The sequence below is a fragment of the Benincasa hispida genome, chromosome 8 (assembly GCF_027475165.1).
Source record: "Benincasa hispida cultivar pf3 chromosome 8, pf3_genome.v1.1, whole genome shotgun sequence".
NCBI lineage: Eukaryota > Viridiplantae > Streptophyta > Magnoliopsida > Cucurbitales > Cucurbitaceae > Benincasa > Benincasa hispida.
Window position 1 is genome coordinate 6276802 of NC_143485.1, and position 72089 is coordinate 6348890.

A 72089-nucleotide genomic window follows, 5' to 3' on the forward strand; every position below is an offset into this window, starting at 1 on the left:
AATACGTATATATTTACATTTACGTTGGATTTGGAACTAAAATATATGTATTAATTTGAGTTAATTAAAAAGAAAAAAAAAACAATTAAACCCTTTTTTCTCTTCCCCTCGCGCACTTATTTATTGATTCAATTGTGATATAGAAGGTTGGAATTGAAGATTTAAAGCGGCTGCCCGTCGAGATTAAAGGTTGAATTTGTGACTAGATTTTTCAGGTTGTATTGATTTTGTAGCATGAGGTGATGTTTGGGCCAACACACTTTGGGTAAGATTATTGGAAATTATTTGGTTAATTTGGTTATTGGAACTAAGCCATTTTTATTAATTTTAGATTTGGATTATGTTTAGGCTTGATTCAAGATTCATCTAAGCTAGGAGGAAGATTAATTTGCTTGTCGCTTAGACGTAATTTTAAGGTAAGTAATCATACTACTGGAACTCACCATGTGCCAGGCGAAAGTTTAAGTTTTATTGAGGTTTTGAGGCTGGTTGTTTAGATTAATGTTTATGTATCACTCATTTGAGATCCTAAGGAACTGATTACGTATGAAAGATGTTTGAATGCTAGCGTGATTTCAGTATTTTTGTTATATGAAGTTCTTCGTGACTTATGAGTATGATGAGGTCTTATTAACACTAGCATGAACTTCAATATTGTTAGTTATACGAACTTTTGATTGACTTATGAGTATGATGAGGTCTTATGAACACTAGCCTGAACTTCAATATTGTTGGTTATATGAGCCTTTGATTGACTTATGAGTATGATGAGGTCTTATGAATGCTAGCATGAACTTCAATATTGTTAGTTATACGAGCTTTTGATTGACTTATGAGTATGGTGAGGTCTTATGAATGCTAGCATGAACTTCAGTATTATTAGTTATATGAGCTTTTGATTGACTTATGAGTATGATGAGGTCTTATGAATGCTAGCATGAACTTCAGTATTGTTAGTTATATGAGCTTTTGATTGACCTATAAGTATGATGAGATGTATTTACATGTTATAGAACTATGTTATAATGCATGTGATGTTTACTATAGTGATAGCATCCTTACCATTTGTTAGATACTCACTAGAGGTGGTGACTTCCTTCGGGGTTTACCAGAGGTTGTGCTTCCTACAAGATGCACTAGAGGTGGTATTTCCTTTGGGATTCTCTGAAGATTGTGTCTTCTTCAGGATTCATTAGAGGTGGTGTTTCCTTCGGGATTCACTATAGGTTGTGTTTCCTTGGGGATTCACTAGAGGTTGTGTTTCCTTCAGGATTCACTAGAGGTTGTGTTTCCTTCGAGATTCACTAGAGGTGGTGTTTCCTTCAGGATTCACTAGAGGTGGTGTTTCCTTCGGGATTCACTAGAGGTGATGTTTCCTTCGGGATTCACTAGAGGTCGTATTTCCTTCGGGATTCATAGAGGTTGTGTCTCCTTCGAGATTCATCAGAGGTCGTGTCTCCTTTGAGATTCACTAGAGGTTATGAGTACTCTTAACTACGGTAGGATGAGTTCAAATATTATTTATGCTCCATGAAAACTAGAGATATATGTACGTTCACCAAAGGTCAGCATCTAAAGGATATAGATGCCTAACCTGACCCTGGTAGTGGGTTTACTTACTGAGTATTTTATACTCATCTTTTCCATGTTTTATCTTTCAGAGATACGTCGGCAAATAACAAATGGAATCCGTCATCAAGCCACTAGGACCAGTCTTATGCTTCCGCTCATGTTTCATGATTTCATTTCCTGCATTTAAACTCTTAGTCTTGATGTTTAAAACTCTTCATTTTGATATTCATTTTTTTTTCTTTTTAATTAACTCAAATTAATACGTATTTTCTAATTCCAAACCCAACATAAATGTAAATATATATATGTTTAATTCATTTCCCCTTTTTCTCTTCAAATTCCCAAATTTTCCTTTAATCAAATCTAAATTTCAAAATTTCCTTCTGAACATGTAATAAAATTGAGTTATCCTTTTATAGTAATTCAATTTAACTTCTAAAATTCAAAAATATTCTCAATTCTTACAAAATATTGAATTTAACTTACAAACAAACTCGGGATGTTACAAAAGCATTCAAATGAGTTTGTTAACAATCCAAATAAGGATGATGTTGTCAGATCGTAGGGGATGCAAGAGAATGATGGGGCCATTAGGTGCCAAATTTAGATTCTGAATCTTGGGCCTAGGGCGTGACAGATGGTATCAGAGAGGGACCTCTCTGAGTAAGATGTGGTTCGAGGATGAGCTAAGCAGAAGTAGTGGGCATGTAACGCCCCAAGTTTAAGAGAAGGACATGAATGAACTAAGATTTCATCAAAATGAGAGGGATCCTAAGGACATGAAAGTATGATTAAGAAATGCTTAAAAAAATTGAAGGTCACTACCTATACCAACAAGGTGCACCTTCTTTTTTTGTAGATTAATCATAAGAACTCAAACGTGCTTAGCTCGGAGCAATCCTATGTTAGGTGACCTCATGGAAATTTTTCTAAGATGCATGTGAGTGAGAACAAAGCATGATGAAAGGACAAATGTGTTGGGGTTGATGCCCTAAATCTCGTAAGGTCCTATAGTTTGTAAACTTTGTATGAACAAACTCTTATGTGATTAATAAAATATATGATATTCTATTCACTTTGTCTATAAATTTTTTTTATATTTTAGTTGCATTAACCACAAACCAATAAACTAACATCCAAAGTTATCATTGTAACTTAAACATGTATGTGGATTCATACAAGTGGATCATGTTTAAGTGAAAACCTAAATGATCTATAGTATATGGATAAGACTGAGTACCTTATCCCGGTGACACTACGTATGACCCGCTTTGTAAGTGTTACAATTGTTGTAAAGTGCTACAAATGATCTGATCCTGATCATTCATGTAATAGACATGTGAGCAGGGATATTCTATACAAAGGAGTTTGTATAAGACCAAACCACAAAATGTTTAGCCTCATTATATAGCACCGTTCATAAAAGAGACTTACATTTCACCAGGATGACCAAAGGTAACATGACCTGAATCCTGAGTGAGTGGTGAACTCCTACCTATGAGAGCAGTCCTTTGATTTGTATGAGTGAGAGTGGTCAGATCCCTGACTCAACAAACCTAGCACTCTGGAGATTCGTCTGATTGTGGAACTGGAAACACAGCTATATAAGATGAAATTCACTCTTTCCCTAAAGCAGGGGCAAGTAGATGAATTGCTCCCTTAAGGACTGATTTTGAGTCTTGAACAATGTGGCGCCATACCATCTTCTGGCCTGAAAGGGATTTAGTCATAGTAGAACTATGATCTATTGTTCATTAGAGGAATCTGTTGTACTTAAGGAATTAGATGTAACTACAGGGGTAAAACGGTAATTTAGCTCAACTATACTTACGAGCAATTTGTGAAGGGTCATCGTACTGTTGATTGGTTATATCCAATGGACATAAAAATATATCTATAGTGCGAAGAGCGCAGTTGTCGATCTTTAGTGGAGTGCCCGACAGTTAACGGATGGTGGATAATATAATTAAAGAGTTTAACTAATTATTCATGTACCATTGGAGTTTCAAGCTACAGGTCCATAAGGTCCCCTTGGTAGCTCGAAAGAATTTAGTTGAGAATCAGTTTTTGGGTTAATTTGAATTGTTCAAATTAATAAGAGGAATTTAATTATATATGTTGTTTCAATTATATATGATATAATTGTTATAATTTATTTAATACATTACAGTGTAATGGAGGAAATAAATATTTGAATGAAATTCAAATGTATTATCTATGAATATAATTCATAGTTATTAAATTTAATATAAACATGATAATATAAATATGAATTATATTAAATGTCATAAATTTAATATATATATGATTTATATGATACAATATTAAAACTATAGGTAATCTGTTATATTTGATATAACATATAGTTTAATATAAATATAATATGATAAGTTAGTTATCATATTTATTTATATTATTTTATTATTATTTGAATAATAATTTCCCTCTTTTCTCTCCAACCACCTTAATGGGTGGTTATTGTTTTTTTGTGGTAAGAGGAATAAAAGAAAATTGTTTTCTCTTCCTCCTGAATGGCTAACATTGGATTTACTAAACAATTGAAAGAGTTGCAGAAAAGATTTATGTGTTCCTCAATCTTCTTCCTCCACATGCAAACTAACCATCCTAACCAAAATAGTCAAAGCTCACCACTCATGGGTTCTCACCCCCAAAAATACCAAAGGCTCATTGTGGTAGTGTCCTCTCTGTTTGGTTCATAAAGTTCTTGAAGAAGGTCTTCAAGAGTAGTTGTTTTTGTTTGAGGCTCGTGGTTATTTGAGGGATACGTGAAGAAAAAGGTTCTTCAAGGGTGGTAATGTATCTTGAACCCTTTTTTCTTGTATCAAGCATGTTGTAATTTATTTTGAATACATATCTTGTATGTTTATGTAAATTATATTTTCAATAATTAATGGAATTTGGACGATCCGCTTCCGCTCAAGAATCTCCTTCAAAACGAGTTCCTTTAAAGTGTTGGTTTGTGGGGTAACTTTCACTTCTAGAAACATTCAAGACAAATAAGGATGATGTTGCTAGATCGCAGGAGATGCAGGAAAATGTCGGGGCCATCAAGTATCGAATTCGGGTTTCGAATTCTGGGCCTAGGGCAATACAATATGTGGCAAGCACACTTTGGTGTGCAAATATTTCTCTTTTGCAGGTCATGTTTTCTTCCTCCAAAACAAATTTATCATTATTGTTAAAAGAGGTCAAGAGGGTCAAGATTTTAGCATCAACACACTTCTTTTAAGGTTGCCAAAAATAGTAGACTGTTTAATAATATTTCTGTTTTCTATTTTTGTTTCTCATTCGTTAAAAACATACTTGTTTGATAAATCATCTAGTTTATGGTCCCTAAAATTAAATTCAAACAAATAATTTCCCATATATTATAATTTGTTTAAATTAGGAATTTATAATTAATGTCTATTTAGTCTTTTTGAATTTTTTATTTTGTTAAATTAGAAGTGTAATCTCTAAATTTTGAGATTTATGTTTATTTAGTTTCTGAACTTTTAAAAATGTTGAATGGGTACGTGACAAATATGAAATTATAAAAAAAAAAATGATCTATCTGATTTAAATTGAATTTTATATCTAATAAGACTCGGGACATTCAATTTTATATTTAATAGATGCATGAATCTATTTATAATTTTACACATGCCATCTTTATCATTTGGCCAACTATATATGTTCAAATCAATTAAAATTCACCCAACGAGAAAAATTCATGCTTGTAATGCTAAAACTTAAAAGAAGTATAAGAGAAATAATTTCAACAAGGCAAAAGATATGCTGTTTCACAAAAGAAGTTTGCACTTGTAACTTTAGGGCCGGTTTGTTTCACACAGATATTTCCATGGAATTTCAGACTAACATTAAATATCCTTGTTTGTTTGACGGTATTTCACTTTTTAAAATCCAAAATATCATTATCTAGAGAACATTAAAACCCACTTGACATGAATTTTTTAATACCCTCCAAACTTATGGGATTTTTATACTGGATGAATAGAGTCTGATAAATTAATAAATTAATATCGATTAATCATTAATTTTAATTAATTATTAAATAAAAATATATTATTTTAGACTCAATAAATTCCAACTAATATATTTATCATAGATATTTTATGTTCTCTTATCTATTTAATATAAGATTTTATTATTAAGTATTAATATTCTAATTAATTTATATTTATTTAATCATTTTTATTATTAAATAAAATAATTTAAATAATATTTAATTAAAAACTATTCATTTATTAATATTTCAAGTGATTAAATAACATTAATTATTCTCCAACATTTTATTAAACATTTATTTAGTTTTGTTTCTATATATAAAATTGGTAAATTAAACACATTTATTAACTTTTGATTATTATGCATATCCAAACATAGACATTAATTATCTCAGACATTTAATATCTATATCTATGAAATAATATCTACGATTCAAACAACCCCTTGTTTATAGTGTAGTAGAAGGCATACCTTTAACCTTTCTATGCCATTTATAAGCAAGTTCACCTATATATCACATTTGAAAATGGAGAGTTTTGGTTTTGATAGCTTCAGCTTATGCCTTATATCATGTCTACTTCCATTGCAATACATTTATTAACTAAATTTGAATCATCTTGTCACACTGTATCAACTTGTGAAATTATAAACAAAACAATACCAAGCTGATTATTCATGGACTAAGCTCATTGTTCAAGTGATGATGTAAACCAAACATCAACAGATTCTGATTATTTTCTGTATTCTACACTCAATCAACTGTGTATGGTACATGAATCTTTTCTAACGAATACAAAAGAATAGGATACAACGATGTACAAATATGGTCGAAAAATTTGTTAAGTATATTTTTCCTATCAGAAATCTACTACTCTAACTGTGAACAAATTTCAAATTTCCTAAGAAGATCTCTTAAACCACTGTTGGTGAGGTCTGCTTACTAGAAAACCATCGTCCTTCGTTCAACTTTTCTTTGATTTCAGTTTTTGCTAAGCGAATCAAGCAGAGAGCCGCAAAGAATATGGAAAGAATCAGCACGAAAAACACACCGTTCCATCCAAAACTGGAAACATATCCTGCCATTAGAGGGCCAAGAGCTGCCCCAACAGATCCAGTCCCATCAATGATCGCGGTTACAGTTGCTAAAGCGCGGGAATTCCCTCCAATCGAACTCTGCGTACCGAGATCAGCAGCAACTGCTGTTGTAATAAGCGAGTACGGGCCATTGACAAATAATCCAGAAAGAAACATCAAACAGGTGTTGGTGACAGTGGAAATGCTCCCAAAAGTACGGTAAAGAATTAGAGCAGGAACTGATAGTACTAGGAATGTTATTGAAGTAACTGCACGGGCATCAATCAAATCAGAGATAAATCCTGCTAATATTCCACCACAAACACCTCCGATATCGAAAATCGTTGAGAGTATGCCGGCTGTTTTATGAGATAAATGCACACCAGCAACAGCTAACCAACAGAGAAAAACTAGTATAAGCAATGGAGACTTCAAAACTGGATTTAGAAAATCATTTCTACATCACATCATTCTGTACCTATTTAAACGTATGGACACTTCATTCTGAAGTGTCTAAACAACTAATGCTATGCTATTTGCAGCTTTTTAGAACTCTCTAAGACACATTCATTATAAAATTTGTATTTCAAAGAATGTTAACATTCCTTAGCAATGAGAAATGGGTACCTGTGTGCCTGATGTAAAATGGCAACCAGTAGAGAAAGGTGTAAGCGACTAGCTTCGAAAAGAAAAGACAAACGGCAAATGGTGCAACACCCGGTAACTTCCATGCCTCCAAGAAACCAATTGCAGCCATAGAATCTGAATGCTCATCATCAAGCAACACTGCCTCCTCAGAATCTGTAATCTCCAATTTTTCAACTGGACTCACCTCAGCGTTCAATTCAATCTCAGTAACAGAGTTTTCAAAGCCAATGTCTCTTGGACTTACAACAAGAAACAGAAACACCAAAACACCAACGAAAATCACCAAAGCTCCCGGTACCACAAACGACCAACCCCATCCAAGTTCCAAGATCCCGGAAGCTATAATCGACCCGACAATGTTTCCAACTGAAGTATGCGAATTCCAGATCCCCATTATCAGTCCCCTCCTAGCTCTCCCAAACCAATTTCCTACAATTGCCACCACACATGGCCATCCAATTGACTGAACTAGACCACACACAATCTGAACACTAAAGAAAAACCACAAGACATGAAGATTTAACCAATATCCTAACCCGAATAGTATCGTACAAATACCGCTACCCATCATCCCAAAAACAAGAAACAACCTCAAATCAATACGGTCACCAACATGTCCTGCAAAATACATCCCAATGGAATATGCAGAAAGAAATGCAAGATCAAGCTTCCCGAGCAACTGGGTGCCATCAGGGCCATTAAAAGGAGCCCACCCAGTTCCATTTGAGGTCAAATCAGATTCAATTGAAGTCGAATTCAGCAAAATGGCTGACGAGTTTACCGGGATTGTTGGTCCAAGCACACTCTTGACAATGCTGGGAGGTTTTCTTGAGGCGTGGAAGGACGCATATGCAAAGAAAGTAATGGTGAGAACTAAGATTCTGTGAAAATCTAAAGTTCTATGGGGAGGTTTGAGGTTTGGTATCAAATCAATCGCTGGAGCAACGGAGCGATTGGGTTGCATCGTAACCGATCTGGGAAGATAATCACTTCCCAGTAAAACAAAGAACAACTAACGAAAACCCTATAACAGTTTCAAGATTAAAGAAGACGAAATTGCTGCAAAACCTATGCAATCTGTCCAAAAGAAAAAAGAAAAGATAAGAAACTCTACAAATTTGAATCTTCCGTCCCCCCCATTTGCAAATAACAAGATCAGTTACAGACGATTACAATGTCTGATTCGAAGAAATAGAACCCTGAATCAGACACTGAAATTCCGGGAAAGAGGAGGTAATGAATTAAATGTTATTGCTTCGGATTTAAGATTTGAGAAGGACGGATCTGAGAAAAGTCCAATGTTTGGGTTCCGGGTCGGATCTTCTGGTCATGGTCGGTGACTTAACCGTTACCAAGTTTGACTTCCCAAACGTAACACACCTTACATTAAACTAGAGAAGATTTGTTGGTTAATAGGGTAAATTGGGTGTTTTTTTTTAAAAAAAAAAAATTAGGAAAAACAGGTCATTTTGAAAATTTTCAGGTGAATAGAGTTCTTTTTTTTTTTTTTATAGACAGACGCATTCTTGTGACGTTAAGGGGTGTTTTTTTTCTTCAAAAAAATTAATTATTTTTTTAATTCCCAGCTTATCTTTCTTTAAATTATTCTCAACCTATCTTTTTCTTAAAAATAATTCCCAACCTATCTTTATTTCTTCTCCTTCATTTTTTTAAAAAATTATTTATGCGAAGGGTAAAAATTTGAATGAATAGAAGCCAGTTTGGTTTGAATGGTTCAAACAGTCGTACAATATGGCTGGCAGGGACAACGCGGAACGAAGGAACCATGTCGACGACAGATAAATAAGACAGGGAGACAGTAATTCCAGCCGTCTTGGGTTACAACTACTTGAGTGTCGAAAGACCAGTGCTTGGTCTCCAAAATGGGTTTTTCTCATGGGCAGGATCAGATCTCATTTGATGAATACTAGTGTTCTTCGATGAAACGTTGATGAAAGGATCGTTCTGAAAGCTCTTTGGGTCGTGAATGTTGTTGAAGAGAAGAGATTTGGCTGGTCATTCTCGTCATCCTCAAATGTCATCCATTGCATTATTATAAAGGGGAAACAATAACAATCAAATTATAGAGTTTGATGCTGTTCTTAACTATAAAATGAGGGCTGGGTCCTACTTTGGGAAGAAATTCTTGAGGTCGGCTTTTTGTGATGACCCAAAACTAAAAACGGAAGTGAAGTTTTTTCCATCTCTCAAGTCAATAATCGACCATTCTTCTGAATTCTCTTTCAGATTCTCTTTTGGGTCAGCTACAATCACATCTCTGGCTTCAATTTCAGCTCCTTGAACCGCTAATCTCCGAAGCAGAGGCCTCTTTCGAATGTAGAAGCTCCTGATAAGAACAAAAACATACAAAAGGAAAAGAAAGAAACCCACATTTGGTTCCTAAAACAGAATCCTTCAAGAAAAACAGAGCGCGCACACATAAAACAGAGCATTTATAAACTACGAACCTGCAAGAACAACTTATCTCTCAATATAACTCGGTGTTCACGTTCCACTGGTGAAGCGATCGGAGTATTGAGCAAATGGGTTTTGGAATCTGAAACTTCTTTTTCAGCTAAAAAGAACTTCATTGTGAAGACCCATCGATTTGATCATCTGGTGGAAGGAATCTTGCTGCCAATTGAGATTATCAGACTGAAGCTTCGCCAACTTCTGATCGGCTGCCGGTTGAAAGGAACAATGGACTTACAGAGAGAGGTGATTGAATCATTGAGAGTAGAATAGTAAGTGGGTGTGTAAGAATACACCATTATTGTTCTGGTTTGAATCTTTGAAATTGGAAAAACAGGAAGGAGAAAACAAGTTGTGTTGTTTTTGTGTGTTCTTATAAGAGATTTTTGAAGGTCCTTGTTGAGTGTAAAATGTAGTATACTAGTTTTGTAGTTGTTTCACAATTTGAATTTGAGGGATTTTGAAAACGGTCATAAGAAAGTAGCCGTTGGGGCGAACGTTCTTTTGAAAAGATGTTCAACTTCCAAATTTCATGATATGAATGTTATTTGCAATTTATTAGAGCATTAAAGACATATTGCAATTAGTTATAACCTTATATCAATAAGAGCGTAGTTCAACTGTCATAGTGTCTATAGACTTCGAGGTTTGAGATTCGATTCCCCCACCCACATTTTAATTACAATACCTTTCTAAAAAAAAAAAGTTTGATTATAAATATTGCAAAATATACTAGTAACATGTGTATTAAGCACTTGAATGTTTCTCAATATTGCATGGATTGAAGTACCTCAAGTACTAATTCTATTTATTTTTACATCCCAATATATTCAATTGAATTTTTTAAATTAAGAAATCAATTTCAATGCAATCAAATTTGTTCTAAAAAATATATATTAATAACTTACGTCATTTTTGTTCCAACACTTTGATGTTTGTTCAATTTTAGCTTCATTACTTTTAAATGTTTCATTTTAATCTTCATACCTTTAAGAAATCTTAAATTTAACGTCTATTGTTTATTTATTATTGATTTTTTAAAAAACCATTTTTGATATTTTTTATGAGAATTTTTTCTTATTTACTAGTATTTCTACTATCAATTTTATAACACACACATATTCTATTACCTTGCATGAAAATTATCCTTATTATAATTTAACCGATTCCAATAAAAAAAAAATAAATCTAATGGACTAAATAAAAGAAAAATCTAATGGACTAAATTTAACTAAAATTGAACAAATCTGGATTTTTTTTTAAAAAAATAATGATAATGATAATAAATAAAATAAATCTAATCATTTCAATAACAATGCTTTTTATTCATGACTCCAGCTGATATCCATCTAGACTTTTAATAGGAAGGGGAAAAAATAATTGGTTCTAATACATGGCTAAAAAATATACAGAGCAATGATAATTGTTCTTTTCCTGTAACCATTGGTGCACTTTCAGCCTCCTTCGAGGCTTTGTGAAAGAATCAAAGTGAAAACAAGAGAACTGCACCGATATATTAGCTTCTTCTTCTACACCACTGCAGCAAATATGAACAACAAATCCATCTAAAAATCAATTTGAAAGTCATGTTACATTTTCAAACTGATTTGTTTTCTGAGACAACTCCATAAAAGTTCGCATGATACCAAGAAAAAAAAAAAAAAAAAAAAAAAAAGAACAGTGATAAAGATATTGAGACCAAACCAAGTTGCAAGAAATCTCCGAATGAGCATATGACGAATCCCGTTCGAAGTTGGGCTTGCTCAAACATGTGTGTGTATCGGTTACTTGAAGTTAATGACTATAATCAAAAAGGCATGATCAAGATGATTGTTCTTATGACAGAAACCAATATTACAAATCAAGCAAGATGAATCCAAATAAAACTGTATGTGTAAACTATAAGACTAAAGAAACTACTCACAGATTGATTGGTATATAACTGGTGACCAACATGTTTGATGTACCACCATTGCATGAAATATTGTTGAACCATTTGGCAAATGTGATATCAATCAATTTTGAGGCACATATTGCTGTGACTTTTGGTGAAATAGGAACCCCAAGTCATTATCTGACTATTGCTGCGCGCTTTGCCTCTTCCTAACATGAAGTATTACTCAAAAAGTTGTGTAAGGGTGCTTTTATAAGATTATAAAACAGCACGAAAGGCTAACTAACATCAAATGTAATAATATGTAACAGATATTCTTAGATAACCCAAATTCATTTTCACAGTTTTCCCTTCTCCCAAATGCATCTTAGATAGATGAGGTGCAGCTTGACTCACCCATTCAGCTCCTTGGTTCCCTTTTTTTAGGGTACCCCAGGAACAACTCAGCCATCTCCTGAACTGCTGTATACCGTATACAACATCTTGGAAGTGTTGTGTGAATGAAAATTTCCTGGAAGAAGTTTTTAGATTATTACTAAAGAATGCATGGCCAATAGAGAAATAAATTTACAAATAATTACAAGGGACAGCGGGAAAAAGACTTTATTTGATGGGGGTAAAATAACTACATGTATTATAATGAATAAGATAGCTACACGACTTTTCAACAATATGTTCCTCACATGATCTACAAGACAAAGTAAGCCACATCAAAATGTGGTTAACATTGACTGGAAACAAATTTGCTCAATTTGTAATACTGTGTTCGAGGTATTTTGGAGAATAGTAAAGAACAAGGTGACAATATCACCATAAAAACCCAACCTAATCGCAAGAGTTGTATTCTCTCTCAAAATATCTCCACAATTTCCGATATACAGATCCCTAACTCTAAACCGAATTTTAATTGGAAGCATTATTTACAACTTTTACCTTTCTTGTATAAACATTTACAATTGGAGGTTTCACCTTACTCTTTCTAGAATAAAAATTACAATAGGGGACCTAACAGAGTGATTTCCAGTCTAACTTTGCAATAATAATTTGATGTCCTTACTCTTTCTACATCATAGATCATATCTAAACAACAAAAATACCCCTACTTAATGTTATAAAATGATAAAATTGGAAAACAATAAAATTAAATCAAAATTATTAGATAAAAGTATGAATGACAATGTGATGTCAGACATTTCATATCACCGGAGGCTATGAAGCAAGAATTAAAACCTATAGTGAACAAGGAAGCAATCAAATTTCAATTAAGAAAAAATCCATATATAACGAGAGCTTGAGAGGATTTCAACTTAGACAGGTTAAAAACTAAATGCAGCTCTCTTATATTAAATAGTCTTGTTTCTTCTTTCTTTTTTTTTTACCAGAAAAGAATAAGAAAAGAAAAGAAAAGAAAACAAGTGATCCAGACACGAGTTGGCTACATTAGAGGTCTTTGTTTTACTTCCAAAATGTTTAAAAGCATTTTCATAGTTTGCACGCTTAGCAATGAACAGAAGTATATGAATAAAATCTAAGCCTTCCTATTTGAAAATAGTCCGACCATGTTTTCTCCGCATGGAACCAAGCCAATGCTCACATAAAAACAAGAGGAAATACTACTCTGCATGTGTGTCAACCCTCTAATGTGAAAACAACGCAGTTTTATGATAATGTTAATGATCAATGCCAGCAATATAGTAAGTCAAAACAATGAGTCTTTTTCTAATATCAATAAGTGTCCAGGCTAACTTACACGCACTTCGACTAATCTCACAGAACAACCCGCATGACCATAACATTTGAATGTTAAGAAAACTCGTAGAACATTAAATCCTAGATAGGTGACTACCATGGATTGAACCTTGACCACTTAGCCCTTTACGAAGGTCATGCCCCCATATTTATTACGAAGCTAACTCATGATGGCTCAAAAAGAGACGATTTGGAGAAATCCTATTGTATAAAATGAAGTTCTGTGATAAGTTGGACAGCTGTCTCAGATTCTCCAGTCCCAGAACATAAAAAGTTATTCTTTTTAAGGAAAATGTAATGCTCAGAATCTTCTTCTTCTTCTTTTTCATAGGGAAAAAAAATTCTGAGCAATTACATTTTCCTTAAAAATGTAATGCTCAGAATCAGAGATTATGATCGTTAGAATTATTAGGTTGTAAAGATTAATGATTAGTAGGAACCAAAAACATAAGAAACTTACAGCTCTGGATAGCATCTGCACCACATCTGCAACAGAGGAGACTGACTTCCATTCCCAGAAACTGCAAGGCAAAGCGATAAGATTACCGTTTAAGAGATTAACTTTTAACTGACGCTGAATTATGGCATGGTACCATAAAAGGCATAAAAAGATGGATAGAAACTCCATTATCAACATCATTGACAAGTTTGGTTTAACTAACTACTTCGAATAAGTTCTTACAAATATATTGCTTCAAATAAGCTCTTGACATTGCCCAGTAATATTTGAGTTTAGGATTATAAGAAAGTAATTTTAAAGAATGAGTCATGAGGCCAAGTAAAATGACAAAGTATGAACCTTGATATCGTACATTTTAATTTCTAACCCCATTACTGCAGCAACTCCACACACTTGACCATATCATCTTCGGGTCAAAGTAGAGGTCTTTCATATTGCCCAAGTAGATTTCAGTTGTGGAGAATCCAAGACCTGTAAAGTACAAAGAACTTGTATAACTCAAAAGGAGGAGAGAGCCAGAACCCAAGCCAATGAAAAGAAAAGAAAGAGAACAGCACTGTGTATAAAGGACTAAGCATAATACTTCATTTGAAAAATTCAAGGGCTAATGCTACTCACTGTTATTTAGTTAAGTGCTTGTAATGTGGCATTTTCTTGGTTTTTAGAGTATCTTGATGTAATAGATATGAAAAATTTTTAGGAGGGAGAATTCCCTTAGAGATCATATCATAACATAGGGTTTGAGCCTTCTCCATATCTCCACTTCTACAACACCCGGACAGTAGGGCAGTAAAAGTCACTGTATCAGCCTCTATTCCTTGATCAACCATTTCCTCAAAGAAGACAAAAGCATCATTAAGATTGTTCATTTTACAAAACCCATCAATCAATACAGTGTAGTAAACAACGTCTGGAGTAAACTTCATGCCCTTCATTTCATCAAAAATTGTTGAAGTAAAAGGTGTTTCAACTGAGGGACAAAGCTCTTGCACTCTGGTTTTAAATTGACTATCAAGCAAAACTGTATAGATAAAAATGTCAGGTTCCCTCCCTCGATTCTTCATATCACACAGAAGTTCATGAGCTTCTCTCAAGAAATTAATCTTGCAATAACCATCTATCATCATTGTGTAAGTGATAAGATCAGGAGTCAACCCAGCACAAACTAAACAATCAAATAAACTTTGGGCCATCTTCATATTTCTTGCCCGGCATAGGGAAGCTATGACTTTATTGTATACAATTTCATTAGCCTCCACATCAATGATTGGAAGGTGTTTTATCACCTCAATAGCTCTAACGCAAGAATCTTCCATGCAAAGGCTACTAACTAGCCTAACGAGAGAACTTCTTTTAATAAAATCTCCTTTCTTGGACAAATTAACAAAAAGTTCATATGCAGCTTTCTTATGGTTGGCTGCACAATACCCATTAATCATGGCAGAATAGTTATCTACCGTCTTTACTTCTAAACTATTGAAAAATTCAGTCGCTTCTTTCACTTTGCCTCCTATGCATAAATTTTCAATTACCAGGTCAGGGATCTTAGTGTCTTTTTTCAAACCATGTTCCTCCATGTAGTCTAGAAGGCCCTGGACCTTAGATACAAGACCGTTTCTAGATAATCCAGCAGCAACCACATTATAAGTGATGGTGTCGGGCTCAACACCATTTTTCTTCAAATTATCATACATTATCATTGCTTCATGAGTTTTTCCTTGAACAAAAAAACCTTTAATCATTGTTGTATAATGCTTGACATCCATCTGGATCTGTCTACTTGTCATATCTTCTAAGAACTCAATAGCTTCTTCCAATTTTCCTAGTTCACATAGGGCATGAATAACAATATTGAATACAACCTTGTCCAAAAATACCCCCTTATCCTGAAATACTTTAAATTGGTTTACTACTTCTGAATACATCTGCATCGTAAGCAAGCATTGAAGGATAAAGCTAACGATCACACAATTTGATTTTATACCTTTTGACAACATGAGACTGTGAAGAGACAAAGCTTTTTGCAAATTCAACGTCTTGCAATAACCATTGATCAACACACCATAAGTTTGTGCATCTGGAACTACTCCATAATTTTCCATATCAAGAAAGACATATTCTGCCTCGTCTATTTTCATCTCTTCACAAAATCCACGAATTACTACATAGTAAGCATATGCGTCTATTGGGAATCGTTCTGCTCTCCATGCTTGTAGCAACTGATACCCTGAAGTTGAACAATCGTGGGTACACAACCCTTCAATATATGCAGCACAAGCAAAGGCATTAGGAACCACCCCAGATTCAGTCATCTCCTCAAAAATGTCTATGGCTTCTTCCATGTTACCTATTTTACAAAGTGCTTTTATTACAATAGCATAAGTGTAATCATTAGGTTGACAACCAAACCTCTTCAACTGCTTGTACACAACTAGAGCCATATTCATTTTCCCATGCTCGATAAGGCGGTTCAAGAGATAATTACAAGTAAAAATATGTGGAACAAAGCCCTTCCTTTCTAATCGGAAAAGTAAATCCACAACACTATCAAACAAGTTAACACTGGCATAAGCCTTGATTAAGGCATCATATGCTCGAATAAATGAGTCATCCACCACACAACCTTGATTAAGTGATTCAAGCAAATCTAAGACATCAAATTCCATTTTCTTGGAGCCAATGAGATTCAAGAACAGAGATTCAAGCTTTTTCCCCAAACCCCAAGAGCACAATACCCTAATAAGAGCTGCATATGTAGAGATGTTATGTTGAAATCCCCGTTCCTCCAATTCATGAAAAAAGGAAAAGGCAATGTTGGGCTCCCTCCGGAGACTTTCTAGGATTCGAACCACCTTTGATGGTTTACATTGAACATCCAAAGTTGTGTTGAAGGAGGTGACACTTTGTTCATCATCACTGTGTGAAAAAAAACATGGGTTTAGTTGAGCAATTGCAGTGGAGGCGAATTTGACTAGTTTGAGCTTTAATTTATTGAGATTGGTGGGATTATTCACAGCGTGTAGTAAACAATTCATGAAAGTGGGTCGGTATTTGCTTTTCCTGTGTGGTCTAGAGAAGGAGAAAAACTACAAAAAATTGCAGATATATTTCCTTCCATCCACTGCTTCCGGCCACTGCACAGCAATGAATTAATTTTAGGAAAAAGATGCAGCGTTGAATTGACTAAGAAACCAAAGAATTTTATTAAAAAAATGTGTATTCAGTCTCTCCAACAGACTGAATTGAATAAGACAACAAAATGCCCCTGTTTCTGCAAATAGTTTGCAAATCACCTTATTTTTACAAATACTTTCTAAAACTACCCTAAAATTACACTAAATCACCGACCGAACATAAAAAACCATTCAAAGCAGAAAATCAACCTAACTGTATAAACAACAAGCAGAAAACAAATCCTAGATCCTTAATAACATAGATTCAGTGCATATATTCGATCAACAAAACAGAAAACAACCCTAAAACCCTTTATATTATTAGCTATATTTTTACAACCATAAAAAGCAGAAAATCGACCAAGATAATGTTAAACCCCCAATAATTTACACTTACAAAAGGAAAGGCAAAACGGGGAATACACAAGAAGAATTTGATACAATGAAGCTGGAGCGAAAGATCCGTTTCCAGAGAAGAAAGTGGGAGGTGAATTCGGTTAAGGAGGGGGACCACTCTCAGCCGTTAAATAGAGCACTCTGAGGCCATTGAAGGGCAAGAAAATTCTGTGAAGATAAATAAGAGCTGAGGAAGCTTTTATGGAGAGTCTCCCCAACTCTCTCGAATTTCTGTTGGGCCTTGTTTTCCTTTTGCTTTTATTGTCCTGATTGCTACTGATTGATGTTATTTTCTCTTGTTGAGTTCTTTTCTGAGTAATGAAATCATATTGAATCAGTGATTCTTCTGTGTTCTGTTTATTTTCTTCTCCTATTTTGTTGTTTCCTTGGTCATTGATTCATAGGCCTGGGGAAGAACGACCAGGGTTCTTAACAAAGTGGTATCAGAGCCACAATCCTGGGGAAGACTCGAGTAATGACTCGAAAGCAACTTGAAGAAAGGGTGGAGTCGAGTGAGAAGGAGATTGTTAGGTAGAAAGAAATGTTGCTCGAATTGTGTAAGAACATTGAGAAGCTGACAGAAGAAGTCAGGGAAAATAACTCCTCTCGAAAGAAGGAGGAGTCTGCAATCACGGGAGGGAGTAGCCTCAAAGCGAAAGGGAAAATGGAGGAGGTTGAATCGTCCCAACCCAAGTGCACGGAGCTGGGAACACAGACAAAGGTAAGTATAAACGTTTGGAAATACCTCTTTTCACAGGAGAAAACCCAGAGTCATGGGTGTACCACGCCGAGCACTACTTCGAAATACACGAGCTATCAGACGCGGAGAAGGTCAAAGTGGTTGTAGTGAGCTTTGCTCCAAACGAGGTCAATTGTTTCCGGTGGAGCAATAATCGGAAGGCCATAACCACATGGGAAGAACTAAAGAAGAGGCTCGTATTCAGACTATGTGAAGAAGTTTGTCACGTACTCAGCGCCATTGCCGAAGCTTTCGGAGAGTGTGCTAAAAGATGCGTTCATGAATGGCCTGGAACCGGCCTTGCAGGTGGAAGTGTTCAGAAACCCTAAATCATTGGACGAGTGTATACGCGAAGCCCAACTGGTGAATGATCGAAATCTGGCCCTGAAATTAGCACTAACGGACCTAGGGTTTGGTGGGCTCAACAAAAAAAAGGCCCAATATGGGAGACAAGAAACATCAGATGAGGGGCATGGAAAGGGTAACGAGATCCTACCCATGGAACAAGTGTCGGTTCCTGAAAAGAACACTCCCATGAAGAAAGAAGCTCCCTTGAAGAGGTTGTCGTGAGTTCCGAGAATGTTTAGACAAGGGCCTCTGCTTTCGTTGCAACGAAAAATATGCACTGGGGCACCGTTGTAAGGTTAGGGAGAATCGACAACTAATGCTCTTCATAGCCAACGAAGAAGAAGACACTAACATGGAGGAAGTCGAAGAAGAGGAAGAGAAACTTGAGCTGAAAAACTTGGAAGTCAAGGAGAGAGCTGAACTTGCGTTGAAATCAATATTCGGATTTTCTGCAAAAGGAACCATGAAGCTGAAAGATGAGATAAGGGGAAAGGAAGTGATGGTGCTGATTGACTCGGGAGCAACCCACAACTTCATCCATCAGGATACCGTGAGGGAACTTGATCTTCCTTTAAAACACTAGACAAAATTTGGTGAAATGATAGGCAATGGTACTGCAATTGAAGGGAAGGGAGTCTGCAAAAACATCGAGCTTAGGTTGCCAGGACTAGTGGTGAGAGCGGACTTTTTGGCTATGGAACTGGGGCAGTTGAACGTTGTCTTGGGATGCCTTGGCTATGTACCACGGGCTACATGGGTGTCCATTGGCCTTCTTTAACCATGACTTTCTGGTCAAGGGACTCGCACATAATCCTACAAGGAGATCCCTCCCTCACTAAGGCAGAGGTTTCGTTCAAGGCTCTCAGTAAATAGTGGGAGGAAGATGGTCTGGTTTTTTAGTTGAGTTTCAGCATCTGGAAATCGAGGAAGATGTGACTGAAAGGCAAGGTGAAGAGGACGAGACACAATCAAAGCTGCCAGTTCTGATTTCAGCATTCCTAGAATAGAACGAAGATGTGTTTGAAATGCCGTCAACACTACCTCCCCAAAGGACAGTAGACCATCGAATTATCGTTAAGGAAGGTCAGAATCCCATCAGCGTTCAAGCATATAAGTATGGCCACGCGCAAAAGGAGGAGATTGAAAAACTTGTCAATGAAATGATGCAGGCCGGATTCATACATCCCAGTAGAAGTCCCCATTCCAGCCCGGTGTTATTAGTCAAGAAGAAGGACGAGGGATGGCGTTTTTGTGTCGATTACAGAAATTTAAATCAAGTAACCATTGCGGATAAGTTCCCGATCCTCGTTATTGAAGAACTTCTCGATGAGCTACATGGGGCTACGGTATTTTCCAAACTCGACCTCAAATTAGGTTATCATCAAATAAAAATGAATAAGAGTGACATCGAGAAGACGGCTTTTCGCACACACAAAGGACATTATGAATTCCTGGTGATGCCATTTGGTCTCACCAACGCCCCTGCTACCTTCCAATCGCTTATGAATCAAGTTTTTCGCCCTTTCCTTCATCAATTCATTCTTGTGTTTTTTGACGACATACTTGTGTACAACCCTGATATTTCCACTCACGAAACTCACTTGGGAGTAGTATTCAACATTTCTCGACAAGGAGTAGAGGTGGATGGAGAGAAGATTAAAGCCATGTTGAACTGGCCACTACCGACCAATGTAACTGAATTGCAAGGATTTCTTGGGCTCACGGGGTACTACAGAAGGTTTGTGAGAGGTTATACCGGAATTGCAGCTCCACTCACAAGATTGCTACAAAATAATGGGTTCAAGTGGGATAAAGAGGCGACTAAAGCATTTGAAGAGTTGAAACAGTTGATGACATCATGCCCTGTGCCAAATTTCTCTAAGCCTTTCGTTATTGAAACCGACACATCAAGAATCGGCTTAGGAGCAGTCTTGTCGCAAAATGATAAACCCATTGCATACTTCAGCCAAAAATTATCCCTCCGAGCCCAGGCCAAGTTAATTTACGAGAGGGAACTTATGGCAGTGGTTTTGGCCGTCCAGAGTGGAGGCACTACCTCTTGGGGGGGAAATTCACAATCATATCATACCAAAAGGCCCTGAAGTTCTTGATCGAACAGCGAGAAGTGCAACCTTAGTTTCAAAGATAGCTGACCAAGCTCCTTGGGTATGATTTTGAAATTCTGTATCAACCAAGACTGCAAAATAAAGTTGCAGATGCCTTGTCACGTGTACCTTCAGCAACAAAAACTTATGCTTTGACAGCCCCGACTGTTGTAGACATGGAATTAATTATCAAGGAAGTTGAAGGTGATGAGGAACTTCAATAAATCATAGCCACACTGAAGAAGGATCCGAAAGGAAAACCCAACTACCAATGGAAGAATAATCGACTATTGTACAAAGGGAGGTTGGTCATCCCTCGCAAGTCAGCAATAATACCAACTCTATTACACACTTTTCATGATTCGGTGTTAGGGGGCCATTCCGGGTTTCTGTGAACTTACAAAAGAATGAATGGAGAGCTGTATTGGCCAAGAATGAAGGTTGACAGACAAAGGTATGTGGAAGGGTGTGAAACATGCCAAAGGAACAAATCAAAATCCTTGTCACCAACTAGGTTGTTGCAAGCGCTCCCCATTCCAAAATTGATAATAGAAGAGTGGACCATGGACTTCATAAAAGGTTTACCGAAAGCAGGGGGTTATGACACCATATTGGTTGTTGTTGATCGTCTAAGTAAATATGGGCATTTCGTTCCTCTTAAACACCCGTTCTCAGCTAAACAAGTGGCGGAGTCTTTCATCCAAGAGGTGGTCAAACACCATGGCATACCCAAATCCATTACTATTGATCGAGACAATATTTTCATAAATAACTTCTGGAGAGAAATGTTTACTAGCATGGGAACTCAACTGAAAAGAAGCACTGCATTCCATCCTCAAACGGATGGCCAAACCGAGAGAGTCAACCAATGCCTTGAGACGTATTTGAAATGTTTTTGTAACGAACAGCCAACTCGTTGGAACAAATGGCTAGCATGGGCAGAACTATGGTACAATACCACATTCCATGTCTCAATCCGGACCACACCTTTCCAGGCAGTATATGGTAAGTCTCCCCCACCCTTAATCTGTTATGGGGGCAAAAAAACAACGAATGACACTGTGGAACAACAGCTGAAAGAAAGGGATTTGGCATTGAATGCCCTTAAAGAAAACTTGGTAATAGCACAGAACCGTATGAAGAAAAAACGTTGATTTACATCGAAGAGAGTTGCAATTTGCAGTTGAGGATGAAGTTTTCCTTAAACTCAGGCCCTATCGTCAAAGATCTTTGGCCAGAAAAAGAAGTGAAAAGTTATCTCCCAGGTTCTATGGACCTTACCAAATATCCGAGAAGATTGGAAAGGTAGCCTACCGATTGGATCTGCCACTTGAAGCTTCTATTCACAATGTATTTCATGTATCTCAACTCAAGAAGAAGCTCGGACAAGCACAACAGGTGCAACACTTTCCTCCTATACTATCTGAAGAATTTGAACTACAAGTCAAACCAAAATTGGTGTTAGGAATACGTTGGAATGGGGAATTGGCAACTCAAGAGTGGTTGGTTAAATGGAAGAATATGCCGGAAAGTGAGGCTACTTACGAATTAGCCCCTGCCATGAGACAACAATTCCCAAAATTTCACCTTGAGGACAAGGTGCAATTCGAAAGGGGCAGAATTGTTAAACCCCCAATAATTTTCACTTACAAAAGGAGGGGGAAAACGGGGAATACACAAGAAGAATTTGTTACAGATGAAGCTGGAGGGAAAGATCTGTTTTCAGAGAAGAAAGTGAGAGGTGAATTCGGTTAAGGGGGGGACCACTCTCAGCCATTAAATAGAGCACTCTAAGGCCATTGAAGGGCAGGAAAATTCTGTGAAGATAAATAGGAGCTGAGGAAGCTTTTATGGAGAGTCTCCACAGCTCTCTTGAATTTCAGCTGGGCCTTGTTTTCCTTTTGCTTTTATTGTCCTAATTGCTGCTGATTGATGTTGTTGTTTTCTCTTGTTGAGTTCTTTTCTGAGTAATGAAATCATATTGAATTGGTGATTCTTCTGCGTTCTGTTTATTTTCTTCTCCTATTTTGTTGTTTCCTTGGTCATTAATTCGTAGGCAGGGGTAAGAACGACCAGGGTTCTTAACAGATAATTAATAACATAAACATAAAGTAGCAACAGCAAGCAGAGCACAGAGAGTGGAAGCAATGTAAACTCCAAAGGAATGAATCAGCCACCAACAAAGAAAACGCATAAAACAACCACCAATTTTTTTAAAAGGAAAAACAGCAACCACTAGCATATAACAGCAACCAACACAAATGCTAAAAAAATTCACTAATCCGTTATAAAACAGCCAGCAGACAAACAGCAGTTTAAGGTCTGAAATTACAAACCTTGAACGACGGCAGACGCACGGGAACGACAGAGTGCAGGCGAAGGTTGAGCTGACGCACCGGAACGGACAGCAGACGAACGGCGAGCTCCACACGGCAGAGAGAAGGGAACGATAGAGAGGAAAACGAAGAAGACCTATAGCGGCAGATTGTAGAGAATGTTGAACTCGAAAACGGAAAGTTAAAAACACTGTCGGGGGGTAAGTGAAACCATTTTTGGGTGGGGAAGTGTGGTTGGTTCCTATACTTCAGTCGGTAACAATTTAGCGTATTTGCTTTCAATTGTATAACAATTTAGTTATGAACAATTCGTAACAATTTAATCATTATACTTTCAAATTTGTAATAATTTATATTATATATTTTATAAAAATATTGAGTATCGGATCATTTTTTTATTTATTTATGTAAGAAATCTTATTCAATTTTAATAATAATTTCTACCATAGCGACTAAATCGTTACGAATTTTAAAGTATAAGGACTAAATTGATACAAAGTAAAGTCCATAGATTAAATTGTTACAAAATTGAAGGTATAGAGACTAAATTGTTACTTTTATATAAGCTTAGGGACTAAAAGTGATTTTTAACATATTTTTTAAATATTAATATTAGTAATTCGGTTGGGTTAGGTCATCTCGGATTTTTAAAATTCCAACCCAATCAAAAAATAATAATAATAATAATAACCAACCCTTATAATGTAAATTGGATAATCTAGATTGTTCGGGTTGTCGAGTCATTTGAACACCTTACTGTAGAGTCTAGGGGTGTTCAAAAAACTTGGTAACTCGACCAACTCAGACTACCCAACCCAGGGTTGGGTTGAGTTAGATTTTATTTTGGGTTGGGTTGGGTTAAAAATGTTAAAATATATTAAATTCGAGTTGGGTCTCGGGTTACCCCATTTCAGGGTCGGGTCAACCCGACCCAACCCGAATATATATTAGGTTTAAAAAAAAAAATTTGGGTTGGATTGGGTTGGGTTGACCATCCAAAAAAATAACTAAAGCTAGGTTTTCAATTAATAATGACAACAATTTATAAATAGATTGAAAATGTTCATCAATATAAGGGCAAAAACCATTCAAGGTTAGGTTACTATCATAGGATTCATTATTAGCCAACCCAATTTTTTGGGTTGGTCCACAAAAATCTTCCAACCCGGACTATGTACATCCCTAGTAGAGTCATCAGCCACATCTTCCCAACTCGTGTATATAGAGGTAAACATAATATTAACTCATGATGGGGATTAGATCTATCTAGATATGAAAGTCATGTCAATATTTTCAAATTAAACTTACTATCATCTCTTTGCATCATATCACAAATATTTAATTCATTTCAACCATCATAAATCATAAATTAGTAATCTATCTTTATGATTGAGATTAAATTAGTGAAATTTTAAACTCATCGGTGTTGTAATAGTTTTATTACATGAGTAAGTAGAGATGTCCACGGGGCGGATTCACCGAGGAATTCGGGGATCGGGTTTCCGCGGGGAATTTTTCCCTGTTACTTTTTTTTTTTTTTTTGTAAAAAGTCAATTAATTTAAATCACTAATGTGAGCAAATTTTAATTAAATAATTAACTTTATCACTAAATTGTTTATTATGGTTAGTTTTATATGAAAAATTGAATTTAAAGATAAATTACTCAAATTTTGACCTAAAAAAGCTAATTAATTTCTTTTAGTAGAAAGAAATAAATATAAATCAAATTATTCACAAATATAATCTAAATTCAAACATTCAATTTAAACATATTCATTATATTTTCCAAAAAAAAATAATCAATTTTGAAATTTAAATATAATATTTGTATAATAATAATAATAACATAACATTAGATAACTATACTAAATAAATATGTAAAAGCTAATCGAGGCGGGGACGGAGACGGGGAATACTCACGGGAAATTTTTTCCCCCATTCCCCGCCTAATCGGGAAATCCCCACGAAAAATTGGACATCTCTATGTGTAAGAATATTTTCAAAGGTAATCTTAATAAATGATTTAAATCAACGTTAAGAGGTTAATTTAGCAATCATAAATACAAGTTTGAATTGATGAAATTAATAGTTTAAGATTTTAATTTATATAACCCAAAATTTAAAATTTAAGGACATAAATGTATTGTATTTTTAGGGCATGAATCAAATTATTCCTCTTAACTTTGGAGTTAGTTGGAACTATAAACTAATGATTTAATCAATTTAAACCTTGTACGATGTATCAATTTACACTACTCACCATATTTTTTTGTGACCAATATAGTGTGAAACTTATAATTTGAATCAATTAAACTACTAAATTTTCATAAGTCAATAAATTTTGATCATTCATTACAATTACCTTTAAAAGTCATCCATCCATTGATTCTTAAATGTGTAGATTTCTTCAATTATGAACTTTACAAAATGGACGATTCTTAAATGGAATTATGAGCAAAGGTGTGTTTTGTATGTAGGGTTGGATTCATTTGAGATTATCTATATGGGTAATAATTGTTTGCGTTTGGGGTGCAGACTTAGCTAAGTTAATAAAACTTAGTCGTGCTTGATGTGCGTAGTTGAGTTGGTTTAGTAAGATTTTGTTTAGGAATGTAGAGCTGAGCTAAGTTGAGTTATAAATATATGGTAAAACAGTAAATCCCAAATATATGCTCCCAAGTGACGAACCGGATTACCAAAGTTACACTCTTGCCTTAAGAAGTCAACCTGGTTGCATACAGACCTTGTAAATAATTAAAAAAAATGCAGTGTAGCAATGTTGAGGAAGATCATATGCACATTTTGTAACCTAAAAAAATATGCATTTTTATGGATTTTTTTTCTTAACTTTTTGTTATACCATTCAACTACACACATACTTTCTCAAATTTTAATACTCCTTCGAGATGTGAACTATATATATATATATATATATCACAATTTTCTATATGTAACTATTGCACTCGATATAGACAAAATACTATTGTTTATATAATCAACAACCTTGCAAACATATTTTAATGGTTGAGTTGAATAGGCACAAAAACTAGGGGTACCATCATTGGTGTATTTGCATGTCCATAATAAATTTAAACATGGCCAACAACGAGTTGATTTCATACATTAAAAAAAAAACAAAAAAATATTGTTCAATAAAATTGTCAAGTTAGTCAATCTTACCAAGTAGAAGCAAACAATATATATTTCTAGATGCCAGTGACAATTTTGTTTATGAGGACGACTCAATTGTCCTCACACAATCCTTCAATGTCAAATTACTTTAAAAGACTATAATTAAACACCCTAAACTAATTATTTCAAATTTGTATTTAAGATCACTTTTGCCCGCCAACTTTTTTTTTTTTTTTAATTTCTTTTTAGTATATGATAATTTGAGTTGGTCTTTATAATTAGTTGCTGGAGATGATTAATAGAGTTAAATGGTTGGAGTTGGTCATCCAAGGTAGTCGTTAGAGTTGGACACCAAAGGTGGTCTTCGACGAAGTTGGTTGCCTAAGATGATTATCAGTGTTGGTAACCAAAGGTGTGTGGTTTGAAGGTTTGTGAAAACCCTAGACGAAAGCGATATCGTTTCCCAATTTTTAATTTACACAAAAAAAAAAAAAAAAAAAAATCAGAACCCCATTATGCATTCTAAACAGATTACGACATGCTTATAACAAAATTATAAAGAAAGCATTTGGGGTTTGGATTATTAACCTTTTGAAGAACCAATTATTCACGAATTTCCTTCATAATCTGGTCACGAATACTCTTGATTTCTTCTTAGTATCATGAACAAAAACAGAAGCATTACAAACCCAAATTGGACACCTTTAAAAAATAATCCTCTATATTATCCTTTAGGGATTGAAAATTACAGGAGTGTGCGAGGCTCTGTAATTAATATGGGAGGGGGACATATTTTTTAGAGAAGACATTTTGCAGGAGTTTGTTTTTTTTTTTTTTTTGTTCTTCTTCTTCGTGAGAGTGTAGAGAACAAGATGATCACAAACGCTCTACAGTTTTGGAAGATGAAGATCGTTGTTTTCATAACTACCCACTCACCATCATCATCAATAGAAAATTAGGGAGGAAATTAGAAATAACTCCCTCCATTTAAATTTAAAAAGTATTAAAACTTAAAATAAATTATATAATTATACATTAACCACCTTAATATATAATATATAAATGTTATATCTAATATAACATGTAATCTATAGTTTAGGTTATATCAAATATGATATAATATATAGTTTAAAATTCTCTCAATTAACATATAGTATTTAAGATGAATTAAATTCACACTAAAATTAATTATATGAATTCAATTCATATAATTAATATTTGAATCATATTCCAATATTTATTTCCTCTAAAAAAACTTTATATTATAATGTATCAAATACATTATATTAATTATATCACCTATGATTAATTTAAATTAATTATATGTGATATAATTGATTCCCTCAATTAATTTGAACATTTCAAATTAATCCAAAATTAATTGGGTTCTCAATAATCTTAGTTGAACTACTAAGAGAACCTTATGGACCTGTAGATTGAAGCTTCAACGGTACTTGGATAATTAATTAAACTCCTTTAATTAAATTATCCAACTTCCATTAACTGTTGTCACTCCATTAAAGACTGACAGCTGCATTCTTCGCACTACATATATATTTCTGTGTCCATTTGATATGACTACTGTGATGACCCTTCACAAATTGCACGTAAGTACAGTTTGACCAAAATTATTGTTTTGCCCATGTAATTACATCTAACTCCTTAAGTACCACTGATCTCTCTAATAAACAATAAGTCATAGTCCAATTATAATCAAACCCCTCTCTGCTAAGAAATAGTGTAACGCCACATTGTTCAAGCTTTGGATTCAGCCCTTAAGGGAGCAATTTATCTACTTACTTCGATGTTAGGGAATGAGTGAATTTCGTCTTGTGTAGTTGTGTTTCCAGCTTCCCAATTAGACGAATCCCCAAAATGGTAGGCATATCAAGTCGACAAACTAGCCACTATCGCTCATACAAATCAAATATCTGCCTTCATAGGTAGAAGTTCACAACTCATCAAAGATTCTGGTCACGTCACCTATGACCATCCTGATAAAATGTAAGTCTTTGCTATTAATGGTGTTATATAATGAGACTATTCATTTCGTGGTCCGGTCTTATACAAACTCTTTTTTATTGAACACCCCGCTCACATGTCTCTACATGAATAATCAGGATCAGATCATTTGTAGAACTCTACAATAATTGTAATATCTATAAAGTGGGACGTATTCATAGTGTCACATGGATAAGGTATCCAGTATTCTCCATCTACTACAGATCATTCAGGTTATCACTTAAACACAATCCACTTGTATATCTCTACATACATGTTTAAGTTACAAAATATAACTTTGAATGTTTGTTTATTGGTTTAGTGGGCTAATGCTATTAGATGTCGAATAAAATACCTCAAATTTTATTTTTAAAAAATCGTCTGTATAATACAATTACAAACTACAGGATCCGCGAGATTTAGGGCATCAACCCCAACATGGTTGACACCGAAATTGATCATGGAGGTGGTCACTGGAACCCAAAGTTGATCGTCGAAGTTGTGTTAAGGTGATTTGTTGGAATTGGTCACTAGAGTATGTCACTAGAGTGAGGTAGCAATAGTTAAAGACGACAAGCGACGAGTGGAGTCATTAAAAATATTGGAAGGATTAAGAGTTTTGGTGAGCTTGGTTAAAACAACCAACTTCCATCAATATTTTATGTTGGTGGCCTAAAAATTGAGTTGTTAATTTTGATCAACTCAACCCAATTCATGTTGGTAGTATACACCCCCTAAAAGTTTAGATTGATTTATTTATAAAAGTCTAAGAGTTTAATTGATACAATTATAAGTTTCATATGAAACTTTTCTAAATGGAATGTCATGGAGATTGTAAATTGATACGCTTACAAAAGTTTAAGATCTAACTTGATATATTTTTTAATTCATAGATCGATAAAACATCTAAAGTTTAGAGGTGTGAATTGATATTTTTTCTATTTTTTAATGAATGAACAGTTTATGTATTTTTTATGGTTACTTGTTCACATATTGACACGTGCAATTCCCTCTTTGTACCAGGTGCATGTCTCCGCTGTCCAAAGTACTCATCAACATCTAAAGTTTAGAGGTGTGAATTGATATTTTTTCTATTTTTTAATGAATGAACAGTTTATGTATTTTTTATGGTTACTTGTTCACATATTGACACGTGCAATTCCCTCTTTGTACCAGGTGCATGTCTCCGCTGTCCAAAGTACTCATCAACATCTTCACTCAATTGAATTTATTTGTTAAGGAATCATTTTAGTTCAAACCGAGGCAGAGCATCACTCATGAGCTCTAATTAATCATTTAAAATAAGGTGCCTTCACAATAACCAAATAAGTGTTTAAAGAAGAAAGAGGTGACTAAGGGAAATGCTCATAGTGCAGTTTAGAATGCCTATTTGAAGAATTTACGAGCTTAATGAGTAATTAGGGGCAACATATATCAGGGTGATTTTAGATCAAAGGATATAATCAATATCAAACAAAAATAGAAATGATAAAGCAAAAAAGATAATAAAATTCGGGCTAAAAATATTAACTTAAGACTAAAATGGGCTAGGAAAGGGATGGGCTTGGCTAAGTCAAAGTGCTCGACCTTGACTTGGCTGAGACCGAGCTTAACAAAGTATCCAATGAGGCATGCTCTGCACATACATTGATCCTAGTAAAATGGCAAATATGACACACCCCTCGCGCGCATGCCCGACCCGATGAGTTAAAGGACAATTCCAATACAACTTTAAACCTCTACTGGGAAGGACTTACATTGACTACAACTATAAATACATCATGATAACTATAAAGAGAGATGCATCCATATGTTGATACTCAAACTTTCTACTTGCTACATACATACACACTTTCTAACTTAGGCACTAGAACTTGTATGGCAAGCATCACATTAATGTGAACAATTTGCCATCTTCAACATTGCAGATCGTTATCAAATAAAAATCAAACGTGTTTTTTCTTGTTTGGATTTAGGCTTCAACAACACACATCGAGTGAAAGGGGATTGTGTGATTTGTAAATGGAAGCAAGATATCAAAATAATTATTGCTTCACTTAAAATTGATCACTCTCACTTGCATCGAGGAAACAAGAGTTATGGTTTGTTTGGAATGATTGGACAAAAAAAGATTTTTCAAAGAGTTCATTTTTATTTAAACTCTTTTGATAAAAGCTAGTTAAAATGCACTTCAAAAGTTATTTTTGAGTGGCTGTCAAACGCTTTAATTTTATTCAAAGTGACTTGTTTTCAAAATTAAACACTTGAAAAGTTAAACCAGACACACTCTTAATATAAGAAAAAGAAAAAAAAATGGTGAGACCACGTGTCTATAAACTAATGTAATATTGTGTCAAATTCAATAATTAAGTAACTAACACACACGCATATATATAATTTGGGGAATCAGACCTTTGACTTTAAGTCAATATTACAACTACTACGCCAGTTAAGCTAGATAAGTAACTAGCTACTGTTTTAAGATTTAATATTAATATCACTTAATTATTAAAATAAATTATAGTTAATTTTAATTAATTTAATAAGGAAGGAAGATACTATTCTAAGTAATTGTTGTTAGGTTCTCGTGGTTTTGTAGTCTGTAAATTATTTGTACATACGAATTATTTATTTAATAAAATAAAATATTGTTTTATTTAACATTTAGTTGAATTAATCCAAAACCAATAAACTAAGATCATAGGTAATGTAGCTCAAACATGTATGATGACATATAGGTGGATCATATTTGAGTAATAACCTGAAAGATCTGTAGTAGATGGATAAGACTGAGTACCTTATCCTAGTGATACTACGGATACAACCCACTTTGTAATTGTTACAGTTGTTGTAAAATGTTACAAATGATCTAATCCTGATCATTCACGTGGAGACATGTGAGTGGGGATATTCTATACAAATAGTTTGTATAAGACCAGGCCACGAAATGATTAGTCTCTCCTTACAATGTCGTTAATTGAAGATACTTACATTTCACTAGGATAACCATAGGTGATTTGACCGATTCTGTGTGAGTTGTGAACTCTTGCCTATGAGGGTAGTCATTTGATCTGCAGGGGTGAAAATGGCTAGATTCACCAACTCAACCTACCATTTTGGGAATTGGTTCGAGTGGGGAGCTGGGAACACAACTATACAAGATAGAATTCACTCATTCCCGGTCATAGGGTAAATAGATAAATTGCTCTCTTAAGGGCTGATTCCGAGTCTTGAATAATGAGGCACCTCACCCTCTCACTAGCGAGAGGGGGTCTAGTTATAGTTGGACTATGACTATTTGTTCGTTGGAGGGATCAATGATACTTTAGGAGTTAAATATAACTACAATGGTAAAATGGTAATTTTAACCCAACTGTAGTTATGAGCAATTTGTGAAGAGTCAACTTACTGTTTATTGGTTATATCTAATTGATACGAAAATATATCTACAGTACGAATAGTACAGTTGTCGGTCTTTAGCGGAGTGACAAACAGTTAATGAATGTTAATTAATTTAATCAATGAGTATAATAATTAACCTCGTGTTATTGAAGCTTTAATATGTAGGTCCATAAGGTCCCCTTGCTAGCTCGATATGGGTTTAATGAGAATCAATTAATTTTGGATTAATTCTAATTGTTCAAATTAATTAAAGGGAATAAATTGTATGAGATACAATTAATATAATTTATTTAGATACATTATAATATAAAGTTTAACGAGAGAGATAAATATTTGAATATGATTCAAATATCAATTGTATGAATGTGATTCATTAAAAAACTATGAGTTAAAATTAATGTGAATATAATTCATATTAAAACTATAGGTTAAATGAGAGAATATAAAGTTTATATTATTAATGTAAACTACAAGTTATATATTATATATAATATAATATAGAGTTTTATTTGGTTATATGAATGTAATATAATTCCATTGGGATTTATTTCACTTAAGGAAGGGAGTTATTTGATAACTCCCTTCATCTTTCATATATAGGAAAAACAGAGGAGTTGGGAGTGTAGTTCATACGTGAAATTCTTGGGAGTACTCTATGCACAACTTCTTCCTTTGTAAAGAAATCATCTCTCAAATTTTCCATATCTCACGTCACCAAAAATTAAGAAGGCAAACTCATGCCTCTGCCTTGATTCTCACATTGAGAATAGTTAGGAAGTCTCTTGTGGTGGTGCTCATCATTGGAGGATTTATTCGTTCTTGCTGTGTTTATGAGAAGCGGCGAAGAATTCGTGACCTTCAAGGAGAGGAATACGTGAAGATTGAATATCTTCAAGGGTATGTTGTATCTCTTTCCTTAGTTTACTATTTCACCCCCGTACTGTTATCCTCTGTATTTTAAATAGTTCCAAAAAGGAATTTACTGACACAAGTGATCATTCGCTTCCGCTGTGAAAATTCGATTCCTTCAACCATCACCTCAATTTTTGTTGTTTTACTAACTATATACATATATCTATTGAACATGGATTAAAGATTTGTTTTTCTTTATTTAGAATGAGAAAGCTATATATTTTTTTGACAATATGTGAGTTAAAGAGAATCAAATTTCTAACTTTGAGGTCGATAATTCAAATATTATGCTAATTGAACAATACTCTTTTTGATAGAATACTGCTTTATCTTATGAACACATAAAAGAGAAAATTTTTTCTCTCTTAATCTCTCTCTCAATCTCTTATGTCTTAAAGAGAGAAATTAGGCCGTGAATCAGTATGAATATTCTTTTGAAAATTCTTCCTCGATTCTTTATCTTGCTCGAGTTTTTTAAGATTCACCTATGATTGAATTTAACAAAATATGTGGGGGGGGGGGGGGGGGGGGGACCCAATGTTCTTTCTTTTAGGGACCCTAACTTTTCACTTAGATGTGACATTTGATTTCTTTAATGTTATTAGTAGGTGAAATCATCCCTTCACTCACAGCTTGCATTAACATACTATTTTAAAAATTAAATCAGAGACTTTATTAGATACGTATACTATAATTTATTAAACATAATACAAACAAATTAATAAACTCCAAATACATTATACATTAGATATCAAAGTCTTTCACTCACATGTTGATATTTTCAATTGAAATTTCTGCATGTTCAAAATTTAACATCTATATGAAAGGTAATCAACATTTTATTATAGCATTCGGACTAAAAAGGGAAAAGGCAACGAAATGTAACTAATAATAATAATAACAATGTGTGTTTTTTAGATAATAATAAGTGTTTTAACTTATTTAAAATATAAATATGTTTATTTATTATTTATAAATATTTCTCAAATTATTCATCAATTTCAACATTTTATCAAATATGTTTCCTTAACATTTTTATAAAGCTAGAATGTAGCCAATATATTTTAACTCTAGTTTCAAAAATATTAATACACCACTTTTAAATGTTGTAATTTTATCACTCGATTTTCGCGAACATTTCAAAATTACCATCGGACTTTAAAATAGTATAGCATTGACCTACAATAATGTGGTCATCTTGATTTTTGTTCCAAATCATTGTAACACTATTTTATATCTCAATTTATGTTCAAATTTTTATATTTTAAATGTCTTTTGAAACGTTTATGAAAGTTAAATTTTAATATTAAAAATTTTGAAATAAAAATCCAAAATATTTTTTATAATTACATTTTTATAAAAGAGAAATTTTACTGGATAGAAAAATGCCAAACTATTTACAAAAATAGAAAAAAACATTGATATACACTAATAGACTTCTATCAACCTCTATCGATGATAGACTTGTATTAGTTTCTATCAATGATAGACTTTTATCAGTTTCTATCATTGATAAACACTGATAGACTTCTGTCGACTTCTATCAAAGATAGACTTGCATTAGTTTCTATCGCTGATAGTATCAATGATAAACTTCTATCAGTTTCTACCACTAATAGACATTGATAGACTTCTATCAGTTTTATCATTAATAGATATTGATAGACTTCTATCAATGTCTACTTATTATAGATATTGACAATAGTGTCTATCACAACTATAATTAAAATTTGCTATTTGTGTAAATATTTTTCTTATTTTTCTATTTTCAAAAATCTCCTTTATTAATATTAAAATCTCTCCCCTTCAAAATTTTAAACCTACCATAATTCATAATTTATAAGGCGTGGTTGACTTTTGAATTGCATGTGACGTCCATGTGTCATTTTCCCATGATCTATTGCCTACATGGCAAAAACGAAGCTTAAATAAATTGTCAAATTTTCCACTTCTATAAATAGCACACCCAACCCTTGATCAAGGGATTGGTTGAGCTAGGATATGAAAATGTGGTTGTTGGTGTTACTATCACATCAAGACAAAATCAAAAGGTCAACAAAAAAAAAAAACCAATCAACATATACCAATTCTTTTTATTCATTAATTTGTTCCCATCAACGAAACAAAAGCAATAAAATTCGAAGAAAAATGTCAAAATATATCACTAAATAAAGAGATCGGGGCTTAGAACCATACATAGGGTTGGCAACGGGGTCGGGGCAGGGCTTGGGAGGGTTCCCCATCCCCGTCCCTATCCTCGATGGGGGATTTTATCCCCATCCCCGCCATTTCAAGGCGGGGACGGAGATGGGGATTCCTCGTCGAGGAAATGGGTCCCCGGGAATTCATTTCCTGTTTTCCCTTTTATTTCTCCATGGGGACTTTTTTTTTTTTTTTAATTTTCTTTTTGTAAAATTATCTTTGGTTTGGGCTTGGACATTTTAGTTGGGCTTAGATTGAGCTAAATTAAAAACTAAACTAAATGTAAAAAGTTAAATACCTAATATATATATAGAGAGAGAAAAATATATTTAAAAATCTAATTATATATATATAAAAATATTTAAAAACCTAATCGGGGCAGAGTCGGGGTCGGGGATAGGGCAAGGACACACTCCCCATCCCCGACTCGTTCCCAGTTTGGGGACCCTAAAAAGGTCCCGATTTGACCCCATCCCTGGTCAAACCGGGGATTCCCCGTCCTGGTTGGGGCGGGTCCCCGCGGGAAATTTTGCCAACCCTAACCATATCAGCATTGCAAGACGTGGTGCGAATTCTACAGTAATAATCCTTAAGTTCCTTTAAGATATGCCTTAAAGCAAAATATCAATAGCAATAGCAATGAAGCACTCAAGTAATATTATAGATGATATAATATTAAAAAAATGTGACGATTCGAGATTCGATTTATACGTGTTCAGATCCCATAAGACGACTTGTGTTATGATCCAATCCAATGAAATCAAGGAAAAAAGAGTTCCTTTAAGAGTGTGGCACTTTGCTTAGCGTCGCAACATTTTTCAACCAGCAATAACGCTACTTGGTAGCATTGTGACGCTTCTTTACCTACTGCAACAGTTCGATTCTAGAAATAGCATCGAGGTCAGTGTCACAACACTGCCCTATATATTGGCACATCTCGATTTTTCTCCTATTTTTCTTCCCTACTAGATACACTTGGTCTCGGTTTGTCTCGATTATGCTTTATCGGACTGCTCTGACTCGTTTTAGCTCCAAATCTCGTTCTTTTGCTCAAATCTTGAAAATCACTAAAAAATAACATCAAATATAATAAAATTCAAGTGAAATTTCTATTAAATAAAATGCAAATGAAATAACTTTTTATGTGCTTTTCACCACACCAAACTTAGAGTTTTGTTAGTCCCGAGCAAAAGAAAACAGAGCTGTAGGGAAGTTTTAAATAAAAATGCAATTGATTCAAGCTTCAATAGTAAGAATAACATGTTAAATCCATAAGTAAAAACATTCAAGCACATCTATTATTAAGAAATTTTAAGGCTAAATCTTTTTATCCCCCATGTGTGTGTTCAAATCACATTTAATTCAAAACTCATAAATTGACATTAGATTTAATGGAGTTTCTCCAATTTTCCCCTTACTCTAGCTCATGCACCAATCATCAAGCCTCCAAAAAGCTCGAGAAAGTAATATATCAACTAAGGTATTCGAAACATAAACTTCTAAGAAGGCCTTAAACTTGCATTCTTTTATCTAGGGGCACTAGCTTGCACACATTCACGCAGAGACTCGTACCTAGTCAATTTGTAGGCATTCTAATGGATCACGACAAAGGAAACTCTTTTTATCCCTATCCATGCATACACATTACAGGTTTATATTTTTCTCAACTCTTTCTTTCAATGATATTCTATTGTTCCACTCAATCTTTTGTGCACATTTTTTTTTCAACCGACAAATATAACTATTTTTCGTCCTCTTAGTATAACATTATCAACTATCATGAAAGACACTCTTTAACTGGTGGGGCCTTTCGAGGTGATAACCAAATTGACTCAAATTAACTCTTTATTCAGTTGAAGGTTCTAAATTAAAGTGACTACGTGCTCAAAATATGGAAGACTCCAAGAGAGACTCAAACAAATCATAACTCAAGAATATAATATTTTATTTCTAAAGCATATCATCTAACACGCATATTATAAGTATATCATAGACAATTGTCATCAAAAGCATACACCTTTACCATCTCACATCATGCCTTCTCAACCAAATAAAAAAAAAATTCTTAAAATTTCAACTCAACAAATTAGCATGCATAACATCTATAAATCCTAGTTAACATATATAATAGGATAAAACTTAGAATGATGTATTATCTCTAATGCATAAACAATAATGGAACAGTCACTCGAAGTAAGTGGTACAAGCCTGGAGTGTGCCGGAGTCCACCAACATAGGTTAGCGGCAAGAGTACTTAGTGTTTCTAAAGGGCTCCTGTAAGAGAGACTCTAAAAATATTAGGAAAGTCATGGAAGCCAATCTATAACAAAAATAATTAAAGGAAATAAATAAAATAACATAAATCAATAAAACTTAGATTGCCTCCAAGAAGTGCAAGATTTAACGTCTCAAGCTAGACAACAAGGGAGATTCTTTATCAAGGTACATAAAAATTCTCCAATTTTTTAGGGTCTTTCTTGATTGAATCAATTTAACCTACACTAAGTCAAGTAGACTTTCCTTTTTTCATGGGCACCTGACAGCAAAGAAATATTTTTGTTATTTTTCATATATGAGAAGTAAAAAGGATAAGATTATAAGTTAGAAAAATCATAAATATATTTATAAGGCTCATGAGAAATATAGAAAACAAAAATCGATAATAAAAGGACTCTCTAAGGATAAAAAGTCAAGCTGTTTAGGCTCAATTTCCATCACTTGAATATCTCCATCTACAATAGATACGATTTCTTCCTCAACCTCACAAACCTCCTCCTTGGTTGACTTTAACTCCTCCTCCTCATTCTCACTTTCAGAGTATATAACTTTAAGGCTCTCTACTTAGGTGCATCATAAATAATATCCTTACTCAAGGCTCTAAGTGTATTAACCATCAAACTAGGTTGATTACTCATATGGTTCATAGAAGTCTCATTCTCTACCACTTGAGCTATCATCCTTTCTGTTTGATCTCTTATTATCTCCATATGTTCTGTTAATTTATCCAACCTTTTTTCCCTCTTTCATAGACCTCTCCTTCACGTTACACTCTAAGATATGTTAGGATTTATGTCATAAATCTCGTAGTTTTAAATTTACAAACATTCTATTTATTAATAAAATACGAAGTTATTTTATTTATAACTTAGACTTGTATAACTTGATACAATAAACTAAGATTCGAGGTTATTTAACGTAACTTGAACAATATGTGATTGACATATAGTTGGTTCATGTTCAAATAATAACCTAAACAATCTATAGTATATGGATAAGATTGAGTATCTCATCCTGATAACGTTATGGATACGACCCACTTTGTAAGTGCTACAAATGTTATAAGTGTTATAAACAATTTGATTCAAATTGCTCATGTATAGACAATGAGTGAGGTTATCCCATACAAAGAGTTTGTATAAGATTGGACCGTGGAATAGTTACTTTTTCTTTATAACACTGTTGACTGAAAAGATTAACATTTCATAGGATGACCATATGTAACCCGATCTCAATCTTGAGTGAGTTATGGACTTCTACCTGTAAGGGTTTGTCCTTTGATTTATATGAGTGAGAATGGCTCGGGTCGCTAACTCAATAAACCTACCATTTTGGGGTCAGGACCAAGTAGGGAGCTAGGAACATAGCTTCACGAGATGAAATTCACTCATTCCTGACTTTAGGTTAAAGTAGATGAGTTGTTCCTTTAGTGCTTAATTCGGGTATTGAAAAATGGGGTCCCTCCCTAGGCTCGTGAGGGGTTATGTTTGTAGTTGAACTATAAATAGGTTGTTTATTATAAAATCAATGGAATGTAAGGAGCAAAAGGTAATTACAGGAATAAAACAATAATTTAATCCAACTGTAATTACGAACGACTCGTGAAGGATCGACTTACCTATAATGGTTATATCCATGAACATATAAATATATCTACAATGTGAAGAGCACAACTATGAGTCTTTAGTGGAATGACTCATAGTTAATGAATGTTGATTAATTTAATCAAAGAGTTTAGTTAATTGATCTTAAATCATTGGAGCTTATAATATGTAGGTCCACTAGGTCTTCTGCTAGCTCACTAATGGGTAAATACAAGGATTTATAGTTTTGGATGAATTTAAATTCTTCAAATTTAATAAGGGAAAATGCATTAATTGTATAAGATATGATTAATATAATGTATGTAGATACATTATAATATAAATTTAATTTTGAATGAGATTCAAAATTAAGATGGGAGAATTAATATTTTAATGAGATTAAAATATTGAATGGATTGGGTTCATATTAAAACTATAGATTAAAATTTAATGTGAATTAGATTCATATTAAAATTCTATGTTGTAAGAGAGATATAATTTTATTCAATTAAATATATGATGTTTAATTAACAAATTAATTAATTAATAATTAGATTTAATTTAAGAAAAACTATTTTAAATGGCAAAACTGTTGAAAATATTTATAAAATATAGCAAAAATTTAGAATCTTTCAATGATAGACACTGATGATAGTGACATTGATAGACACTGATAGAAGTTTATCAATGTCTATCGATATATATCATTGATAGATTCTAAAATTTTGCTATATTTTGTAAATATTTTGGTCCATTTTTCTATATTTGAAAACAATCCTTAATTTAATTTGATTTAATTTGATTAATTTATATTAAATCAGTTAACTCTCCTCATAGTTTTTTCTTCTTAACGTAAAAGAGGAGAAAATAAAAGGGCTCGAGGCTCTCTTTAAGAAATTCTCTCACGCTCACTAAAGATTTTACAGAGTAATTAGTTCTTTGTTTTTTCTTTTCTTTCCAAAAGAAAAAGGTTCCCACAAGCCTCATTCTTGTCATAAGAGAATAGTGGGAAAATCACTTTTGGTTGTGTTCGGTTCTTGTTTGAAGTGTTCGTGATTTCAATCCTTGGAGAAGATCGAAGAAAGGTCTTCAAAGATGATTTAAGGCAAAAGCATTTGCACGCTTCTGCACGGGATTCAATCACTTTAATTGGTATCAGAGTCAAGTTTTACTATCAATTTCTTTCTTGATTTTAACACAAAATAGTGTTGGTAAGTGCTTTTGTCATATACATATGATGTATGATAAATGTGTTTGTAATATAAATTTTGGCACTTAGATTTATGATTTTACTTTTATTTGATCAATGTAAGGGCCTGCTTGTTTTAAGCATTCAATATGTAAATCAAGGTTGTAAGTTTGTGGCGTTCGTGGTGAAACGTTTGTTGTGAAGAGAACAAAAATTTAGAAGAAGAATAGCAACAAAAATTAAAAATAGAGATTGTTATGTGTCGCAGAACCGCGTTGCCTTGTCGTAGCTTTGTGATGCTAGATTTCCAGAATAGTAGCGTTGCTGCACTCTGAACACATAAGCATGTGAAGACGCTTTCAGTGCCACGACGCCTTCGATGGTTGCAACCCTGAACGTGCAGACATGGGAAAAGTAGTTCGTGGGATTTTTTTAAATTAAATTGAATTAATATAAATTAGTTATATTGATTTAATTATTTTATTAGGGTGCCAATATTTGGTCTACTATTGCTTTGAAATATAGTTTTAATGTGTATATGATGTATGTTTTCATTTTAATACATACAGTTGCTTGTAAGTGAAACTACCCTTTATCTACCTCACACCATTTATTTTTATATGTTTTGTTTTCATGATCTCATTCGATAATACTCCATCCTTTATTTTTAACACATTTGTGAACTACAAAATAAGGCCATAGTTTATTTACTGCATGTATTTATTTTACTTAAGTTCCCTGTGTTTGATTTCGAATCTCACTGAGACTATCTCCTATTAAGTTTGTATTTGGGCTTGTAGGAGAAAACTTGTGTGACTGTGCATTAATCCTTTAAGATCAACCACTACATTTCAAATAGGAACTGAAACCTTCATTCGCATAAGCCTAAAACAACAAAATTAAAGGCAACAAGTTAAACCTTCAACAATTTTGGGTTATGCTCTATTTTTTAATCGATCTCTTTCCCGAGGCTGAGGCTAAGATGACCGTCTCCTTGGGTCATCAGTTATTCCTTTCGAGTGTAGTAATTCTCCTGCACTCATATACCTTTGTGCCTGGGTGACCAACTCTATGTATGATTTTGCCTCTCTTTTCCCTAAGGATCTTAGGAACTTTTTTATCATGAAGACTGTATACTATGGCTAGTAAGGTCACTAAGTTGGTGTATTGTCTACCTAGAGGGCTTCACTGTTAAACCGTGCAGTATACTCCCTAAAAGTTTCTTTCAAGCCTTGTTTTGATGTTAAGATATGTGTCATTGATTTTCATTGATCCTGTCCTCCCAAGAATTGCGTGACAAATGCCCTGACCAATTATTTGAAAGACCCCATAGACTTCCTTTTTAATTGTCTAAACCACTATTTGGCTGGTCCCACTAGAATAAAAGAGAACATCCTGCATTTTATAGGATTTCATACCCTACATAGCTCCTATTGGAGTTTATGTTCTCAATCTCACGTATCTTGTGGTTTGTAAAGACAAAATAAGAGATATTTTATTAACGTTTATACCACATTAATTCAATTCAATAAACTAAGATTCAAGGTTATTCAATGAAACTTAAACATGTATATGGAGACATATAGGTGGATCATGTTTAAGTGATAACCTAAATGGTCTATAGTATATGGATAAGGTTGGGTACCTTATCCTTGTGACACTACAAATACAACCCACTTTGTAGATGTTATAATTGTTGTAAAGTGTTATAAATGATTTGATCTTGATCGTTCATGTGGAGACATGCGAGCGAAAGTATTCTATATAAAGAATTTGTATAAGACCGGACCACAAAATGAATAGACTCTCTATATAATACCGTTACTAGCAGTGGCTTATATTTCATTAGGATGACCATGAGAGACTAAAGATTTAATTCCTTCAATTGGTATCGGAGTCAATGGTTTTCTTGCATTTTGATTTTTTTTTTTATTTAAAAAAAAAACAGTTCATGAGGTGGGTTGTTTTTCTGCATTTTGTTTGAAAATGTATGAGGTTTGCATGATGATAATTTCATTTATTGGCACCATGGATTGTAAACTTTTATGTTGATTTGATCAATATAAGGGCCTATTATTTGGGCATTTTATTTTTTCAATCGAGTCTGTAATTTTTGGGTTGTTTAGGGTAAGAATCGAAACTGTCCGAAGCTTAGAATTTCAGAGAAAAACAAAGGATTTGCTTTTGTCTCGTGACGCCTAGTATCTTGGTATGCGATGATGGCTTGCGATGGGACACATTGTATACATATCTTGGTATGGGATATGTCAATTTTTTCCACTCACATTCTCCCAAAAAGTTCACACCGTAAGACTCATGTTTGGCCTCGTGGCGTCCTGAGAGTGTCCCCCTTCAGATGGTGTTTGCATGGGTCAATATCAAGGTAAATGGAGAGAATGTTTATAGTAAGTGAGAGAAGAACATGTGGTAACATGTCCTACGGTCTCCTTCATTGGTTTGCATTGTGAGACTTTCTTGCACGACCTCGTGGCGCACTGAGATCATCCCTTTTTGGATGGTTTGTGCATTAGGTCAATATCAGGGCGAACTCCATAAATGGTTTCTGGATAAGATCGCTTTAGTTTTTGCCCCAATCGACTTTTCCCTTTGGTTGGCTAATTGGAATGGAACTCTAGAGTTTAAAATGAAGGGTCACACTTACAAAAACTTGTTAAGCAAGTTAATGATTTCTTGACCAAACCAATGGTGACTAATCGTCATAGGAATAAGAGTTATAATTGTGTGATGATTGATTAAGAAGTGTCTCAATTTTGTGGAGGGGTGACTGACCACCTTTCGGTGGCTTTTGTCCTAAACCATTGAAGCATTATTGCAAAATGGAATAATGATTGGGGTTCAATATTAAGGTTTTGCTAAAATTGATTGGACTAAAATGAACTTTTGCATTAGCGTCTAAAAATAGGTAATTTGTTTTGTATCAACAAACATGTCTAGTACTTCAATGAACCTTCTTAAAGTTAAAATGTTGACTGAATTCAATTACGCAACTTGGAAATAATCAATTAAAACTATGTTCGTGGTAAACGACCTTAATTTCATCTTGATTGAGGAATGTCCTCCAGTCCCAACCCCTGATGCAATATGAAGTGTTTGTGATGCATACAAAAAGTGGACGAAGGCCAATCTTGAGGCACAGGTTCACATTTTGGAAAGCATACCTAATGTCTTGGTCAAGAAATTTGATAGCATGGTCACTGCACTTCAGATCATGTAATCAATGTGAAAATTATCTGAGTGAAAGTCCTCATAATTCAAGCAGGATAGGGTTGATATAGACGAAACCACTAATGTCAGCTTCTTATTTGAACTCCGATCCATATTGAATTTCAAGGGACTAAGAGAAGAGACAAAAGTTGCTAACTCTAGTGAAGTTTATCAAAAAGGTTTGACCTTGATAATAAGGGTGCTCAAGTTGATCCCACTGCTCTCCAATATAGGAAAAGATCCAACGCTTAGTAGAGAATAATGATTCTGACTGGATAGTTGATTCAGGGGCTACTAATCACGTGCGTTCTTTTCACCGGGGATTTGATTATTGGAAACAATTAGAAGCTGAAGAGATGGCTTTTCGAGTCGGTACTGGTGAGGTCATTTCAGTTATGGCCATAGGCATGATTAAGTTACTCATGGACAAAAAATGATATATGTTATTAGATGATGTATGAAAAAGGAATTTAATCTTTGTTTCTTGTTTGATTGAGCAAAATTATTCTCTCTTATTCTCTAGAAATAAAATGTTTATTTTCAATAATGGAATGGATATATGATTTGCTTCAAAATAAAGTAACTTATATGTATTAAGACCATTAGTTACAAAGGTCATCCTAAATATTGAAATGTTCATAACAGCAATAACTGCGAAGATACCAAGGATTTCTGCTAAAGAAAATGTCCATCTTTGGCATCTAAGGTTAGATCACATTAACCTAAATAGGATCGAGAGATTGGTGAAAAGTGGACTTCTAAATGATTTAGAATAAAACTCTTTACCTGTATATGAGTCATGCTTTGAAGGCAAAATGATAAAATGAACTTTATTGGAAAATGTTATAGAGCCAAAGAGACCTTGGTACTTATACATTCAGATCTCTATGGTCCAATGAGTGTAAAAGCAAGAGAAAGATATGAATATTTCATCTATTTCATAGATGATTATTTAAGATACAAGTATCTTTATCTAGTGTAACACAAGTCTAAAGCATTTGAAAAGTTCAAGAAATATAAGACCGAGGTTGAAAACTTGTCAGGTAAAAAGATAAAAATACTATAACCTGATCGTAGTGGAGAGTATATGGACTTAAGATTCCAGAACTATTTGATAGAACATGGAATAACGTCCCAACTCTAAGCCCTTAGTACACCTCAGTAGAATGGTGTGTCGGAAAAGAGAAATAAAACCCTGTTGGACATGGTTCGATCTATGATGAGCTATGCTTAACTTCCTGAAACACCCTTTAAGTTGTGGAGACTGTTGTTTACATTTTGAACAACATTTCATCCAAGAGTGTTTCTGAAACACCTTTGAAGTTGTGGAGTGGTCGTAAATGTAGTTTATGACACTTCAGGATTTAGGGATGTCCAGCCTATGTTTGTGACAAATCCCAAAAAGTTGGAACCTCGTTTGAAAGTATGCCTATTTGTAGGCTACCCCAAGGAAACGAGAGGTAGATACTTCTTTGATCCAAAGGAAAATAAAATGTTTGTATTGACAAATGCTACTTTCTTAGAGAAATACCACACAAGGGACCACAGACCACGAAGCAAAATAGTTTTAAGAACAATCTATGATGATAATACTGAGACTTCGACAAGAGTTGTTGAAGAGGCTAGTACATTAATAAGAGTCGTTGATGTCGGTTCATCCAATCAAGCTAATCTGTCTCAAGAGTTGAGATTGCTTCGACGCTGTGGGAGGGTTTTCAACCCATATGTTCGCTACATGGGTTTACTAGAAGCCCAAAACATCATATTTGATTATGGTATTAAGGATCCATTTTCTTACAATAAGGCAATGGAAGATGTTGACAATGATGAATGGATTAAGGTTGTGAATCAAGAAATGAAGTCTACGTACTCCAATTCTATTTGGGAGCTTGTAGATCAACCTAATGGGGTAGAACCTATAAGTTGTAAGTGGATCTACAAGAGAGAAATGGGTGTAGATAGAAAGGTACAAATCTTTAAAGCTAGATAGTGGCAAAAGGGTTATACCTAGGTAGAGGGAGTGGACTATGAAGAAACTTTCTCATATGTTGTCGTGTTAAAATCCATTTGAATTCTCTTGTTATAGTCACATATTATGACCATGAGATATGGCAAATGGATGTCAAGACTACGTTTCTGAATGGTAATCTTGAAGGTATCATCTACATGACTCAGCTAGAAGGATTCATTAAACAAGGTCGAGAACAAAAGGTTTGCAAGCTTAATCGATCCATTTATGAACTAAAACAAACATCTCGATCTTGGAATATAAGATTTGGTACTGCGATAAAATCTTATGGCTTTAATCAAAATGTTGATGAGCCTTGTGTCTACAAGAGAATCGTCAACAACTCAGTAGCTTCCCTTGTGTTGTATGTGGATGATTGGTATGCTATCTCACTCATTGGGAATGATGTAGGCTTACTGGAAGATGTAAAGAAATGACTAGCTGTCCAATTCCAAATGAAAAACTTGGTTGAGACACAATTTGTTCTGAGGGATCCAGATCATCAGAGATCGTAAGTACAAAATGTTGGACATGTCTCAAGCATCGTATATTGACAAGATGTTTATCAGATATTCGATGCACAATTCTAAGAAGGGTTTGTTACCTTTCAAACATGGAATTATTTTGTCTAAGGAACAATGTCCTAAGATCCTCAAGAGGTTGAGGAAATGAGACGGGTTCCCTATGCATCAGCCGTTAGCAGTTTATGTATGCAATATTATGTACCAGACCTGACATTTTCTATGCAATAGAGATTGTCAATAGATATCAATCCAATCCAGGATTAAATCACTGGACAACGGTCAAAACGATCATCAAGTATCTACGGAGAACGAGGGGCTATATGCTCGTGTATGAGGCTAAGGATTTGATTTTTACATGATACACTGACTCTGATTTTCAGACTGATAAGGGACTATATGCTCGTGTATGGGGCTAAAGAAGTTCCTTACTAATTTGGAAGTCGTTCAAAATATGTCTTTGCTCATCACACTTTATCATAATAATAGTGGTGTCGTAGGCAGGTTCTAAGGAATACAAGAGTCGTAAAAGAGAAAAGTATATTACACGCAAGTATGATCTCATTAGGGAGATTGTGCAACGGGGAGGTGTGACTGTCACACATATTGCCTCAGAGCACAATGTTGTTGACCCATTTACAAAAGTTCTCACGGCTAAAGTGTTTGAGGGTTACCTAAAGAGTCCGGGTCTATGAGATATGAGTCACCTAATCTAAGACAAGTGAGAGATTTTGTTGGGTATATTGTATGCCATAGTTTATTGTATTGTATGTGATATTGTATATCCCACTCATGGTATTTGAAACTATTTATACTCCATTATGTTGTAATATATTTTATACTGTACAACCCGCTCATTTTAGAACATGTGGGATATTGTTGGAGTTTATGTCCTAAATCTCATGTATCCTGTGGTTTGTAAAGACACATTTGTTGGGGTTGATGCCCTAAAGTCTCGTGTCCTGTAGTTTGTAAACAGTTTGTACGAATGCTTGTGATGTATAATATATGATATTTTACTTCACTTATTGATTTTGCTCAGTTGAATGTTTTATTTGCTTTACCATAAACCAATAAACCTAAAATCTCTGGTTATCTGGATGTAACTTAAGCATGTATGTGGTGGCATACAAATGGATCATGTCTTAAGTGATAACCAAAATGATCTGTAGTATATGGATATAGGAGGGAAGCCTTATCCTGGTAACACTACGGATGCGGCCTGCTTTGTGGAATGGTCACAAATGGTCTGATCCTGATCATTCGTATAGGGGACATGCGAGTGGGGGCGTCCTATACAAAGAATTTGTATAAAACTGACCATGAAATGTTAACATCTCGTTATATAATACCATTCATGACAGAGACTTCACTTCACTAGGATGACCATAGGTAACATTACCTCAATCTTGAGTGAGTTGGGAACTCCTGCCATTGAGGGCGGTCCTTTGATTTGCATGAGTGCGAGTGGCCAGGTCGCCGACTCAAACCTACCACTTTGGGGATTCGTCTAATTTGGGAGCTGAGAACTCAGCTACATAAGATGGAAATCACTCATTCCCTAAAGCAGAGGCAAGTAGATAGATAGCTCCCTTCAGAGCTGATTCTAGGGCTTGAACGATGTGGTGCCACATACCTTCTCTTGGCACGAGAGGTGTTCACACATAGCTGGACTATGTTGTATTGTCATTAGAGGAATAGTGGTACTTAATGAGTGAGGTGTAACTACAGGGGAAAAACGGTAAATTGGCCCAATTGTACTTACGAGCATATGTGAAGGGTCATCGTACTCATAATTGGATATGTCCGATGGACACATAACTATATATGTGGTAAAAATAGTTCAACTGTTGGTCTTTAGTGGAATGTCTGGCAGTTAATGAGTGGTGGATCTTGTGGTTAAAGAGTTTAGTCAGCAATTTACGTACTGTTAGAGTTTCGAGCCACATATTCATAAGGTCCCCTTGGTAGCTTGGATAAAGTTGAGAATAAGTTTTTGGGTCAGTTTGAAATGTTCAAATTGACAAGAGGGAGTTCGATTATATATGATATAATTGAACTGGTTAATTATATATGATATGATTGACTAAATGTATGAGATACATTATTTTGGAGGAAATTGGATATAAATATGATTTATATCAAGTAGAAGAGAAATTACTATAGTAGATATATGATATCAAACTATAGGTTACGAATATAATATGATCATATTCATTATTTAATTAAGTAGGCGGTTATGAAATAATTGGCCGAGAATTTCTCCGGAATCGTGCGAAAGTGGGAAACTTGAATTCGGTTCTTGTAACTGAAAATAAAATGAAAATTGGTTTCATCTTGTAAGATATGAGAAATTCGCTCATGGTGTGAAAACTTCACGATCGCTTAGCGTTGAAAGCCTATTCGATAGCGCCCATCGTCCTAAATGATCGCACACCCGCGCACTAAATGATCGCACGTGATTTCTAAACGATCGTTTACCTTTTCTAAATGATCACTCATGGATACTCTTGTTTAAGAGTTCCTTCAAAATTATCTAATAAAATGGAGTATAAATAGTATCAAATACCATGAGCAGGATGTACGATATCAAATATAATACAATATACCCAACAACTCCATCTAAGACTAGTACGAATTTAGATGCACCACTGGGTCTTTCTTTCCATCCTAAGACTTAATTGATGGAACCTTAAATTTTGGCAGAACCTCTTCTTTCATTATTTCATTAGTAAACGGCGAGTTTGTTGAGGTTTGATGCCCTAAATCTCGTGGGTTTGGTAGTTTGTAAATTTTTGTATACGAATTATTTGTTTAATAAAACAAGGTGTTTTTTTATCTGAAATTTAGTGTGCATTAACCCAATCCAGTAAACTAATATCCAATGTTATTTTATGTGAACTTAAATATGTATGTGGTTAACATACAAGTGGAATATGTTTAGATAATAACCTAAATGGTATGTAGTATATGGATAATGTTGAGTACCTTATTCTGGTGACACCACGAATACAACCCATTTTGTAATTGTTACGATAATTATATAGTGTTACAAACGATCTGATCCCGATCGTTCATGTAGACATGTGAGTGGGGGTATCCTATATAAAGAGTTTGTATAAAATTGGACCGTGAAATTATTAGTCTCTTTCTATAATATCGTTACTCGAAGAGATTAACATTTCACTAGGATGACCGTAGGTGACTTGACCTTAATCCTGAGTAAGTTGTGAACTTCTGTCTATGAGGGTGATCATTTGATCTGTATGGGTGAGAATGGCCAAATTCGCCAACTCAATAAACCTATCATTTTGGGGATTTGTTTGAGTAGGAAGTTGGGAACACAGCTACGCAAGATGGAATTCGCTCATTCCCGTCTTGAGAGAAAGTAGATGAATCGCTCCCTTAAGGGTTGATTATGGGTCTTGAACGATGAGGTGTCTCACCCTTTCATTGGCTATAAAGAGGTCTAGTTTATATTTGGACCATAACTAATTGTTCATTAGAGGGATTAGTGGTACTTAAGGAGTTAGATGTAACTACGAAGGTAAAATGGTAATTTGACTCAGTTATAGTTATGAGCAATTCGTGAAGGGTCAACTTACTATTGATTGGCTATATCTATGGACACAAAAATATATCTACAATGCGAATAGTGCAATTGTCGGTTTTTAGTAGAATGACCGACAGCTAATGAATGTTGATTAATTTAATTAAAGAGTTTAATGAATTAATCTTATATCATTGGAGCTTTTAATCTATAGGTCTACAATGCCCCCTTACTATCTCATTAAGGGTAAAAATAAGTATCAATTAGTTATGGATTAATTTGAATTGTTCAAATTGATAAGAGAACTAATTGTATAAGTTACAACTAATATAGTGTTTATATATATTGTATTATTAATTTAATTTTGAATAAGATTCAAAGTTGTACTTTAGTGTGAGAATGAGCTGAATATTGAAGGAGATTCAAATGTTAATTATGTGAATAAGATTCATATAAAACTATAGTTTAAGAATTAATGTGAATAAAATTCACATTAAAACTATAGGTTATAAGAGATAGTTGCATTTTAATATGATTAAAATGCATAATGTATGGTTCATTAATTAATGGTTAGTTATTAACCATATATTATAAATATTATATAAATTAATGCAATATTTTAACTCCTCGTTACAAGGGAATTATTCTGCGTGGTGGGAAGTTATTTCATAATAACTTTGATCCCATCTCTCTCGTTTAAAAAAAGGAAATTTTATCGAAGGGAGAATAATTAACATAGTATGTTCATTTTCTATGCAAAAAAAAAAAAAAAAAAAAAACTCTTTCAAAAGAAACTCTCATCTCACCAAGAAATTATTATTCCATTTCAAAGCAAAGGATCCCACATATCCTTTGGTACTTGTTGCTGAGAATAGCAAGGTCACTACGTGGTGCAAAGGATCCCACATATCCTTTGGTACTTGTTGCTGAGAATAGCAAGGTCACTACGTGGTGGTGTCCAGAAGCTTTTTTCCGGTGTTTATGTATTCGGAAGAGTTCTTGTGTTCGTGATTGTTGGGGAGATCAAGCAATGGAGAGGAAACTTGTGAATAAGTGATCTACAAGGTAAACCGTTTTTCTTTTTTCCTCTTTCTCTCTATAGAAAAACATGCTTTAGAATTTAATTGTTTATCCTACGTAAATTTGTATATTTACTTCTCTACATTTTGTTATCTTCAAAATTGAATGTCACTTGCACGATGTTCATACGCTTCCGTGAGGAATTCAATTCCTTCCACCTATTCAATTAAAGGTAATTTCGGGCGATTTCGGCTCTCATCCCTTAAGACTAATCAGGGCTGGTGGGCTTGCCTTAAAGGCCACACCTTTACCACTAGGCTAACTAACAGTTTTGATACTAGGGTAGTTTGAAATATTATATATATATATGTGATATAAAGAGCATAAAGTTGAGTGGGGATGTGCCTTCACTAAATTTAGCCCTGCCTTTATCCTTGATTATAGAATCCACCCATAACAAGTAGTATATGTACTAAAATATAACTGAAATTCAAAGTACTGAAAAGAAAATGAATTTTTATGGCCATTTGTTAGCGATTTCATTTTTAGATTTTTTAATTGATACTTTTTATTGTTTTCTTTCAATTTTCAATCGTACTTTTCACATTTGTTAAAAGAAATATTTGAATTCTATAAATAAACAAGTTTCTGTTAAATATTCTTTTTTAATTTTCAAATATGGCTAGGTTTTTTAAAAGTATAATACAACATAAAAACTTAGATGAAAATTATATTGGTTTTAAAATAAAAAAAAACAAATTGATAATATTTAACTTTTTAAAAATGCATTTTTTAACCTTTCAAAATGACCCGCGAAAACTGAAATTTTTAAAAGTAAACCAAAATCGTAAAGACGCGAACCTGAAATTCAAATCGATCCCCAAAACAAGACATAAAATCCGATGCAGCCGTCAGATACGTAGTCCCAAATCCTCACCGTCCACGTCACCGATCCGTGTCTCAATAAAACCAACCAATCACATTGCGCCGTCCCCATCTATAAATACAAACAATCCTCTCAATTCTTTATCCAGAACTCACTTTTGTTTACATCAAAGAAATCCATCTTCGCTCCAAATTCCTTCGTAACCTAGCAATGGCGCCAAAGGCCGAGAAGAAGCCCGCCGAGAAGAAGCCAGCGGCGGAGGAGAAGAAGGCCGAGAAAGCTCCGGCAGAGAAGAAACCAAGAGCCGAGAAGAAACTTCCCAAGGACGCCTCCGATAAGAAAAAGAAAAGAGCTAAGAAGAGCATTGAGACTTACAAGATCTACATCTTCAAAGTCCTCAAGCAAGTTCATCCTGATATTGGAATCTCCAGCAAAGCCATGGGGATTATGAATAGTTTCATCAACGACATTTTTGAGAAACTTGCTCAGGAATCCTCTAAGCTCGCTCGCTACAACAAGAAGCCGACTATCACCTCTCGGGAGATCCAAACGGCGGTGCGCCTTGTTCTTCCTGGTGAGTTAGCAAAACACGCCGTCTCTGAGGGTACCAAGGCTGTTACCAAGTTTACTAGCTCTTAGATTCATACAGATTAGGGTTTTCTTGTGTAAAAAGTGGCCTGACTGTTCTGTATCGTTGATTTCGCTTCCGTTTCTCGCATATTTTGGAATTAATTGAATGAAAATCGTTTTATATTGCGTGATTTCTTTAATTACTGCTTGATTCTTGATTCACAATTATGAAAAATTGTGCTCTCTTTGATGGATCTCTGAAGATTGGTTCTATTATTGTTTATAGCTTAATGAGTTATAATTTCCGCGCATCTTTGCCATTGATCTCTGATTAGCGATTTCTTTTCCGATTTTGATAAGCCATGGACGATTTCGATTAGGGTTTGTGTGCTGGATTTCAATTTGGAGTTTTCAACAAGTTTTGATTATACTTCAAACATTTTAGAATTGAAATAATGATCAACAATTGAAAAGAAGACATTGTGCTCTGTCTTCAAGACTTTGAAATTTAGTCTAAATGCCTCAGGTTTGATATGCAAACACTATTAGTTTGCATATATATATATATATATATATATATATATATATATATATGGTTATTTAATGTGTATATTGAGTTGAAGGAGTTGGTGGATCTATTATTAAAAAATATCAATATCATGTCTTATATTGTGGGTTGGAGGTTACAACTATTTATAATCCCTACTCTTTACTATTTTACTTTCTATTATGAACCCACCGAAATGATATTAATGAGTTTTATATTAATTGAGTTAATATATATTTTTTAAAATTATATATAGGAAATATAACATATGATTATGAATTAAGTATAGTAAATAGAAAATTTTCCTTGGTAGCTCTTGTTCTTTCTCACAAAGGAAAAAAATGTTCTCTTAGATTTTATCATATAAAATAGTATGTCGTTTTTATGAAGTATGTCCAACGATGGTTTTGCATAACTTAGGTTGGTTGGATTGTGGTAGATGAATTATCTCTATGCTTTCCATGAAGCTTGGTCTAAATGCAATTTTAGAGAAGGGTTCTTGAAATAATGCACGAATTAATTAGTCAAAGACTTGACCAAGAAATGAGAGGTTTGGATCGTTTCACTCTACACTTAAATTAAGTATGTTGATTCCATATGTTCACTTAGAGATGTTCAAAAAATCTGTGGGGGTGGGACTCCGTGGGGACCCGCCTCGAACGAGGTGAAGGATCCCCAAATGCATGGGGAATGAGGGAGGGAGTGGGGATTTTTTTTTCTCATTTACAATTCGGGGCTTGAGACGGGGAATCTTGGCTCCATTCCTTTTTCTCGTTCCGCCCTGATTTTGTATATAAATTATAAATTTTTAATATATAATTCATATTAATATTATAGACTTTATTGAGATAATTATGGTGTTTTAATTATTTAAGTTGAAGATTTTTATTACTTTAATTCTTTAGATGTCTTAATATTTAAGATAGAATGTTTAGTTGAATTTTAATTTTTAGAAATTATGAGAATTTAGCATTTTAATTATATTTTTTAAATTGGATGTGTATTATTGTTTTAATTAGTAAAATTGATAATATTTCATTTAAATAAAAATTTCATTGAAAATGTTTAAAGAATTGTAAAAAAAAATGTTAGAGAAAAATAAAGGTGTAATTTTTTCATGCGAGGAACTCGATCCCGCGGAAAAATTCGTAAGGACAGAAAATGGAATAGGGGGTAGGGCCGGGGACGGGGAAGGCTTTCCCGTCCCCACCCCGTCCCATGGACATCTTTATGTTTACTTGCTCATACTTAAGTATGTAACTTGTAAACTCAAAATTGAACCAAAGATTTAAAATAATAGCATTTGTAGATGAAATTCTAATTAAAACTAGGTGAATCACATATATATCAAAACAACTTTTAAAACAATTCAACTTTTTTCTTTAAATAATTGATGGGAAGTTTGAATCACCTTCCATTGTAAACTTATTACTATAGAAAAAGAAAGAAAGAAAAAAGAAAGCTAAATAGAAGTTGCATTAATAAATACAAACATAAAAGTCTCTTGTTATTATGAAAATTAAAGTACCTGATAAAATATAACATAATTCAAAGAAGAAATCTTAACAAATTCCAATAATCTAAAACAGATCCACCAATATAATCTAAACATTTAAATTTCAACAAGCTTAGACCTAAAAGAAGGAAGAGAATCAACGTGCAATGATATCATTTTATTAACATAGTCTACATCAAGTTAAACAAGAACAAACATAACGCAATAAGCCACTCAATATTAGCCGAAAGTTAAAGCAAATTCATCTCCCAACAAAGCAGATCTTCCTAAACTTATACACAAAAACAAAAACAGAAGGAAAAACCTCCATACATAGCATATATACAAGGATATATATAATTTCATATAGTTAAGTGAAATTCATTAGAATGAATGAACATACTGATGTTCTTGTTTTCCCAAAAATTTTGTCAACGAGCCGATCGCCGGAGTATGCCCGACAAACAAAGCGACGTGACCCATCAGCTTATCTTTCCTGGAAAATGTTGTTCCACATGAACATAGCCATTTCACATCCCCACAGTGCTTCTCATGAGTCCTCAAATCAGAAAGTACTGAAAATTTCTTCCTACTACACAGTTTACAAACATACATTTTGGGGCAATGAGTTCTTTTGAAGTGATTTTTCACACAAATCAGTGATTTCAATGGCTGAAACTTCACATGTTTTTGATTCCATCTGCAGCCTTCTTGTGGACATGAATATTTAGTCCCCATCTTGCTTATATTATTCAAGTCCCTTCTATGGCTCTTCTCTGGATTGCTCAATGCCCCGCTTGTTTTATACTCGTCCCCGTGCGCTCGCATGTGCATTCTTAGGTTTGCGTCTCGCTTGAACCCTTTCCCGCAAATTTGACAATAATGAGTGTATTTTGCTAGAAGATCCGATGCGTCTAACTCGATGATATTGATCGAATTTCGATGGTCATGTGTTGTTTTTGTTGTCATTGTTCTACTATTGTTGTTGTCGTTGTTATAATTAGTAGAGGTCGTATTGTACCATTCTTGATGTTGGTGATGATGGTTGTTGGCTATGTTGAAAAGGGATTGTCGATTGTCATCGTCAACGGGACCTTGACGCTGGTGGTGGTGGTGGTGTTGTTGACCGTGGAGGTTGTTATCAACACTATTGTTGTGTAAGGAGGCGTTTCCGACGAGGTTATCCATTTGTTGACATGTGAACAACATGGAGGAAGCAGCCATGATGAGTTCTTGGATCAAAGAATTGACGGTGGTAGTCGTCGCCACTGGCGGTGGCGACGGGGCCAGGGTCGAGGGTAGAGATTCGGTTGAGTGTTGAAGGTTGTAGATAGAGATGTTGACTATAGATTGGATTTGGTGGAGTTTCTCCTTCAAAATTGAGAGGTTATAAAGGAGAGAGTTGCTTGATTGGGAATAAGAAGAAAGAAGGTTATCTAGGGTTTCATGATGATCATTAGAAGATGAAACCAAAGGCTGTTGTGAAGGAAGAGAAAGCATTTGAGAATTTGAAATCATGATTTCCAAAAAAAAAAATCACATCTTATTCAAAAGAAAGTGATTAATTATATTTGGAAAGTGCTTAAGCTCTAAGGTGTTGAAGGATATATAGTTCATGTTGGTGTTTATCCTTCATGTCTTGAAGCCCCACAAATGAAGAAAGAGACTTAAAAAACAAAGGGCAAAAAAAGGAAAAGAAAAAAAAGAAAGTCAACTATGAGAAGGCTCACTTGTTTCATCCCCACATATAGCCTCCTCCATATCTTACCACTTTTCAATCTTGAGAAAATAATTATTTAAACAGATAATAATATGAACAAAAACAGCAATAAATAAATAAAATGTTGAAGGAAGTTGACATTTCAAAACCCTTTTGTGCAATAAGGGTGAAATTGGGAATATAAAAAAGGTCAAATATTGAAGTATTATACCATAGTTTGTTGAGGCTAATTACATCAACATTTTAACTTATTGTCTAATTTAATGAATCATGTAATATAAATGAAAATGTATTGTGGATCATCTAAAATAATATTAAGATTAATGGCTTAAGGTAAGTCATTTAAGTCCAAGAATTTGTTTACATCATGTACATAGGTTAGTTTTTCTTTGATTAGAGAGCATATTCCATAATAAGTGGAAGGATAATTGTATTTGAGTTATAATAAATGATCTCTAGAAATCTTCTTTAAAGAAATTGACTGAGAAGGGAAGAAAAATAAGGGAGCTAAATAACTATTTTTGATTTTTGGTCTTTTGTTTTTTATAATTAACTTAGCAAATACGACTTCGACTTATAGTTTTTTTTTCTTTGCTTTATTACTTTTGTTTTTAGAAATTTGCTTAGAATTCAAATGTGTTTTTATCAAAAATGAAATACTTACCAAATAGACAGTGAAGAAACAAAAATAATATTCAAAAATAAAAAAAAATCAAACATGAAATAATTAGGATGTGTTTGATAGCCTCTTAATTTTTGAAAATTGTGCTTATTTTCTTAGATTTTCTTTACTGTGAGTGTTATCTTTGTTGAAGAAACATATACTTGAATTTTTAACTAAAATTTTAAAACAAAAAACAAGTTAGAAAAGACGTTTTAAGTTTCCAAAATCTTGTTTATGTGTTAGGAATTTGACTAAGAATTCAAGTGTTATTTTTAAAGAAATGTGAAAATACTAAAAAAAGTGAGTAACCAAGTATAAATTTTAAAAACAGAAAACTAAAAAGAAAATCGATATCAAATGGGGCCTAAGGTTTTGTCTTCTAACCATTTGATTTTTCGTTTTTGTAAATTAAATTTATAAACTCTACTTCAAATGTTGATTTATTTGTTTTGTTATCTACCTTTTTTGGATCATTTTCAAAATGCAAGTCAAGTTTTGAAAACTAGAAATAATTAATTTAAAAAACTTGTTTTTGTCTTTGAAATTGGCTAAGAATCATATATTCACTTGGAAAAAAAATTTTAGTAAAAAAATATAGTGAGAAAACAAGCACAGTTTTCAAAAATAAAAAAATGAAAAACCAAGATTTTTTTTTATTTTTTTATTTTTAAATAATGATTTCGTTTTTAGTTTTTGAAATTTAATATTTTTTATTTACTATTTCTTTAGTATGATTTTCCTTTTTTTAACATTTGAATAAAGTAAAATATCCAAAAACAAAAAAAATTTTTTTGGAAACTAGAAAAAGTAGTTTTTAATATTTATTTTTTTAAAGAAAAATTGTCTTAAAATTAAAAATTCTCTTCATATAGATGGAAACCACAGGAAAGAAAAAATTTAGAAAACAATCACAATTTTAAAAAATTAAAAAAAAAATCAAATGGTTATGAAATTCCAAATTATTAAAAACAGACCTCAATTAACTTTGAGAGATTTGTAAAGTTAATCTTAAATATGATGCATTATTCAGATTATGAATAGAAAGTAGGAAAGAAAGAATTATACCATGAATTGGCATTCTTGTACATGCAAAAATGGTCCGAATGAATGTGAATTTAGGCATACGAAGAAACAATAATATTAAATCTTTCACATGCATGTTACGGTGATTGTTGTTGTTGCTGTTGGATTTTTTTTTTAAATAAAAAAATTTATTTAAAAAATAATAATATAAACATGTTTATTCTCTAAAATTTTATATTATTTTAAATATCAAACGACTCGAAATATTTTTAGCAAAATGTCATAGTCAACAGTGACAGATATTGACAGACATCTATTCGTGTCTAACAATGTCTATCAATGTCAATCAGTGATATATGATAATAGTCTATCAGTGTCTATAGGTGTTTAAGTGACATTTTGCTATATTTGTAAATATTTTGGTTCATTTTTCTATATTTGAAAACCACATTTTTTATGGTGTTTTTATTTTTAGATATTTATTAAGTAAAAAATGATAAAAATGATTTTATTTAGGCGTAAAGAAACTCTAACATAAATAAGAAGGTTTAAATCCTATTTTAGTCCCTAAACTTTGAATATTTTTCTATTTTGGTCCTTCAACTTTAAAAAACGTTTATTTTAGTTCCTAAACTTTTAAAAAACATTTATTCTAGTCTCTACTATTAAAATTATGTTAACCCTTAGTAATGTGAATGAGCTTGTACTTTTAGAAGGCTCTAGATGTATTGAATAAGATGAAGGTGAAGTAAAATACTAATAACCAACGCCAAAATATTGAACGACCAAAATTTTGAACTAAAAATATCTTTTAAATTCTCCTGCTTTGCCACCTTCAAAATTGAAACTCTAGATTTTTTAGTATAGCTAACTTATTTGGTAGCTTCGTCAACAAAAAATACAAGCACTTCATCATTTTGTTAAAGATTTAACAAAATCTAATGTGTAAGGGACAAAAATAAGCAATTTTTAAAAGTTTAGGGACTAAAACGAACATTTTAAAAAGTTTATGGACCAAAATAAAACAACATTCAAAGTTTAGGAACTAAAATAATTTTTTTAAAAGTTTGGGGACCAAAATAGAACATTATTCAAAGTTCAGGGACCAAAATAAGATTTAAACCAAAGAAAGTTAAAATTTTATTCTTTCTAAAATTTCTTTTAATTTCTACGAAATGAAAAGCAAGAAACAGAAACAATTATCGTACAAATGAGTAAAAACGTATCAAATGACCTTTTGATTTTTTGATTTTGAATATTTTTTTTTGTCATTTATTTGTGTAGATAGAAGGTGTATAAAATTTGTAAATAAAGTATTGTCAAAACACACAACCTAATTTGGTTGGGTAGGGAAGGTTTTTGCACACAATTAAACATTGCCTTTAGTCTAGGTTAGGTCTTGGGAAGGCATAACTTAACACATCATTAACATTCATTTGTTTTGTGTGAAACATTCATGTTGACAACAACTATACTTATAAAATATGTCCATAGAAATAAAAATTCAAGCTTTTACACGTGATTTAAATCGAGAATCACTTTCTTAAAATATATAACAAAATTCAAAATTCCTAAGAACAAAAGAAAATTAGGTTTAACAAGGGAGATGCAAATTGGATTGATTATTACAATTTGTAAGTAACAAACATGAAGCAAACTAAAGACAAAGTTAAATAATGGAAAAACTCAAGGCATTAGAGGAAAATGGTTTGATTTTTTCAAAGGAAAAATTTTGTAAAGAAGAAATCAATGATTTTCAATTCATCTTCACTTGATTGACCTTAACATTATGATATTGATAATGATTAAGACTCAATCCAAGTAGTGTAAAGTTGGCTCTAGAGAAAACTGCCAAAACTTTTGTAATTATGGATTTTAATATCAATAAAATATTAATTATTGAAGTCATGGATTAGCTTACATATATTTGAGAAAATGATGATTTCTCTTTACAACTTTCTTTTAATTTTTAAACCAAAAATATATTCAAAAAGTTCATTTTTGACCATGCTTTTATAATTTTCCTTTTGTGATAATTTTATACCCTTTTCATTTTACATGAAGAATAAATATTTTTTGGTTCATTTTTTTTCTGAAGTTGTTAAAAAAAATCTCCTAATAAATCATTATTATGCTTATTGTTCTTTGTTTTCATTAGTCCATTGCCTTGTGAGTTGAGATTTGTGTTCTCTCTCCTTTGTTTTCATGTTTGTTTAATAGGAGTCAACCACATCAATAATTCTATTGTTTATTTAAGAACTCCTAAGAGATTAGGAACTCTAATTAAAGAAAATAAATTCTATTTGTGAATTTTTAGTTCATCTTTATTTTACACCATGCAAAATATTATAGGGCAAAAATATGAATTGATTTTTGCATTCTCTATGCAGCCTAAGAAGTTCTAGTCCTAATTAGCCTTTGTACTTGTTGGATGGAACTTGAGTCTTCTTTACTAGAAGAATATAAATATGCTCCACAAGACACAAATGTACTCTACACTTAATTGTGTGTGGGTAGAAGTGTGCTTCGCATAGTTTGGAGCTACCCATTATATATACTCCACCATCCAACCACCCTCCTACCAATGAAGATGGTTGAAAACTTTAACAAGTCAAACTTACTAGCAAGGGTATTCCACTATCCTAATTTTTAGCCTCACTCAACCAACTTACTAAAAATAGGCTAGACTCAAAGTCAAGCTTCCTAAACTTTAGCCACTACTCAACTTTACTTTTATATCTCACTCAATCTATACTTAGCTGATTTTTTCTCCCAAAACTTCAAGGACAAGTGCAAGTATTGATGGAGTTAGCATGCAATTTACGGAAAAATAAGAATCATTAAATACTTTTCAATTCATCAATTTTGACAATTAAGATAGCATGCTCATAGAATAAAAGGAGGGTTTCAGAAATTACCTTTGAAGACTTAAAAAAATTCTTCAAATTCAAGCTTGATTCTCCTCAGCAATTCGAAGTAGACCATCCCTTGATCTTCCCTATTATTCTCTTGTACCTTAAATTGGATTGTGAGATTCAAAATGAGTTGAAATTTGAGAGAATATTGAGAAGCAAGTGACTGATTTTCAGCTGAAGTTGAAGAACCCCTTCTTCAACAAAAAAAAAAAAAAGTTAAAAAACTTTGCATGCCCCACTCATCTCAGCACATTCAGCTGAGCTTTATGACTCTTGTGCATGCTAAGATTCTTCCCAGAAGAATTGAGTGGAATTGTGAGTTAAAGTGCTAAATGTGGGATAAACCCACTTATTTTAGAAAATTCAATTTTCTAATTCAAAATACAATTTTAAAACAAAATCAAAATCAAAATTTCAATTTTTAATTTAAATTTCCAAAATTTAAATTAAATTAAAACAAAATTAATTTTATTTTTGTATTTTCAAAAAATTCAAAATTCAATTTTAAATAAAATTAATTCAAATAATTAATTTTAAATAAAATTTATCTAATTAATTAAAATAATTTAATATCTAATATTAAATTATTAAAACACCAATTCCATAATCATGAATCTCTATTCATGTAATTAATATTTAAATCAAATTTAAATATTATCCAATTCTTCAATTTCGTGTAATTCGATAATTAAATGTGTAATTATATCGCATATAATTACTAATTCCCTAAATTTCAATTTGAATATTTCAAATCCAACTCATCATCCTATTCTAAGGTTTAATCCATTTGAGAGCTAGTGGGGGATCTAATGGATCTATAGATCATGGGCTCCAACGATCCGAGATTAATTGGTTAAACTCTTTAACCTAATTAACCAACATTCATTAACTATGGGGTCACTCCACTAAAGCCCAGTAGTTGTACTCCCCTCATGTAGATATATTTTTGTCCACTCAATATAACCATAATTAATAAGTTGACCATTCACAGGTTGTTCGTAATAACGACTGGGTCAAATGCTGTTTTACCCCCGTGATTACATCTTGCTCCTTAAGTTCCACTGATCCTTTAATGAACAATTGGTTTGTGATCCAATCACCAAATCGAGTCCTTCTCGGGCCAACGAGAGGGTAAAACCCCTTATTCAAAACCTGAAATTAGTATTTTAGAGAAAAATTTCTCTATTATACCTAAAAGAGGGTAGGAATGAATTCTATCTTGCACCCTATGTTCTCAGCTATCTACCCGACCTTACCCCTAAAATGGGAGCCATATGAAGCAGCGCTGTTGAGCCAACCCTTACCTATGAAAATTTAAGGATGATCCCGAATAAATAGGAGTTCATAATTAGCTTAGGATTAATGTCGAGTTACCTAGATCATTGATTTGAAATAGTCATTTAAATAGTAAACATCGTTATAAAGTAAGAGTGACTTATTTCTTAATCCTGGTCTTACGCAAACTCATTGCATAGGATGCCCCCACTTGCATGTCTTCACATGAGCGATTCTGGATCATATTGTCTGTACTAAGTACAAAGTGAGCTGCATCTGATAATATTACTAGAATAAGATACCCAACCTTATTCATATACTATAGACCATTTTGACTATTTACTTGAACTTGATCCATCTTTATGTCTCCACATAAAGTTCAAGTATTCATGTAATAGCCATGGATCTTAGTTTATTAGATTTAATCTTTATAAGTGCAATTTACATATTTAATAACAGTTTTATTGAATAAACCTCAATAATATCTTTATTGCAAATAGAATATATTTAATATTACAACTTGCGAGTTTTAGGACATACGACCCAACAAACATATATTATCATTGAGTAGAAAGATTGTAGTATTCTGAGTTTCATTTTCCAACGATATATTATTTATAAAATTTAAGGTCGTAAAAAAAAGTTTTTGAGAAGAGACTGAATGCTAACCAATGAAAAATAGTTGGATGATGATTGATTGCAATTAAACAGATAGGTAATGCTAACAAACATGGAATTTAAGTCAACCACACTGCCTTTCATATTATGAACCAATCCAGGATTAGATTACTGGACAATGGTCAAAACAATCCTTAAGTATCTTCGGAGAACGAGGGATTATATGCTTGCGTATGGAGATAAATATTTGATCCTTATAGGATACACAAACTCCGACTTTCAGACTGATCGAGATTCTTGAAAATCCACATCAGGGTAGGTGTTTACTCTGAATGGAGGAGCTATAGTTTGATGAAGCATCAAACAAGGATACATCGACGACTCCACTATGGAAGCCGAATACGTAGCTGCTTGTGAAGCTACTAAAGAGGCTGCTTGGATTAAGAAGTTCCTTACTGGTTTGGAAGTTGTTCCAAATATGTCTTTACCTATCACACTTTATTGTGATAACAGTGGTGCTGTGGCAAATTCAAAGGAACCTAGGAATCATCATAGAGGCAAACACATTGAACGAAAATATCACTTGATTTAGGAGATTGGGCATCGAGGTGACGTGACTATCTTGAAGATTGCGTCAGAGCACAACGTTGCTGATCCGTTTACAAAGGCTTTCACGGCTAAAGTGTTCGAGGGTCATCTAGAAAATCTGGGTCTATGGGACATGCGACATATTGTCTAGGGCAAGTGGGAGATGTTACTAGGGTATAGTGTATGCCCTAGTTTATTTATTTTGTACTTTATTTGTATTGTACATTAGGCTCCCTATGCTTTAGGACAAGTGGAAGATTGGGATTGGTGTCCTAAATCTCTTGTATTCTCGTAGTTTGTAAACTTTGTATAAACAAATTGTTATTAATAAAATAATTGTTATTTTATGAGCATACACTCAATTCAATAAACTAAGAACATAGGTTATTTTATGTAATTTAAACAAGTATGTAGAGACATATAAATGGATCTTGTTTAAATAATAACCTAAACAATCTGTAATAGATGGATAAGGCTGGGTACCTTATCTTGATGACACTATGGATACGACTTGCTTTGTAGACGTTACAAGTGTTGTAAAGTGCTACAAATTATCTGATCCTGATCATTCATGTGGAGACATGTGAGCAGGGGTATCTTATACAAAGAGTTTGTATAAGACCGGACTACGAAATGGTTAGTCTCATTATATAACATCGTTAATAGTAGAGACTTATATTTTACCAGGATGACCATAGGTGACATAACCTGAATTCTAAGTGAGTTGTGAACTCTTACCTATGAAGACGGTCCTTTGATTTGTATAGGTGAGAGTAGCCAGATTGCCAACTCAATAAGCTTACCATTTTGGGGATTCGTCTGATTGGGGAGCTGGGAACAGAGTTACACAAGACGAAATTCATTCCTTTTCTAATGTCGGGGTAAGTAGATAAATTGCTATTTGAAGAACCGATTTTACGGCTTGAACAATGTGACCACACCCTCTCATGGCTCGAGAGGGACTTGGTCATAGTTGGACTATACTTATTGTTCATTAGAGGAATCAATGGTACTTAAGGAGTTAAATGTAACTACAGGGGTAAAACGGTAATTTTGGCCCAGTTGAACTTACGAACAATTTGTGAAGGGTCATCACACTGTTTATTGGTTATATCCAATGGACATAGAAATATATCTGTAGTGCAAAAAGTGAAACTGTTGCTCTTTAGTGGAATGACCGTCAGTTAATGGAAGTTGGATAATTTAGTTAAAGTGTTTAATCAATTATCCAAGTACTATTGGAGCTTCAATCTACAGGTCCAAAAGGTCCCCTCTGTAGCTCAACAGAGATTTAATTGAGAATTAATTTTGGATTAATTTGAAGTGTTCAAATTAATTAAGAGAATTAATTATAGATGATATAATTAATTAAAATAATTATATGTGGTTTAATTAATATAATGTATTTGATACATTATAATATAAAGTATTTTGAGAGGAATTTGACTATACTTCAAATACTAATTTTGTGAATGAGATTCATATAATTAAATTTAATATAAATATGATTTATGTTCAATATCATAAATAGTTGAGAGAAATTAAATATTTGAATATGATTCAAATATTAATTATATGGATGAGATTCATAAAATTGAATTTAATATAAATATGATTTATATTAAATGTCCTATAATATTGAGAGAAAATACAAACTACAGGTTATATTATATTTGATACAATATAAAACTATAGGCTATATGTTGTATTTGATATAATGTGTATATATATATATATATGTATATAAAATTTAATTTAATTAATTTTAATTTAATTAAAGAAAGGGAGTTACAACTCCTTCCCTCTTATTCTCTCAGAATGTTATGTGCAGTGAGTGGTGGAGAATCATTCATCGTCTTCTTCCATCTTTGGTGGAACTGAAGAACTTGCCTTGTAATTCTTTCTGAAGAAAATTTTACAAAGAAGAAATGGTTCTTTTCTCCCTCTCATCCTCTTATTCCTTCTTCTAAATATTGGGCAGAGCCCACAACTCCTGTCAATTCTCAACCCTAAAGAATATAGAAGATTCTCTTTGTGGTGGCGTCTGCCATTTGGAGATCGAAGAGGTTCAAGATTCATTCAAGGGAATTCTTGAAGAAATTGGGTTCAAGGGTATGTATGTTTCTTCCCCAATTTCCCTCAAATGCATGATGTAAATTTAGATTTATTAATGCATAATTGTTCATGTTCTGTAATTTCTGAAATTCTGTAGAAATAAAGAAATGGGATCAGTCCCCGCTTCCGTTGCGAAACCGTCAATGGTTTCCCTTCACTCCGTATATTCCCTTTGTTGGGGTTAATGCCTTAAATCTCGCGGTGCTCATAGTTTGTAAATTTATATACAAATTATTTATTTAATAAAATAAAGAGTTATTTTATTTAACATTTAGATTATACTAACTCAACCGAATAAACTAAGATCCAAGGTTATTTTAATTAACTTGAATAGTGTGTGGTAGACATATAGGTGGATCATGTTTAAGTAATAACCTAAATGGTTTGTAGTATATAGATAAGGTTTGATGCCTTACCCTAGTGACATTATAGATACGACCCACTTTGTAAATGTTACAAATGTTGTAAGTGTTATAAATAATGTGATCCAAATTGTTCATGCAGAAATGTGCAAATGGAGATATCCTTTACAAAGAATCTGTATAAAACCAGATTGCGAAATGATTAATCTCTCTCCATAAGTAACTCGACCTCAAGTGAGTTTTTTCATTTTTAATTAAATTAAAATTAAAATTAAATGAGATTTAGTTTAATTTTTTTATTTAATTAAAATCTAGTTAACTTTCCTGCAATGCATACAATTATTATGCATACAATTTTGCATTTTCTTTAGAGAATGAAAATTTGAACGTGAAAAAGATCTCATTCCCTCACAAGTGCTCTTTCTCACTCTCAAAATTTTATAGAATACTATTATTATGTAAAATCTATTGTTCCCCTCTCTTCCAAAAAGAAAAAGGTTCCCACCCAACCTAATCCTTATTGAAGAATAGCGGGCAAAGCTTTCTGGTGGTGTCCAAGTTTTTGGAGGTGCCACTATTCATGGGAGTTCGTGTAGAGAAGAAACTAACCGAAGACAGTCTTCAAGGGTAAGTTTCTTTTCTCTTTGTGTTGACAAGCATGCTAATGTTGTTTACCTTTTCTGTTCTTTTTCTTTTCCCTTTATTTTTCCTTAATCAAAATCAATGGCACTGGCGTTCATATGCTTCCGCATGAGCTTCAATACCTTCATCCTTAACCTTTCCAAAATTAAGAGTAAACTAGCATGCTAACTTAAATGGCTAGTTTAAATTAACAGGATAAAACATGATTTTCAATAAAAGAAATAGTCGAAAAGTGTAGGTGAAATGCTACCCAATTTTTCTAATCATTATATTCTTTTCAAGGCATCCCTAATATTTTCAACAAAATAAATAGTAGATAAAACATGATTTTTTTTACTTGGGTTGAGTTGAGTTGGATTTTTAACCCAACTCAGTGTTTGACTCACCCAACTTCACTAGTCGATGTTAAATAACTAAAACTCCCACAGTTTGCATATTTATCGAGAAACTCTATCTTCTACTTTTTCTCTCTCCTTCCTTCCAATGTTTCCAATGACTCCACATGTCAACCATTGCTGATGACCAACTTCGATGACAATCATTGCTAACGACATGCTCTGACAACCATCTTTGATATCCAACTCTGATAAAAGCCACCATTGGTGACTACTGCCGACTCACTTTAGCGACATGCCGATAACCACCTCCGGCGAAGACCACCTCCAACAACCACCTTCGACGTCCAACTTCACATGACTACCACATTAATGATCACCTCTAGTGACCAACTCTGACCACTAACTCCATCCATTGCAAAAGAAAGGATGTCAATTTAAAGCTTACGGTGACTGAATTGAGAAGTCTAATTAATCTATTGTGTTTGGGAAAACCACGATGCAAATCCTACTAGTGTAACCATAGAAAGGGAAGACCAAATCAAAATTTTGTTTTTGTCTAATTAACTCTATAGGCTAACATTATTAAAGATGACATCATTGTTGCTATGACAGTTGTATAAATCTAGTGGAGAACAAGAACGACTGCATTCTTGACACTAGAGCTTCAAGACATTTATGCTCAAATCGGGATCCTTTCCATGACTTCCATGATACTCAACAATGAAAAATGTATTTTCATGGAAAACTCAGCCACTGGTGAAATTTTTGGAAAAGGATGATTTTATTTAGACCTACTTATGGCAAAATTTGATTTGTTAGTAATGCTTTATATATTCTTTCATTGCGTAAGAATTTGGTATTTGGAAGTCTATTGAACAAAGTTGGACTTAAAATTGTGGTTGAGATGGACAATGTTATTATCACAAAAAATGGTGACTTTGTTGGTAAGGGATACCTAATTGTGATGGTTTGTTCTGTTAGGTACAGAATATATCCTAGGATACATGTCTCACCAACTTGAGTGCAAGTGGAAGATTGTTGGTATTTGTATCGTAAAGCCTCACAATTAGTTTGCTATTTAATAGTTATCTAATTTAATTATTTTAATGCAATATTAAATTATCCATTATATAAAAAATTCAAGGCCAAGATGTAATCTTGAATACTATATGGTTGATGTTAAGGATAATTTTGTTCTACTGCTATGCGTTAATTTTCATGCGTTGAAGGTCATGCGATGATGGCATTGGTATGATGAATATGCAGAATGCGTTAATCGTGTATGCGATGATCATGCATTCCTATCACACGTTTTCTTGCTCTCTCGTCAAGTATAATGAGATTACAAGTTTCTTGGGATGATCCGAGGTCGAACACTGGAACTTGCAACTAAAAGATGATTGTAAAGTAATGCGTCTGAGACGAGGAAAAAATAAAAAGAAATAAGCTGATTAACTATGCGTTACTCCTAGTCCTAGCTAAACAGACTGAAGAATTGAAGTTTGACTATGAGAATTGGTAGAGATGGGCAACTGTTAATACATAATGAGATGCATGGAGAAATAGAGTTATGGAGGAGATATCACCGTCCATAAGTTTGGTCGCAAGGGTAATCCCAGCGCGCCACACTAACGCATTGCACACCTCTCGTGGTCAGCCACATGCTTTATATTTCTATAATGCATGGTTGCGTTGAGCATAAGGTTATTCCTATCTCTAAGAACACTGCTTACTTTTCTTAGTGAATTTCACTACTTACCCTCTCGGCAGTTGATTATAGCTACTCCACTCATAGACAAACATTGTGATAGCCTTGCACTAAGCAAACAGGATTGATTCATCATACTCGCGCAACGCACACCTCTCGGTGGTTTGCTACATGTGTTATATCTCTATGCCGCATGATTGAGTATGCGATAACTCTTGCACTCTGATCTCAACTCATTGCGGTGGAAGAAAAAGATGATAAAATAGAAGAAGATGATGAAAATGATGTTGAAACAATTAAAGAGATGCATTGATTACAAAATATATTAATATCTTAAGCCAAAATGTAATACAATACAAAGGTGAGAAGAAAGGTGGAAGGTTAGATGTGTTGGAGTTTGTGCCCTAAAGTCTCGTGTCCAGTAGTTTGTAAACAACTTTGTACAAACACTTCTGATGTATAATATAAATGATATTTACTTCACTACTTAACTTTTCACATTTAGATTTTACAACAAACCAATAAACTTAATATCCCTGGTTATCTGTATGTAACTTAAGTATGTATGTGGTGACATACAAGTGGATCACGTCTTGAGTGATAACCAAAATGGTTTGTAGTATATGGACATAGGAGGGAAACTTTATCCTGGTAATGCTACGGATGTGGCTCGCTTTGTGGAATGGTCACAAGTGTTGTGACTTGTCATAGATGGTCTGATTCTAATCATTCGTTTAGGGGACATGCGAGCGGGGGCGTCCTATACAAAGAGTTTGTATAAGACCTGACCACGAAGCGTTAACGTCTCGTTATATAACATCGTTCATAACTGAGACTTCACTTCACTATGATGACCATAGGAAACATGACCTCAATCCTGAGTGAGTTAGGAACTCCTGTCATTGAGGGCGTTCCTTTGATTTGCATAAGTGCGAGTGGCCAGGTCGCCGACTCAAACCTACCACTTTGGGGATTCGTCTGATTTAGGAGCTGGGAACTCAGCTACACAAGATGGAATTCACTCCTTCCCTGAGGAAGGGGTAAGTAGATAGACTGCTCCCTTAAAGGCTGATTCTAGGGCTTAAATGATGTGGCGCCTCACACCTTCTCATGGCCTGAGAGGTGTTCACACATAGTAGAACTATGTTGTTTTGTTCATTAGAGGGATCAGTGGTACTTAAGGAGGAAGATGTAATTATAGGGGAAAATGGTATATTGGCCTGTTGTAATTATGAGCATTTGTGAAGGGTCATCATACTGATGATTGGTTATATCCAATGGACATAGAAATATATATATGGCAAGAAGAGTTCAACTGTCGGTCTTTAGTGGAATGCCTGACAGTTAACGGATAATGGATATCGTGACTAAAGAGTTTAGTCAGCTATTTACGTACCGTTGGAGCTTCGAGCATAGGTCCATAAGGTCCCATTGGTAGCTTGGATACAAGTTGAGAGTCAGTTTTTGGGTCAATTTGAAATGTTCAAATTGAAAAGAGGGAGTTTGATTATATATGATATAATTGAACGAGTGAATTAAATATGATATAATTAACTTTATGTATGAGATAAATTAATTTGGAGGAAATTGGATATAAATATGATTTATATCTAGTAGAGAAAAAAAATATTATAATTAATATATGATATTAATTTATAAGTTATGAATGTGATGAGATCATATTCATGGGACGGTTATAAAGGAAATGGGGAGGCACCTCTTCATTTTAAATAACAGATGAGTGCATTATAAATAGCAGACAGTGTGTTGATCTCGAGATGCGCGGATATTGTGAAAAAGATAGTGTCATCGTTTAGAAAATCAGTGCCTATACGATAGTGACTGCAAAATTGCTTACATATAGATATTGCTAAACGATCACATACCGATTACACCATCGCACACTATTATCTAAATGATCGTTTACCTTTTTCTTAAGCATCGTTTTATCTCCTGGTATTTACTAAATGATCGTATAGACGATCGCTTAGTTTTTCCTAAGCGATCATTTTGGACGATCGCTCACCCTTTTCCTACACGATCGTTTACCTTTTCCTACACGATCGTATAGACGATCGCTTACTTTTTCTACACGATCGTATACTTCACCTAAACGATCGGGCTGTTGGGGTTGATGCCCTAAAGTCTCGTGTTCTGTAGTTTGTAAACAGTATATACGAACACCAGTGATTGTTAATATATGATATTTACTTCACATCTTGTTGTTTTGCTCGGTTATTTATTTTATTTTCTTTACCACAAACCAATAAACATAAAATCCCTGGTTATCTGTATGTGACTCAAGCATGTATGTGGTGACATACAAGTGGATCATGTTTTGAGTGATAACTAAAATGGTCTGTAGTATATAGATATAGGAGGGAAACCTTATCCTGGTAATGTTACGGACGCGACCCACTTTGTGGAATGGTCATAAATGTTGTGACTTGCCACAGATGGTCTAATCCTGATCATTCATGTTGGGGACATGCGGGCGGGGGAGTCTTATACAAAGAGTTTGTATAAGACCTGACCACGAAGTGTTAATGTCTCGTTATATAACACCATTCATGACAGAGACTTCACTTCATTAAGATGACCATAGGTAACATGACCTCAATCCTGAGTGAGTTGGGAACTCCTGCCATTGAGGGCGGTTCTTTGATTTGTATGGGTGCGAGGGTCAATTCGCCGATTCAAACCTACCATTTTGGGGATTCGTCTGATTTGGGAGTGGGAACTTAACTACACAAGATGGAATTCACTCATTCCCCGGCAAGGGTAAGTAGATAGATGGCTCCCTTAAGAGCTGATTCCAGGGCTTGAACGATGTGGCGCCACACACCTTCTCTTGGCCTGAGAGGTGTTCACACATAGTTGGACTATGTTGTATTATTCATTAGAGGAATTGGTGGTACTTAAGGAGTAAGATGTAACTATAGGGGCCAAACGGTAAATTGGCCCAGTTGTACTTACGAGCATCTGTGAAGGGTCATAAAAACTGGATGTGTTATTTTATGAGGTGGAATTATGGATGAAATGCGATGATGAAAATGCGTTGAAAACTCAAGTTTTCTCAGTGGAATCCAAGTGTAAACTCCACTGAGTTTCTTAGTAAGTCCATGGTCGAACTTAGGGACTTGGGAAAACAATATGCGGTGGTAATTTCTCAGAAGACTTTGCGTAAATCAAGTAGTTGTTGGGAATGTTGTTTGCGGTAATAAAAATAAACAAATGCGGCAGAGTACGAAAAGAGTTGATAAACAAAAGATGCGATGAGTATGCGGTGAACGGGTTGAGAAGGGTTTCGGCTAACACTTCCTAGGATGCGTTCATGCTATGTGATCATGCAACACACATACAATAGTAAACCATCTCTCGATGCGAATGCTACGGCTTCTAATGCTAGAACGCATGCGATATATGCGATAAGTCTATAGGACCTACACATAAGCCTCTATTCTTATTTATGCGATGACAAACTGACACACACATAATAAGGCGACCATATAATAACATACCTATCTCTAGGATGCATGCGATGCAGGTTGACGAACAGAGCTTATCTCTAAGTCCCTATCTCTTGTTTATGCAGATCTAATCTTACTCTCTCGTGTTTAGATTCTAACCTAGCTCTCTCAAGTCTTAGGTTCTTTCTTCAGATTCTCTCTCGAGTAGTTCTAAAGGGGTGTTGGGCACAACATAAAACAAGATAATCGCATGCGATGAAGATCCTAGGTCATGTTAGCTTAGTTCTTCTGAACCCATTTGATTAGTTTAGCTCCTCATGCGTGCTAAAAGAGTGAACAAATGTAGATAAAGAACTTCCATTTTATAAATATAAAGTTGAAATACAAAATAACAATGTAAGAAGAGAATAAAGAGCCTGGTAGCAATCTCTTGCTTCCCAGGCTTTTACACTGTCTTTTCTACTTTTGTTCAAAAGATAGTCTCGCTCTCGCGAGAGTCGGCCCACTCTTTGCTTTCTACGCCTCCGGGTTCTCTCTTGAGTTGCTCTGAGCGATCTTCTGGCATCTCGGGTCTTCTCTTGCTCCACCTTAAAATAAAAAAGAAACTATGGACAAGGCTAAACTATGAAGAAAATTATCTAAGTATCCGAACTGCTGAACCCCTTTTCTGAAGGATGCCTTCGTTATTTATAGAGCTTTGGGGTGAAAGGCGGCTTCTCTCTTATGATTGCACAGATGGGATGACTTTAATTGTCTGACTAATGCGCCAAATATTTGTCTCTGAAAAACTGAATGTACTTGTTATCCTTAGTGGCTTGTCAACTTAATTCGGATTCGACCGTCATCAGCTTTCTGTTTTATCGTGATTAATTATGCCTTTCACCCAGATGCGCCCACCAAGTTGCGCCGGATCTATGTGGAAATCCTTCTTGAGCAGATGTTTGCGAACATAAATCATCGCAAAGCCTTGCGGTAATGCTGCGCTCGACCATTGATTTCTTGAGATCGTGCTTTTCGCCTTGCATCACTACATAGTCTGCATAAAAATACACAAATTAACTGTTTCTATTCGATGAACGCATACGACTGCAATGTTATGAACTTAATGCTTTTTGGATGCAATCTAACATATTCT

The 72089-nt window shown here is 33.9% G+C and overlaps 4 protein-coding genes and 1 long non-coding RNA gene across 11 annotated transcripts; 1 reads left to right on the top strand and 4 right to left on the bottom strand.

Moving 5' to 3' along the window:
- Positions 1 to 6290: 6290 nt before the first annotated feature.
- LOC150034322 (putative glycerol-3-phosphate transporter 5) lies at positions 6291 to 8587 on the bottom strand. Its single transcript, XM_090316102.1, has 2 exons — positions 7303 to 8587; positions 6291 to 7067 (listed from the first exon to the last, which is right to left on the bottom strand). Exons 1-2 carry the CDS (start codon positions 8285 to 8287, stop codon positions 6514 to 6516), a joined length of 1539 nt encoding a protein of 512 aa, XP_090172228.1. The 5' UTR covers positions 8288 to 8587; the 3' UTR covers positions 6291 to 6513.
- Positions 8588 to 8816: 229 nt separating this feature from the next.
- LOC150034323 (uncharacterized) lies at positions 8817 to 10487 on the bottom strand. Its single transcript, XR_016531448.1, has 2 exons — positions 9792 to 10487; positions 8817 to 9670 (listed from the first exon to the last, which is right to left on the bottom strand). It is a non-coding gene; the product is annotated as an uncharacterized LOC150034323 (long non-coding RNA).
- A 612-nt stretch (positions 10488 to 11099) lies between these two features.
- Positions 11100 to 23207, bottom strand: LOC120083060 (uncharacterized). Of its 7 annotated transcripts, none has more exons than XM_039038586.2 (8): positions 22996 to 23201; positions 16913 to 17032; positions 14517 to 16814; positions 14251 to 14369; positions 13899 to 13959; positions 12086 to 12200; positions 11720 to 11898; positions 11100 to 11596 (listed from the first exon to the last, which is right to left on the bottom strand). In XM_039038586.2, the coding sequence occupies exon 3, from the start codon at positions 16562 to 16564 to the stop codon at positions 14519 to 14521; it is 2046 nt and encodes a 681-aa protein (XP_038894514.2). In that variant the 5' UTR covers positions 16565 to 16814; positions 16913 to 17032; positions 22996 to 23201; the 3' UTR covers positions 11100 to 11596; positions 11720 to 11898; positions 12086 to 12200; positions 13899 to 13959; positions 14251 to 14369; positions 14517 to 14518. The 7 variants fall into 7 exon arrangements, with proteins under 7 accessions (XP_038894514.2, XP_038894512.2, XP_090172153.1 ...); XM_039038584.2 differs by having other exon boundaries at positions 11100 to 11332; positions 11500 to 11596; positions 14517 to 17032; positions 22996 to 23190; XM_090316027.1 differs by lacking the exon at positions 16913 to 17032 and having other exon boundaries at positions 11100 to 11332; positions 11500 to 11596; positions 22996 to 23172.
- A 27827-nt stretch (positions 23208 to 51034) lies between these two features.
- LOC120082637 (histone H2B.1-like) lies at positions 51035 to 51674 on the top strand. The gene has a single exon (XM_039037887.2). It carries the CDS (start codon positions 51115 to 51117, stop codon positions 51541 to 51543), a length of 429 nt encoding a protein of 142 aa, XP_038893815.1. The 5' UTR covers positions 51035 to 51114; the 3' UTR covers positions 51544 to 51674.
- Positions 51675 to 53673: 1999 nt separating this feature from the next.
- Positions 53674 to 55142, bottom strand: LOC120083731 (C2H2 and C2HC zinc fingers superfamily protein). The gene has a single exon (XM_039039586.2). It carries the CDS (start codon positions 55032 to 55034, stop codon positions 53901 to 53903), a length of 1134 nt encoding a protein of 377 aa, XP_038895514.2. The 5' UTR covers positions 55035 to 55142; the 3' UTR covers positions 53674 to 53900.
- Between the last annotated feature and the right edge of the window lie 16947 nt (positions 55143 to 72089).

What these genes read in the sequence shown, in the direction of transcription:
- LOC120083060 (XM_090316025.1), bottom strand. Translation starts at nt 16,933, where the DNA reads ATGAATTGTTTACTACACGCTGTGAATAATCCCACCAATCTCAATAAA.
- LOC150034322 (XM_090316102.1), bottom strand. Translation starts at nt 8,287, where the DNA reads ATGCAACCCAATCGCTCCGTTGCTCCAGCGATTGATTTGATACCAAAC. An exon ending in ATTTTACATCAGGCACACAG is followed by an intron (nt 7,068 to 7,302) that starts GTACCCATTTCT and finishes TCTGTTGGTTAG; the next exon opens with CTGTTGCTGGTGTGCATTTA.
- LOC120083731 (XM_039039586.2), bottom strand. Translation starts at nt 55,034, where the DNA reads ATGATTTCAAATTCTCAAATGCTTTCTCTTCCTTCACAACAGCCTTTG.
- LOC120082637 (XM_039037887.2), top strand. Translation starts at nt 51,115, where the DNA reads ATGGCGCCAAAGGCCGAGAAGAAGCCCGCCGAGAAGAAGCCAGCGGCG.